General features: G+C 39.7%; 1 protein-coding gene across 1 annotated transcript; it reads right to left on the reverse strand.

Moving 5' to 3' along the window:
- Positions 1 to 16203: 16203 nt before the first annotated feature.
- LOC145031008 ((-)-beta-pinene synthase, chloroplastic-like) lies at positions 16204 to 18822 on the reverse strand. Its single transcript, XM_078979441.1, has 7 exons — positions 18579 to 18822; positions 18138 to 18411; positions 17693 to 18068; positions 17315 to 17527; positions 17080 to 17218; positions 16734 to 16982; positions 16204 to 16570 (listed from the first exon to the last, which is right to left on the reverse strand). The coding sequence occupies exons 1-7, from the start codon at positions 18792 to 18794 to the stop codon at positions 16274 to 16276; spliced, it is 1764 nt and encodes a 587-aa protein (XP_078835567.1). The 5' UTR covers positions 18795 to 18822; the 3' UTR covers positions 16204 to 16273.
- Positions 18823 to 72089: the final 53267 nt, after the last annotated feature.

Genomic DNA, 72089 nt, shown 5'->3' on the forward strand with positions numbered 1-72089 from the left:
CAGGAAAACCAAGATGCTTCGATCCGATCGAGGAGGAGAGTACCTAAGTCTTGAATTCCACGACTATCTCAAGGAGTGTGGAATAGTTTCACAATTGACGGCACCTAGGACACCGCAATTGAATGGTGTGGCAGAAAGGCGTAATCGAACCTTGTTGGACATGGTTCGCTCTATGATGAGTCGTGCTTCACTATCTATCTCATTCTGGGGGTATGCCTTAGAGACTGCCATCCATATCCTTAACTGAGTCCCTACTAAGAAGGTTACCAAAACACCTCACGAGATGTGGACAGGGAAAGCTCCCTCGTTAGCACATATCAAGGTTTGGGGTTGCGAGGCTTTCGTAAGACGAGATACTCACGACAAGCTTGAACCTCAAAGTGAGCGATGTATTTTCATCGGCTACCCGCAAACATCCTTTGGATATCTCTTCTATAGACCGAAAGACAATGTTGTCTTTGTTGCGAGGAGAGGAGTTTTCCGAGAGCGAGAACTCATAAGCCAAGGAGACAGTGGGAGGCAAATCGAACTTGAAGAGATTCAAGAATCGATAGATGAAGGAACCTCTACCGCTAGCATTCAACCCGAGGAGGAAACTCCGGTTGAACCGATTGACGAATCCTTACCTCTTAGACGTTCCGATAGAGTTAGAGTTCATCCCCAGTTTTATGGTTTTCATATTACTACCAAAGGGGACACGTATATTAGTGATGGTACACTAGTAAATCTTGATGAACCTAATAGCTATAAGGAAGCCATGGCAGGCCCGGAGTCTGCGAAATGGAAAGAGGCAATGGATAGCGAGATCCAATCCATGTACGATAACCAAGTTTGGAATTTGGTTGATTATGTTCCCGAACGTAAGACCGTTGGGTGCAAATGGATCTTCAAAAAGAAGACCGACGTGGATGGGAACGTACACACATATAAGGCGCGATTGGTCGCGAAGGGCTTTACTCAAACTCCTGGAGTTGACTATGATGAGACCTTCTCACCAGTTGCGAAGATTAAATCTATTAGAGTGATGCTAGCAATTGCCGCATTTCATGATTATGAGATTTGTCAAATGGATGTCAAGACCGCTTTCCTTAACGGAAAGTTGGCTGAGGATGTTTACATGGCTCAGTCAGAGGGGTTTGTGGATCCGAAGCATCCGAATAGAGTGTGTAAGCTTGAGAAGTCCATTTATGGACTTAAGCAAGCGTCTTGCAGATGGAATCTTTGCTTCGATGAGAAAGTCAAAGAGTTTGGATTTGTACAAAGCGAAGACGAATCTTGTGTATATGTCAAAGCCAGTGGGAGTATAGTAAGCTTTCTCGTTCTATATGTCGATGACATATTACTCATAGGAAACAACATCCCGACTTTGCAGGAAGTCAAGTCCTGGCTTGGGAAGTGTTTCGCTATGAAGGACCTCGGAGAGGCTTCTTACATTTTGGGAATAAGGATAGTAAGAGAAAGAAGTAAGAGACTAATTGGACTTAGTCAGAATACTTACTTAGAAAAGGTACTAAAACGTTTTAGTATGGAAAACTCAAAGAAGGGAGAATTACCGATACAAGGAAATGCCAAGTTGAGTAAGACTCAAAGTCCGAGTACCGAAGCTGAGATAGCAGAAATGAGCCGAGTACCATATGCTTCCGCAGTTGGCTCAATCATGTACGCTATGACTTGTACTCGCCCTGATGTAGCCTTCGCTTTGAGCATGGTTAGCAGATACCAAGGGAACCCTGGCAAAGCACATTGGATTGAGGTGAAGAACATCCTTAAGTACCTTCGGAGGACGAAAGAATGGTTCTTAGTCCTTGGAGGGAGTGATGACTTGAAGGTGCGAGGGTATAGTGATGCCAGCTTTCAGACCGACAGGGACAACTACCGTTCGCAGTCGGGCTGGGTCTTTACCCTAAATGGAGGAGCAGTGACATGGAAAAGTTCCAAGCAGGAAACCGTAGCTGATTTAACGTGCGAATCAGAGTACATTGCAGCGAGCGAAGCGTCGAAGGAGGCAATATGGCTAAAGAACTTCATTGGTGATCTTGGAGTTGTGCCGGCCATAAAGGAGCCCATGGAGATTTTCTGTGATAACGAAGGTGCGGTTGCCTTGACCAAGGAACCGAGGGATCATGGTAGATCTCGACATATCGACAGAAAATATCACTTCATTAGACATCGTGTAGAAGAAGGACAACTCGTAGTGAAGAGGATATCATCAGAAGATAACCCAGCAGATCCGCTTACGAAGGGACTGAGTAGGGTTAAGCACTTGCAGCATGCTAGGAGTATTGGGCTGAAGGATGATATTAGTATAGATTAGATAGTGTTAGAAACGTATAATAGATAAATGTAATTAACATTTGATGATTAAATAAAGGAGTTTTATTTATGAGTAAAGTTACTGCCACATGTTAATTGTTTAACTATTGTTTTACTTTGCATGTTTTGACTTCCAGAATAATTGAGTTTATTAGGAATAATCGAATTATTCAAATGGTCCACAATCGTTCATATGTTGGGAGTAGATATGAATGAAGATTGTCGTGAATTGGGGTGTAGAATGTCTAAATGGTGTTAGACATAGCAAGGGTTGCTGCAACGTTCATGAGTGCTTATGAACTGGTTTTGAGCATTGGAATAAACCCGCGCTTGCTGGAATCACCTTATGGAATACGATATAAAAGGTGATCGCAAGACGATAATATCATATAGTCTTAAAACCTAGATATATGGTTTATTATTTGTTAATTGATTGTACATTGATAATGCGAAAACGCATCAGTAACTCGGTGTTATAAAATGCATTGTTGTGTATAGTTGGTTAATGAATAAGTAAATGCATATAAGTCAAAGTTTATCTGTAGCTTTTATCTAAGAAGGTAAAAGCCATATCTCGGCCGCTCGATGATTTGATTTGACTTATGTACCGGGCCCGGTCAGAACTGAATTGATGTGTTTGATTAAGTTCTATGTCAAATAAATTAGAGATCGAGAAACCTAAATGCTTGACTAACCATTCCATAGGATTGTCGGCATGATATCTAACAGAGGACTGTACGATCCCTTATCTAAAGGACAAGATTGATTAGATCAGAGTTGACAGCGTCTTTGAGAGCTACGATTGCAAACCGAATTGTACTTGTATAGTTACTAGACTTATCCAAGTGGGAGACTGTTGGAATAGTGTCTAAGGCTGCAACTATATTAGGCAAGTATTTGATCCGGTTGTGCATGGTCCTTTTGGGTTGCCTTCACCATAGCAACTTGATGGATGATTTGTTAAAAGAGAGTAAATATTATAAGGAATAATATATGGTTATTTGATTAATATAAGTCATAGATTAATTGGAATTAATTTGGTGACTTAAAGAAATTAATTAAATAAAGGGGTATAAACTGTCAATTGTTTGATAGTTAAACTTTAGACTATAAATCCATTGGGATATGCTTTGGACGAATTCTATGAGATATAGGATAGCTAAAATCGTCCAAAGGCTTATCTATGGAATGGATTTGGATAGCCTTAAGAGAAGATTATCCAATTATGGTTTAGGTTGTAACCCTTAAGGAGTCTACAAGTATAAATAGACCCTAGGGGTGAGGGAATTGAACATACCATCAAAAGTAGAGATACTCTGGCCGAATTCCTCCCCTCTCCTCTCTCCTAAATCATCTTGCTTGCTATTGGTGTTTGTAAGCCATTAGAGGAGTGACATTTGTGACTCTAGAAGCTCCAAGACAACAAGATCAACAAGGAACTCAAAGGTATGATTCTAGATCTGTTTCAATGTTGTTATTTAACCTAATTAGCCATTAGAAGTCTTGGATTCAAAGCATGTTTAATTAGAAAGCCTAGATCCAAGCATAAGGGTTTTGCATGCGCACATAGGAAAGTTCTTATGGCTAAAACCCATCAAAAAGTACATCAAGATGAAAGACTTTAAAATCTGGAGAAGCATAATAAAAGATCCTGTCAGAATAACCACTACTGTCTCAGGTCAATTGGTTGACAAGAAAATTGAAAATTATACAGATGAAGACTTTAAGAAGGTTGAAAAGCAAGAAAAGGCTTTGGCCACCTTGACCATGGCCCTATCTCCAGACATTGCTCAAGGTTCTAGGGAGTACACTTCTGCTAAGGCTTTGTGGGATTCCCCAATTGAAGTCTACGAGGGGAACAAAGATATGAAGGAGAGTCGCTAAGATATGTTGCGACAACGTTTCAATATGTTCAACTATGTTCCTGGAGAGACTCTTGAAGCACAGCTGCAGCGGTTCACATCTCTTAACATTGAAATGGTTGTAGCTGGGATTTTCTACACAAATTCTGAGATAAACAAGAAGCTACTAAATGGTCTCCCAAAGTCTTGGGACATGAATGTAGTTGTCATAAAGAAGACTAAGGATCTTAGTCGGCTCTCTCTTGCTGAAGTAATGGCTGTCATCAAGGCCTGTGATATTGATGACAAGCAGCGAGAGATAAACCATGTGAACTCATATTCAGCTGCGAACCTTGGGATCTCCTCTAACAATGCTCTTACATCTCTCACCTTTTCTTCTGCAGGTCAATCATTTGCTGCTCAGTAAGCTTAGGTTCAGTCCTTCTCCACTCCATCAGCATCTTCTCTTCTTGTTGCATCCGCCGTGCCTCTCTCTCAGAATCAATCGTTCATGGGTGCTCAAGCTGCTTCCACCTCCTCTAATGTGGCTTCTTCTTCAAAAGGAAAGGAGGGTGACGAAAACCTTGCTCTTGCTACAGGGCTTGTCAACTGCTACAATGCACTTGTGGACAGAGATCTTCCACCCCAACTGTCATTTTCCGATCTCGATCAGATTCACCCTGAAGACGTTGAAGAGATGGATATCACATGGCAAATTGCCATGGCAGTCTTCAGGGCAAAACAATTTTCCAAGAAGATCAGAAAGAACAACTGGGGGATGAGTGTTGACAAGAAGGTTGGGTTCAGCAAGAGGAAGCTGCGATGTTTCAACTGCCTCGAGCCGGGGCATTTTGCTCGTGATTGTCCACAGCCAGATAGAAGATTAAATAATGAAATAATTATGGTTGCGGTTGGAAACAATAGAAGTGGTGCTCAGGTCAACAACGAGAAGGCCATGGTTGCCTAATTTTTTGACTGGGAGGATCAGATGTAGGCATTGAACATATATGGACCCGAAAATGCCCACTAGGCACAGGTTGGTGATGATGCTCCAGCAGAGATAGTTGTAGCTGAAGATCAAATGATGAAGTTGCAGTTTGTGCGGATGGTATCTTCTACTCATGAACCTAATAAAAACGAGGTAAGCCTACCCTCGTGCTCTCAAGCTTGTGTTGATTATGTTAGAATGTTGCATGAGAAAATTGAGACATTAGGTAGAGATGTAGAAAACCTTGAATCCCTTCGTGAACATAATGACTTACTAAAAAGGGAAGTAGAGGATCCTAGATACGAAGGTTATCAACTCAGAAAGGGTCAAAAACCTCTTAAAGCCCAATTAGAATCTAAAATAAAGGACTTTAGGAGACTTCAGGAAGACTATAGTAATAAATGCGAAAATTATGACTATACAATGAAACAGAACGCTGAACTAGTGGCTGAAATTGAATCTTTAAAGGGCAAATTTGAAACCGCTGATTTTGACTTTAGAAAATTTGATGTATCGAGTGAGGTAGTTGCAAATATGATATACCATTGCATGCAATTTAAACGAAATCAGTCAAAGGGTCTAGGGTATAATCAAGTGCCTCCTCCATTTAATCATACATATCAGTTTCAACCTTTGTCCAAAGAAGAGATTGCTAATGAATCATTCATGGTTTATGGAAAACCATCTAGTTTTGTTTCGGGAGGATTTATTAATGTTGAAAATACTAACATTTCTACTTCTCCTGCAAATCAATCCTTGAATCAGTCAAAGCACGGAGTTGAAGGATCTATTTCTGAAAATAAAACTGAGTCCAAACCTGAAGTTTTAGTTTTAAATAAAGACAACAAATTTTCTGATGTTTTAAGTGATAATGGTTTTTATGATGTTTCTATATCTTCTGATACTATTATTAATGGTTTTCAAGTGCCTGATACTGTTTTGAATAATGTGGTTGGCAATTTTGATGTTTGTGATGAAAATATTAAAACACCAACAGTTTCACAAGCTTCTCCACCTAATGTACCCTCACTTGTCTCACAACCTAATTATAATTTTTGTTCTTGTGAGAGAAGCAAGGGTGTTAGTATGGAAAACAAATCTGATCAATTTAGTACAAGTTATAACAATAACAAATAGATTTGTTTCAATTGTGGTACTGGTGGTCATATAGCTAGAAATTGTGAAAACTGTATGTTCGTACACTTTGAATCCTCAAGAGGAAAGAACGAATTCAGAGGAAGGTCTTTAACTAGAAAGTCCTCTAGAAATCGTTCCCAGAATGATGATTGGAAAGATGATCGGAGTAGAAAACAGACTGTTTTTCAAAAGCATAAAAAGGTTTTTCATAACAAAGTCCCAAGCAGTTTGCCAAAATCGAGCATGGCCAAGCCAGGGTCGGTTTCGTCAAGAAGCAGCAGTGGGCCATCAATCAACTCTGGTAGAAAACTCACATGCTTCAAGAAAACTGATAATCCTCCAATTTCAAAATCACCCTGGACTATTAGAAAACCTATTTATCAATGGTTGCCCAAATTAGCTTCCAATTTATCATCCGTGTCCTCTGAAAAATCCTTAAATGATAATAAATCTGAGAAGGGATCGGGACAACCCAGGAAAATTATGACCTGGATTCCAAAATCTAATTAAACCCGCATATTTTGCAAGGATAGTTGCGGGGGAATGTCGTCAGACCTTGGTTCGTCGACCACGGCTGCTCCCGACATATGACACGAGATATCGCCCAACTGCACAACATTCAATCATTTAATGGGGGATATATCTCATTTGCAAGTGGATACGGAGGCAAGATTACGCAAAAAGGAACTGTTACAAATGGGGTGTTGAGTTTTGAAAATGTCAACTTTGCTCCTGAGTTGAAGCATAGTTTATTGAGTGTATCTTAGATATGTGATCGAGGCTATTCTATGCATTTCATTTATAAGGAATGCATGATTCTCAAGCCAGGATTTGTCATTCTAGAAGAGTGGATACTTGTAAAATCTAAAAGGGATGGGAATGCCTATATCATTGATATGAATAGCAATCTTCCAGAACAAGTTACGTGCCTTTTTTCCAAGATCTCCGAACAAACTGCAATGCTGCGGCACATAAGACTTGGTCGTGCTAATGCCAAGAACTTGAATCGTCTTGCAAAAAATGAGATGGTCTGTGGTTTGCCTGTCAAAGATTTCATCACGTTTGAAAAGTGTGTGTCATGTGCCCAAGGTAAGCATCATAGAAAACCACACCTGCCAAAATAGGTCAACTTAATTAGCCAGTGCTTCAATTGCAACATATGGATTTGTTTGGACCAGTAAACGTTCTCAGCATCAATAAAAATTATTATTGTCTGGTTGTGATTGATGATTTCTCTCGGTTTACGTGGGTTTTCTTTCTATCCAACAAAGCTGGAGTTGTCGATTTGATTAAGAAATTCATTGTCTTAATTGAGAACCAAACTAATAATCGGGTGAAGGCGCTTCATACTGAAAATGGAACAGAGTTCAAGAATTCTATACTCGATCATTTTTTAGTAGAAAAGGGTATCATGCGTCAATACAAATCTGCTCACACACCCCAAAAAATGGTGTTGCTAAAAGGAGAAACAGAACGTTAAAAGACACCGCAAGGACGATGCTGTGTAATTCAAAACTGTCAGTTTTCTTTTGGTCCGAGGTGATAAACACTGCCTGCTACGTTCAGAATCACGTGTTGATCACCAAAGCTCAGATGAAGACCCCGTATGAGATTCTATATGGTCACAAGCCTTCAGTCAGTCATTTCTGTGTATTTGGCTGCCTTTGCACCCTTCTTCACCTAGAAACCAACCCGGAGTTTAATCCCAAGGACGATGATTGTTACTTCGTAGGGTAGGCTACCCGCACCGCCTATATGGTCTACAATAAGAAGAAAAAGCAAATTGTGGAATCTCATGACGTGCATTGGTTGGAGGAAAATGAGACGAACGCTAGAGTGGGTCCGGATTGGTTGTTTGATTACACATCACTGTTCAAATCAATAAATGTGTTTTCGAGTGGCTCATCTGGATCTGTCTCTGGTTTGAAGAATATTTCTGAAGATGAAGAAGAAAAAGTTGTTTACAGACCTCCATCTGCATCCTCTTCACCATCTAAGGGGGAGTCCTTTTCTACGCCTGAGGGGGAGTCATATGTGCAACATGATAGTCCTAAATCTCCAGCCCAAAATGATACTCCTGATGCTGAAACTACGCCACTTACTCCTATAGAAAGAGAGTTCATGCCTAATGATGCTTCCTCTGTCTCTTCAACTTTTATGGAACTACTCTTTCCTGAAATTATCTCAAATGAGTTTGTAGCAGAGCCGTCTGGAGTGGGTTAATCAGCAAATGAAGGAGGTATCAACATTCACACTCTTCCTGTCTCTCTCAATGATATCAGTCAAGAGATACCTTCAAGGATTCAATGCGATCATCCGATAGATAACATCATTGGTCACTTGGGCGACGATGTTAAAACCAGAAGTCAGAGTGGAGACGTTAATAATTGTCTTTACTCTTACTTTATCCCTTAAATAGAGCCCAAGAATGTTGAAATGGCCCTGAATGAGCCCAGGTGGGTAGATGTAATGCATGAAGAACTGCATCAATTTGAAAAACTCGGTGTTTGGAAGTTAGTTAGGTTACCAAAGGGCAAGAAGTCTCTTGACACATGATGGGTTTATCGCAATAAGCAGGACGATTCAGGGGTAATTGTGCGAAATAAAGCTTGATTGGTGGTTCGCGGGTTTCAACAAGTCGAGGGTCTTGATTACACTGAAGTTTATGCTCCAGTAGCTCGCTTGGAGGCTATTCGTATCTTCCTAACATATGCTTCTTACATGAACTTTACCGTTTATCAAATGGACGTCAAGACCGCCTTCTTGTATGGCAAGGTGAAGGAAGAAACCTACGTTGATCAACCCCCTGGGTTCGTTGACTCAAAGTTTCCTAATCATGTCTACAAGTTGGATAAGGCATTGTATGGGTTACATCAAGCTCCTCGAGCATGGTATGCAACTCTAAGAAAGCATTTTCTCAAGCATGGTTACTCTCGTGGCACTATCGATCAAAATTAGTTTATCATGCATGTCGACAATGATCAAATACTTGTGCAAATCTTTGTTGATGGCGTTATCTTTGGGTCGACCAGTTCGCAGCTCTACAAAGAATCCGAAGGTGTAATGAAGAAGTGGTTCGAAATGAGTTCGTTGGGAGAAATGACCATGTTTTTGGGGCTTCAGGTTAAACATAATTCAACCAGAATCCTGCTACATCAAGCCAAGTATGTGGAAGGTATTCTTCAGAAGTTCGGGTTTCACGACACTAAATCTGCTTCAACACCAATGGTTGAAAGACCTCTTCTGACTCCAGATCCTGACAGAAAATCCGTAGATCAGACTCACTGTTGATCAATGATCGGATCGCTGATGTATCTTACTACAAGCCGACCTGACAACATGTCTGCAGTTTGTCAATGCGCACGTTATCAGGCTAATCCTAAACATTCACATCTTATTGTTATCGAAAGAATTTTTCGATATATCAATGGCAGCCTAAAATTGGGTCTTTGGTATCCAAAGAATTCTGAATTTGATTTATATGCTTTTGCTGACAGTAATTATGGAGGTTGTGAGCTTGACAGGAAATCAACCTTAGGAGGGTGTCAATACCTAGGTGACAGACTAGTCTCGTGGCAATGCAAGAAGCAACATACTGTCTCAACATCAACAACATAGGCAGAATACGTTGCTACATCGGCCTGTTGTTCTTAAGTTATCTGGATCCAACATCAGCTGTTGGATTACGGTTTGAATTATTTAGAAACCCCCATTTACTGTGATAATGAGGCCACCATTCAAATTGCTAAAAATCTAGTCCAACATTCTAAAACCAAGCACACATCGACATTAAAATTCATTTTATCAGAGAGTGTTATGAACGTTCACTAATCCAGCTGGAACAGGTCCCTACTGCTAATAATGTGGCAGATCTGTTCACTAAGCCATTTAACAAAGCTCGTTTTGATGTGCTTGTGGGTTTTCTGAAAATGATTCGTTTTGAGGATTAAGTTTTTTTTTTTTTTTTTTTTTTTTTTTTTTTTTTTTTTTTTTTAAATTTTATTTCTTTTCTTAATTCTTCAAAAATTTTAAGTTTTTTTAGGTAGGATAGATTAAATTTGCGCATTTTATTTCTTTTATTTTTATTTTTATTTTATTTTATTCTCACCCATGCACAAATTTAGGGGGAGAAATAATAAAAAAAAAATCAAAAACAATAAAAATTTAAAAAAATCCAAAAATATTAAAAATCTACAAAAATTAAAAAATATATTGCTGATAGTTATGTTTGCAGGTGTTGTGATGGGAAATGAAATTAGCAAGTGATAACGGGCAATCTGAATCTGCGTAACGTACCTAAGTTGAATCGTCTACGCTCTGTGCTCGATGCGCTGGTAGGCACAAAAAAATTTAAATGGACTTGACTATGGAGAGTTGAACTTAATGAATTTAAGGACTTGACAAACTTTGACCTAGTTAGATCCGTTTAGCCTGACATCACGAAGCTCGGATAGGTTGAGCAGGGAGATATACATGGGAATCTACCGGCCACATTAAATAACCTGTATCTAGAACTGTGGATTCACTTTTCCTCGATGTGCAGATTCTGTCCTTAATTCCGGTTGGATCGAGTGACTGGGGAATTCTGATAAACTAGGTCTATAGAAGGTTATTTTCTTTCTTTCTTTCTGTTAGTCATATGTTGCCTCCTTTGCGTGATCGAGAGATCCGACCTGGACTGTAACATATGCAACTCTATCTCTCTGCATCTTCTATCTATGCAATTCTTTCTATCTATTAGCCATATATTGTCTCCTCTACGTGACTCAAAATCCGACCCGGTACACAGTATATGCAACGTTCTCTTTTGAATCCCTCTAAAACTTCAATTAGTCATATGTTTCATCCTTTGCATGATTGGAAGAGATCCGACCTGGATGTACAGCATATGCATTCTAAATCTATCTTCTCTCTTAATGGCTGGGGCATGCTAGGAAGCGGGAAACACGTTCTAGTACAATTAAAATTGAACACATACAGGTTGTCTGTAGATCTCGCTGCTCAATTTAGGTGGACAACAATATCCCTGGTTGTAGTCAGTTAAATGATTATAAGAAAATTTTATTTAAGAATTAGGGCCGATCATGATAATAAAATTATAATCATATATATGAGTGTGTATCATGTCATTGGTAAATTGTCCAAATATTGTCACAAATTTTTTTTGTTTAAGTGGACCACAATACTGGCGATCGATGAGACGAAGATGTGATGATAAGGGTACCGACAAGTGGAATAAGGTTGTCCAACAAATTTGATCCCAACGTCACAAATTCATTCTCAGTAATTAAACTTTAAGTTGTATATTTTAGTTCGAGTTAATTTATTTTTATTTTTATTTTTATTTTGAATTTTATTTTTATTTTTATTTTGAATTTTAATTTTATTTTATTTTGTTAACTGTTAAAATATAACAATTATTTTTAATTTTAAATTTTGCAAAGTTATTTTTATTTTATTTTATTTTATTTTTAATTTTAGTTTTAATATTAATCCTCAAAAACATTTGTTTTTAAATTTTTTGAAAAATATTGGACTTTGTTGGATCCTACCTTATACTGTGCGGTTATCAGGTAAATGAAAAGTTGATATAAAAGAGGGTTTACAGCCGGATTCTTTATCACTTTCTTGATTCCGGCTGCAAACACTCATACTCTCTCTCCTCGAAAAAAAATTCATCGATTTTTGCGAAATTAATCGGATAGTTTTGAAGGTACTGCGTTTTGGACAAGGAATATGCATCTCGTTCTGTGATTAACCGAGTTTTGAGGTTGAAATCGACAAAAAAAGGAGTTTCGGAGTTTACGGTCGAAGCTTACGGCCGTAAGGTGTTTGCGACCGTAAACTCCTCAAATGACCATTAACATCCGATTAAGGGTTTACGGCCGTAAACCCTCGTTGACCGCAAACATGGACTTTGATCAGATTTTCAATTTAAAAAAAAAATATTAATTAATTTTTGGGTTTAACATTGATTTATTTAAAATATTATTTGCCTTACTTGGTGTGTTTCAGTGCAGATAAGATGACAGCGTTAAAATTTGCAAATATGCACAATCTAGCTATAGTTCTCGCTGATCCTCCACTGACTTATGGGGATTTCAAGTCGATGATTCACGGGTTACGGGAGTGCTATCTAGCTTCTGCTATCACAATGAACACGGTTGTATACCAGAAGACCATTCAGAAATTTTGGCAAACTGCCAATATGATAAGGGACGATAATGGAGCTGTAACTGTAAGTACGATTGTTTAGGGATGCAAGATTGTTATTGATGAGACCTTTGTGAGAGAGGCGTTGCTGATAAACGACCTTCCGACCTTTCCCACGGAGATTGGTATTAGTGATGCTCAGAGAATTCTACGGAGGATGGGATATGAGGGCGATTCTCCACCAACTATGAAGAAACTTCTGCCGCCTTATTGGAGATGTCTAGCCCATGTGTTCGTGAGCTGTATCTCCGGCAGAAGGTCAGGTGCCGATGAGATATCCCTAAGAAACACTAGCACGATTGTTTCTCTTGCTGCAGGGATAGGTTTTAACTTTTCTAGATTTATTTTGGACGAGTTTGTGGTGAACATTAGTGCTACTACTCGGGATACTTTCCTAATGTATCCTCGATTTATTCAGCTATTCATCAACAAGCGGTTTCCTATATGGTGAAGGATGGAGAAAAACTAGATATGAAGTCTTTGGTTCCTCACACCATTGGACTCATTAAACAAAACCGAAATGGGAAGGTGGTCTTTCAGCGGGTATATCCTTTGGTCAACTTTGGACGATTTGCAGAACCGACCGAAGCAGCTGAATCTCATGGATCGTCAGACAAGATTTCGTCAGATCATACTTCATCAGAAAAGGTTATCTCAGAAGGTGATGTGGTAACAGTATCGGATCATAAAGAAGAAGAAACTGTTACTCATGTTGTATCTGTTGCAGAAGAGCATAACCTACAAAATATTCAAGTTGAAGGAGATTATAATGAAGGGTCATCTAAGTACACGGTCGAGCCCAGTCAATTTGAAGATCTTGATCTTACCGGCTTTGATCAAGATGACATTCCTGAGACTTTTGGAAGAAATGATGATTTCCTATCAAGTGTAAATCTTAATACATTGCTAGACAGTGTCAGTGATGTTGCTATCCCGGCAACAGAGACAAGGGAACATGAAGATGCTTTTGATTCAACCCCCGTTTCTCAAGCACAAGTGGTTGGTTCTTCAATTCCTATGGGGACGGTGTCAGGGATTCCTCCCATTGACAGTGCATTGCCTATATCTAAACCACTTGAAGATGATCAACAAACAGACCAGCCTGTGCAACCTCCATCAAAAAGAAGGAGAAGAGATCCTAGGGTCGGGCTTTTGGACTCTGGCCTTTCTCAAGGTGTGCCTACTCCTCTAACTACTACCCCGGCTATCGTAACCGCAGAACCATTTAGTGAAGGCCCCAATACTGTTTTTGAAACCGGTGGCTCCTCTATACCACCAGGGTTATCTCCCCCAGGGGCAGATCTTGAAGAATCTTGAATTCGTTTGGCTCAGTTTTTGGCTCAAGAGAAAAACGTTGCTACTACTTCTAAGGCGAAATGGATTGTTTTTAATGAGGATCAATCTGGAGATGAAGATTATGTAATCAACGAACTTTAGAAAAGGGTCAATGTGCTTGATCAGAAAAACATTGATCTTAGCATCCAGGTTGAAGATCTTATAAGTGAAAATACAAATCTAAAGATTCAAGTCTCTGATCTCAAAGAAGATGGAGTTACCAAGACCAAGCAGATTTCTGTGTTGTAATCTCACTTCAATCTTATGACCTCCAACTACTTTGATTTGAAGAAGAAACTAGAAGAAGATTTTGGTGTTAAGTACAAGACTACTGGTGATGAACATAGAATTAATTTTCACTCTGAGGCTCACCCCATCCCTGTGCCGACTGCTAATACCTCACGGGTTGTGAATCGCTTCGAAGAAGAACCTGCCCATGCTCCCCACGTTGCAAAGATAATCAGATTCAGACAAGCTGAAGCAGCTGAGAAGGGACAACTATTATTCAAGAGGAGTTTCGATACAAATGCACCTAGGAACAAATCCACAATCATCGTAACAGATCTCGAGCCCGCAAGGTTTAGAGACACATACGGTGATAGGTCAGGAATTATTTCTTGGGGTTTTCATGATCCCTTGAAAATGTGGATTGTGAAGAGCGGTAATACAGAGCTCTATAAGTACAATCATGACTTCAATTCTTGGACCAAAGTAGATCTTTTGGAGCTATCTGAATCTCCCTTCTCAAATCCAACAAACAACCAACAAGCAACCAACTTCAAACATTTCCTTGAAGACCAAGTGAAGAAGGGATTCCCATCGATGAAAACTACTGAATCTGTTATAAATATTATCCAGATGTCGTTGACCCTAAAACTGGTCATCCCCTCCAAGTGGTGATGTGACCTGCTACAAAACAGGTCAAACAAATTTCAGTGCTTCAGAGCTATCCAGAGGGATCTTTGAGTTCATTGCTTTACTGGGTATTTGATGAGACAATAACATCTTCTATCATCAAACTTAAAGAAGGATGCATTCGTCTATACGACAGAAGGGATTTGTTCCAGTTCACAAAATGGGACATTCATCACTTGATCGATTTTCAGATTCAAGTTGTTGAGGAGATTTTCGACTCGGCTGTGAAAGAGTACACTACGATGGTTGCCGAGATTATTGATAAGAGAATGTGGAATGGAGCCATGGGACTGGACGGTGTAATGATCGTGAACAAAGATTGACCTAAAGCTAGCACCAAACCAATGGGGAGATTGAAGGATCTAATTAGTGGTTTGGTCTAGACTTTCTATGTATTAGGTCATTTTGGTTATTTGATAGTTGATTATAGTATATTTGGAGTTTACGGCCGTTTGTGATGAGTTTACGGCCGTAAACCCAGGGCCGGCCCAATATTGTATAAATAGGGGTTTGCTAGGTCTTTTGTGGTTGTTGATGCCTCAGTATTCTCAGCTCCTGTAACCGCAAGTTGTACCAGACGTGATTCTAATAGAAAAGCGTGTGTAAGCTTGTTTGTTTTTTATTCTACTCGTTCTTACTTGATTTACTGATTATGTTTGCTATTTGATCACTGGTAAGATCCATTTTAGGACCTTACAGTGTATGAACCGGAAGGTCAGTATGGTATGGACCGGAAGGTTGACAGAGTAGGACCGGAAGGTCTACTCAGATTGTGGGACCGGAAGGCCCCTGAGACACATTGACCGGAAGGTCTCGTAGAGCTACAACCTCGTGTGGCTAGTTTTATGTACGTTGTATTTTGGGGAACTCACTAAGCTTCGTGCTCACCGTGTTATGTGTTATGTGTTTCAGATTCTTATCAGGATTGCGAGAAGGTGGCGACTCGATTGTACACACACACGCACACAAGAGGGAAGAGTCATGAATGTGGATGCTGGATTTTGATGATAATGTTTTGAAATCTTTGTTGACTATTAAAAGGTGTTTATTTAAAGTGACATGTGTTTTATGAAATTAAAAATAAAAAATTTGGTTTGAAATTCACGCCGTTACAATTGTTAAGAAAATATACTATGTAAAGCTAAGCAACTTAAAATCTCGTTCGCAATTTTCTGGTTTCTATACTATTTTAATTTATGAACAAAACGTTTATGTTGCTACCCTTTGGTTAGAAGTTATTTGATAAAATTGAACCATTTATGTTTGAACTTCTTTATGATTCATATGAGAATCTTAACTTCATTAACCATTTAGAAGCCCCTAAAAATTTTTGATCGGTTCAATGTTGTATGAAACATGCTCAATGCTAACCAATTGGGATGTAACCTAATTTTTTTTTATTTAGAGGTTATCAAACAAAATACCCTAATACTCACAATAGTTAATTACCCAATTTAGCAGTTGATAAGTAAAAGAACTATAAGAAAAAGACCCTAAATTCCAACATTTGTTACATTATGGCTAAAGCAGTTTATGGTAACCCTTGGATTGGATTAACAAATAATGATAATACATGGGTCCTCATCATGTCCGAGTAAGCATGCTTGTCAACATCATATGCGAAGTGGCCCATCCTAGCAAGGTTCGTTACACATTCAATGAACTCTTGTGGAAATAAAGAACCAATTTTTTGGCGTTCTTTATTCAACTTCTTCCATGTCTCCACGATTAATCGTTCTATATATTCTCTTGCTTCCACTTCTGTGGCACCACTCTCTTGCATATAGCATTGGATAGACTTTGGAACATCCCCTGTTTCCAACTCTTCCTATAATTAACAACATTAAGTTTATGTATGCTAGCTCATAATTGTTTGCACACTCGTGCAAATAAATTGGCTCCCTTGTCCGGTGATTTTAACATTTACCAATTGAATTGAGTGTGAGTGTGTAATGATAAATAAACCGGTAAGATAGTAGCATAAAAATTACCGATGATGTGGCCAAGTCATTAGTGAGTCGCACGATAACAGATGCATGTCGAATTATATTTTCAGCACTACCTATGTGTTCCAATTCTTTTTCAGTAACACTAGTTAAAGTTAACAAATAGGCATGCATGATGACTACACCAGCTCCTATTGATATATATGCATTGGTAAGGAACTCGTTCAACGTCGGCGTATATCCATTGTTATACCATCTTGCTTCTATTAGGTAAGAGTTGCATAAATCATGCCACTGCAATTCAAACAATAAAAATAAAATACCAAATTGTATATTACAACTGAAATGGTATATATATATATCATTTTAGATAAGTAAGAAGTAAAATTACCGTTCTTTTAAGGTAAGGAAGTATGAAGAACTCTTTGTTTGTCAATGTGCTATATGCTATCTCGTTAATCGAGTTGTATAATGCCAGAAAGCATATTCTCATATAATGTGGAAGTTCCTCGATCATATTGACATCCCACCTGTTAAACATATTTTTTTGTCAATCACAAAATTGAAAACAAATAATTCCAAGAGTTACAAAAAAACATTCGACTAAAAGAGAAATGGACATCGACCTGCTCACAATGTCTGTGAATTGTTCGAGTTCATGCAAAGTACCATACACATCGTAGACATCATCGATTGTAGTTATCATGGCAAAAATCTTTGTAAGAGTTGTCCTTCCTTGAAAGTTAGGCCTGTAATTTTCAGCAATACTCCACATAAAGCTCTCCACTAAATGATCACGAGCAAACCCGAACTTCTCCCAAGATGTTTCTTTCCACCACCTATATATTTAATTAGATACACTGAATTTACTTAGTGATGAAGCCTCGCGTTGACAAAACTTAACCTACTGAGATTCACGTAAAGATTTGTGTATGCTATGAATCTAGTTGTTTGCGACATCTTTGTTTTTTTTGTCTAGCAAGTAAAAGAAAATATGCATGGACCTTGATGCGTATTTGAGATCTTTTTGGTGTATTGCTTGCACTGTGTTAAAGTCCAATTTGGCGAGCTCAATCAATGTGGAATTCGTGCCACTTCTTTTCTCGTAAGCTTCAATAAACCATTTCGCCTCCACTCGTGGGACTCTCCAATGAAGCGGAAAAGTTAATGCATGACTTATTAACGATGACATATTTTGATCAACCATGTTCTTCAAATTTTCTTTCAGATATCTTGCTGCGTAATCTCTAGCATCATCCAATAGATTCTCATCCTCTACTGAATAATAGGAAGCCTCATACAAGTTTAGGATACCAACGATATCTTCATTGAAGCGCCCATTGAAATTCCCTCTCTTATCCTTAAGGTCCTCAAATATCTCTACATCCAATGCAGTTAAGTAATTATATTAATGCAGTTAAGTAATTATATCCTTAATTTACTACATACCTTGAGGAATATGATATCCATGTTGTCTGAAGAGTCTAAAATAAAGAGATTTGAGATTTAGATCCATTTTCGACCACTTGTCTTGACTTCTGTAATATAACTTCTCCAAGACATCTCTTATTTCTTCTTCAAAATGATATGATATGCCGAGTCTCTGTAAATCATCAACCAAATTGAGTACACTTAATGGATGTTCCACCTTTTCATGCTCTTTTCTAATCATGGTTCTTATTTCTTCTTTAAGAGCTTGCAATCGTGCCATATACTTCCCTCCCTAGAAACACAAACAAGCACGCATATATGTTTATTTAACTGTTGGCTCAAAGAAAGAACAAAGCTAGGAGATTATTAATTAATAACTTGAAAACAAATACACTTTAAATTAAATACTGAAACTTGAAAACAAAGACACTTTAAATTAAATGTTATCTGCACACGCACAGTGTATTTACTACCAAGCGATTGAACATAATCATACGACCATAACGAAGGCTGATAATTTGCTGATCTTCTGAGAGTCGTTGGCTTAGTAACATCTGTAAGTGCTATGGGTTGCTGTGAAGTAATTAATCTCTTGTCACAGACAAGAATATTTCTTTGATGAAAAGAACTATTCGAAAGGATAAACGGAGAAGAAAATTTCCATATTAAAGCCATTAGAATGTTATTTTTGTTTGTTTGGTTAAGTCTTTATGAATGGTATATATAGAGGTTTACATCTTGGATCAATCTAATATATTATTCATAGCGTGAACCATGTTTTCAGAAACTTATCTAGAAGCCACTTTTGTTTTATATTTTAATTTTCTTTCAATACATCAACGTTTTTTATATTCTTTCTTTTTTAATCATTTATGGATGACTGTAAATGCATGAACAAAATCTGAAACGCAAGAAATTGATTCTTCTTTATTGATTATTGTTATTTTATTTTAATATTAAATAACGTCCACTTCCCTTGATCCCTTCATAACTATAATAGAACTTTCAATTACACCCATTTGATTTGCAAAGAATTTCACTTAACATATTTTACTTATTGAGCTTTTTATTAACATCAATGTCATTTTAAAATATAATTTGAACTTCTTCTAGCAATTTTTATATTTATAATATTTTACTTATTTTCAAAATTTACAGTATATTGATTTTGAAGATTAACCTAATTTTTTTTATAGCTTTTAACACCTAATAATCGATATCAATAATACATAGTTTTATTCTATGTTATATAGAATGATTATGTATGTCTTTTGGTATATGGTTTTTACGAACAGTGTAGTGTGGATTTTTCGGTGCGGTATATAAAACGGAACTACAACTACTTGGTTTTTATAAAGAAAAAAATCCATCATCAATTATTTGTTTGCTTTATTCCCACGACTTGAGAATAGTGGTTAAGGTTGAGTCACACATAGCCGTACTATCCTGTTGGTGTTGATTCAATCAAAGATCAAGAATTATGGTTTAACCATTGCTTTGGTTTCCAATTCAAATTCCTATATCAACATTAGCTTAGTCTAGGTTGTTTTATCTACATGTATTCATCCCCCTTCTTAATACATTTCCTATATGTAATGTGTTTGTCCAGCTCACTGTTGGCTTCCTTTAATGACTGCTTATCTTTGTTGTTCAAAAAAAAAAAGTTGAGTCACACATGAGATCTATTGTTTAAACTCTAATATATATAAAAAAAACTAGGTATAAGATTCATTTATTATATAAATTAATTAAAAAAAATCAAATATAAGAGTCTAAATATTTAAAAACTTTGGATTTATAAAAAAATAAAAAAATAATGAATTATTAAAATTGGTTTTTTTTATCTTTAAAATGTAAATAAATAAACAAAATAAATTAATGAGGTTTAATTTGGTTATTTTGAAATAAGAAGGTAAGTCTATTAATAAAGTTGATATTTATTTATTACTAAAATTATTGTAATTATTATATCAAAATATTGTGAAATTCATTAAATAAAAAAACTCATAAAATGATATGTAGAAAAAAACTGAATCAAAATAACTATAAAATAACATTTGACAAATTGAATAAGAGTGTAATATAAGGCAATATATATATATATATATATATATATATATATATATATATATATATATATATATATATATATATATATATTAATTTATTAAAATAGATATATCATTAGTGTTTAACGATTCACATTTCATGTTGGTCGGTCATATGATATGATATGCTTTAGTGTTTTATTAGGTTTGTTTTTGTGGTTTTTTATTTTGTTTTTACGGTACTTTTGGATTTTCATTTAGTAGGTTAGTTTTTGCTTACCCCAAAATAAAACTCTTAAATTCAAAAAATAGTACTGACATGACTTTATTTTATATATATATATATATATATATATATATATATATATATATATATATATATATATATATATATATATATATATATATATATATATATATATATATATATATATATATATACACCCGTATATTGCAGCGGTTGATGATGATTAGTTTCGGACGGCTGATAATTTTCCTTTGGAAAATGTCATATTGCAATGAACACACATTGTATCACCAAATATGATTTACCGTGATAATATCTATTATGTTTGTTATTGTTTTAGATTTAAAATAAAGATATGTTAATTTTTTGAGTAAATTACACGAATGGTCCCTATGGTTTGGGGTAATTTAAACGTTTGATCCCTAACTTATTTTTGTAACTCGGAAGGTCTCTACTGTTTGCTTTTATTATATGTTTGATCCCTACTTTGTGTTTTTTTTACGTGCTTGGTCCCTGTCTTACCTAAAAATACTATTATTTAAATAGAAAAAATAGTGGGGTAAGTAAGGTAAGGTGAAGGGGTGGAATTGTGGGTGTGTTTATCATAAGTTAAAAAACCAAGGGAAAATAGTTTTTTTAACTAAGACAGGGACCAAACGCGTAACAAAAACAAACAGTATAGATCTTCCGAGTTAAAAAAATAAGTTATGGACCAAACGCGCAAATTACCTAAACCATAAGGACCATTCGTGTAATTTATTCTAATTTTTTAATTTAAGAACGATAGAATGTTGTTTTTTGGCTTTAAAAAATAAAAACGTGTTGTTGTTGACGTTTTATAATAGAAGTTTGTTTCGATTTTAGTTTAAATACTTTATAAATATGTTTAGGGTTATCTTTAAAAGTATATTATCATTTTTGGTTAAAAATATAAATATGTTAATTTTTTGTTTTAAAAATATAAATAACCCATTGATAAAGATTAAAATAATATTAGATGTATGTTTTACATTTTAAAATACTAGCCGTTTACCCGCGCAAAACGGCGGACGATAAATAGTTTGTTTCGACAATTAATTTCTTTTCTATGGAGAATGATTATTTTCAATTCAATCATTAATTTGTTTTAGGAAACATGTCATATTAAAAATAAAGAAAATTCATTAAATGATCAAATTATAGGGTGTTGAGTATTTATTTGGATGAAAAAAGATCTGATCAAAACCTTGGAAGAGAAGATTTATAGAAATTTGTTTAAAATTTAATATTATTTTATTAGTGAATAGTTGTACAATTAAATTAATGATTTGGACGTCTTAAAAAATTATTATTATTTTATTCAATCTATTTTTAGAAATAGTAGGATTTGTTTTATAAGATAGTAAAAATATAAACATATTTAGTTTTATGGTTTAGGATTTATGGATATGTTAGGATTTGGTGTTTAGAATTTAAATTTCAATACTTGAATAATAATGACAGACGGATTACGACATATATCAATGTTATTACTGAGAAAAAAAAGTTTAGCATAAGAATTATGTTATATCTTGAAAAGTATCAATGATTTACGAGAAGGAAAAACATCTTTCTTAAATTTATGTTTTCATATTTCAGTGTGCAAAAATGAAATTAGAAAAAAAAAACATGGGACATAATATATTTTATATCAGTGCCCTTCTTCTACACTTTCATTAAAGAATTACCAAAACGAAAACGAAAACGACCTATGATTAGGGCTACTCCACCGGTGTTGTGCTCAAGAAATCGACTTGTAATTGTCGCCACTGTTAACTCCCTCGCGATTTACATGATTATTATATTCTTTTTCTCCCAAAGTAGGTTATTTCGAATAAACTTAAAGTCAGTCGACTCATTAAATTAGGGTTTCCTGTGTCGAATATGTTCATTGATTAACCGTTTCTTCCCGATCTACTTGATTTTTCAGCTCTTGAGGTATGATCTATCCGCGGTTTTCTTTGAGTCTTATTTTGGTGCTGATCTCGTTTAATCCTTTTTGAAGGTCGGATAATGCTTTAGAGTATAGATGTTATTTCATGATTGAATGAACTAGGCTTATTAAATTATTTGTCTTCAGACCGTCTAATTTTGTTTTTTCATACAATTATCACAATATCTTTTTATCTGATTTTCTGGCCTAGTAAACCTTACAAAAAGCTTAGTTGATAAGTCAATCAACAATGGAGAGATGAAGCAACCTCATGGTGACATGGATCTTGAGGAAAACAAAAGCCAACATCATCAAATTCCAAAATACAACCAGAAAGAGTTAAATGTCGCCCTAACATTATGATTTATTTACTCATATGATTAACATTATACATCTTGGCTCTAGTGATTTACTCATTTGGATGTCATTTTCTGCTATAGGTAATTAAAAAGATCACGAAGTTGGATGCAACTGATCCGTTTAACAGACCTGTAGATCCAGTCAAACTTGGAATTCCTATAAGCAGTTTTTTTATTATTTTCTATAAATATATGCTTCTTTGTTACATTATTGCATCATATATTCTAATAGTGATTTTGGGTGGATTTTAAACAAGGATTATCTAGCTGTGATCGATACACCAATGGATATTGGTACAATATGAAACAATCTTGATACGGTCTAAAGTATATGAATTTAATAAATGTGTTTAAAGATGTTGAATGTATTTGGTATAATGGTGTCAGATATAATGTTGAAAGTGATTACATTTTGGAGCTCACGAAGCACATGAAGGCGCCCTTCATGAAGCACCAGAAAGTAGCTCGCTTACAAACAAGACAATCACCCCCATTATTGGTAAGGGCCCCACATTGTTATCATTAACATTTTGCTTTTATGAAATCATGACACCATTTTTAATTTAAGATTTCACTTCTGATGAAGAGAGTCATCTATTTTCAAAGAAAAACACCACCCTGTCCCCACCTGCCAATAATGGAAGCCTTCCACCTCAAAACTAGGTTGGCCCTATCCAAGTAGTAGTAATTGAGCCTAGTCCGATCAACATGCAGGCTGGTCAAAGTCAAAGTCAAATCCAAAATCAAATATACAAAGCTCTAACACTCAATCTTCATCAGAACAGGATGATGATCCCCAATATTGTATTCCTGGTTAGCTATCTACAAAAAATTCATTATATTTTGTAAGAAGTAAGTCATATATATTTGACTTGGTTAGCTGTAATTGGCTGAAAACAAATTATATTCAAGTTCTAATTCTATTTCAAAAAATAAACCTAACAGTTTTTTAATTGTTCTATTATGTATGTTACACATGTAACACCCTAAATTTTCAAATAAAATTTTCATTTATAAATCCACACAAAACACATTTTAACATTTCTCAAACCAATTTTCCAAATTGTTTCAAATAAACTACAATAAATTGTTTCTCAATATCCCAGAATCCTTAAAACACAAATCAACTAGTTGTTGTGTACAATCATGCCGACACATTCTCGCGATCCTAAGATGTACCTGAAACACATTTCACACAACACTATGAGCACAATGCTTAGTGAGTTCGCTAAAATACCGCATATAAATAATTAGCCTCTCATGGCTATATCTCGATAAGAACCCTCTGGTCATGTGTCTCAGTGAAGACCCTCCGGTCTCATGGATCAGGTTGGACCCTATGGTCCTATCTCAATAAATGCACTGAAATAATATACAACATAAATCACAAAGACAAAATACATAATATCACATATCTTAGTATAAGCACATAAGACCCTCCGGTTAGTGACACAAATAAGACCATCCGGTTGCACAGTAAATGCCATTCAAGTAAGTATAGTAAGAAGACTGATGGGTTTTATACAAACAATCCTATGTGTGCATGCAACCCTTGATTTGGATCTATGTTTTCACTAATAGATACACAACATTATGAACACATGAATAAAACCCTAATGAAGCTTGCTATTTTCGAAAGTCATATATAAGGATAGATCACATACCTCTTGTTGTTATATTGTAATAACAACATAAATCATCAAACCCTAAGTCTTGAGAGTAAGCACCATAAGTGTAGTGCCTCTAATGGATCACAAACACCATAAGCAATTGGAGAGTGTAACATCCCGAAATATCAAGAGTAGAGTTGAAGGGCTAAAAGTGTAAAATTGAAGGTCAACTCGGCGAGTCCATGGGTGGACTCGGCGAGTAGGGTCACGACTCAGGTCGCGTGTTAAGTGGCCAACTCGACGAGTCCAAGGATGGACTCGGCTAGTAGGCGCTGTGTATGGAAAACCCTGATTTCGAATGGTTGAGCCCTATATAAAGAACATCATATCTTCTCTCCAGCCTCCTTATCATTCCTTGAGTTCCAAAAGCCCTAAATTCGTGAGGAGACCCCATTATCAAGTGAATTAGAGCTTGGAGAAAGATATTTGGTGCTTTAAGCTTGAAGATTGGAGGCTTGTATCAGGAAGCTTAAGGGAGATCAGGAATCTACAATTGGTTTGGCTCATTCTAGGGGGTAAGGAACCATTTCCTTAAGCTATTTTCTTCATAGGTTCATGTGTGGTGGTTGATATGACATCTAAATTGAGATAGAAGCTTGGATCTGAGGATGCTACTTCAGATCTAGGTTTGGAATGGTCTTATATGTCATAAAGTCCCTGTTGATGAGTGATTGGTGAAGCTACCTTGTCCCAAACCCTAGCCCTAGAGAGTACACGTCTAGATCTCCTTGGATTCACGTAAAGATTGCCACTTTACGTGATGGATGGCTTGTAAAATAGTAGATCTATGGTTTAGAGCTTCTACATGGCTTGGAAAGCCTCCGTATGGATTCAGATCTAGGAGTACTCGGCGAGTCACAAGGGTGTACTCGGCGAGTAGCTTGAAGATAGGCTGGAACTCGGCGAGTTGGAAGAACAACTCGGCGAGTTGGAAGAAATACTCGGCGAGTTGGTTGTAGATAGCCTTGGACTCGGTGAGTCTGTTCTTGGACTCAGTGAGTCTGGGCGAGAGGTCCTAACCTTTCTTCTGGTTGTGCTATGACTCGGTGAGTCAAGGGATGACTCGGTGAGTTATGTGTGAGTGGGCTCAGAGTTGTTGGACTCGGCGAGTCTCGGGGTGACTCGGCGAGTTGGGTCGCGAATTGAAGGAGGTTCTGTGTATGAGGACTTGACGAGTCATCGGGTTGACTCGGCGAGTAGAGTCAGTCAGGGGTAGACTTTGACTTTGACTTTAACCTAGGGTTGACCAGGGGTAATTTCGTAATTATTGGTATTTATTGGATTCAGTCTTTTTGGCTATTGGCAGTGTTGGAGTTCGAGTCGGAGGTTGCAGCAGTGTGATCTTATCCTTTCAGTCAGCAGTTGCGAGGTGAGTTATCCTCACTATATTAATAGGGTCTAAGGCACCAAGGCCGGCCCTTCATTGGATTGAGATCTGGGTATCTGTTGTTATGTTATTGCTTGATATGTTTGCATCCGGGTAGTTAGGATGGTGTTCATTAGAGACCTGGTTAAGGTCGGTATCCTGATATATAGGATGATGCTATGCTAGTGACCAGTGAGGTCGGTATCCTGTTAGAGTATGTTGTGTTATGTGATTTGCTAGATCGGTTTGACTGAATATGAATTGTTATGTGATTGTATGTTTATGTGCACATGGTTGTTTGGACTGGAGTTGGGTTAAGGCGGGTCCTGCTTTGTGCTGTAGGCCAAGATACCCAGGGCGGACCGGTTGTTCCGATGGCCCAACGAGCGGTCCAGATAGGCTGTAGGCCCCACGAGGGCGTACCAGACGTGCCGAGGCTCGGAGAGTGGACCAGGCCGATTGAAGGCCCGATACGGGCGGACCAGTCATATTGTAGACTCAAAGAGTGGACCAGGTGGGTTGAAGGCCCGGTGCGGGCGGACCAACCACACTGCAGACTCGAGGGACATGACCGGACTCAGAGGGTGGACCAGATGGACTGAAGGCCCAACACGGCGGACCAGTCTCATAGTAGACCCGATATGCATGGGTGTTCTGTGATTCGTTATGATATAGCATGTTATGTGTATGGTATATGTGGTTGGTATTTTGGGGGTATCTCACTAATCTTTCGGGCTTACAGTTGTGGTTTAATGTTTTTCAGGTTCTTCAGGAGACTGTGGCAAGGCAAAGGCGTGATCGTACCGCTCCTCGTGTTTATGTTTTATGAAATGGACCTGGGAATACTCTGATAATAAATGTATTGAAAACCTTTTTGTAATAATTTAATGAATTGGGTTGTTTTTGAAAAATTTTAATTTTATTGAAATTTTGGTCGTTACAAGTTGGTATCAGAGCCTTAGTTTGAGTGAATTAGAGGAACACTTGTGTGACTCCAGTCTCAAATCGAGGAGGGTTTTCAAAAGAGAATTTAAAATGGTTTTCAGAATAAGTAAAGGAGGACGCAGAGGTACGATCAGCCAGAGCCAGTAAGTAACCCCAAAATACCATACATGATATTTGTTTTATTGAGCATTGATAGAACATCATGCTAGTGTTAGGGTAGGGATCTTCAGGATTTCGTGATGTGTTGCCTGATTTATGATGCCTGTTAGCCTAGGGTTTCATTGTGAGAGATTTCCAAAGTTCCTCTAGTAGTGAGGGTAGAGCGTTGTTATGTATGTTTTCACTATGGTGTTGTGGTAGTACTTCATACAAATATGGGTAGGTGTGGAAGGTAGTATGGGCCCGTACTACTGAAAGCACAGGACCCATACGCGTATCAGGGAAACCATGACCTCTAGGGTTGGGTTGAGAGATGGTTCCTGGGATAGTGGGAAGTGTCTGAGATTTTGGTGGTTTATTTTCAGTATGGAGATTTCAGGGCATGCTGGGAGTGGATCCGGGTCAGGATCGGGAGCAGGAGAGGGAGTTCCGGGCGGGTCCGTACCACCCAAGGTTATGGGATAGATGAGCGCAGGCGATTTGGATGCGAGGATTCGTGAGATCCTGCATGATGAGGTTGCTACATTGTTCCGGGCCGAGCTGCCGGAACTGTTTGGGTTGATCAAGACCGCCATGGTGGAGTATTTTGATGAGCGCTATGCGGCTCTCACGGAGACGGCTGCCGCGGCGGCTACAGCAGCTGTAACAGCGGCAGGGGGAGGAGCGATTAGAGTTTTTCAGTATCGGGACTTCGATAGTACGAAGCCTCCCACCTTTGATGGAATTCAGTATCCGATCGTTGCTATGAGATGGTTATCAGACGTGGAGGGGTGTTTCTTCACATGTTCATGCCCTGCTGATCAGAGGGTGAGGTGTGCTCTGAACCTGTTAAGGCTCGGGGCAAAGGATTGGTGGAGATTGACCACAGGGTCATATTCGGATGCGTAGAGGGCGGTGGTTTCATGGGATCAGTTTAGAGAGATGTTTAACACTCGTTATGTTCCGCAGGTTGAGAGGGAGAGGTTGGCTCAGGAGTTCCTTGAGCTGAAGCATGATTCGGAGTTGGTGACGGAAATCACCAGGATGTTTACTGAGAGGGCGATGTTTTGCCCTGAGTTCGCTTCAGAGCAGGCTCAGATGTCCCGATATCTGAGTATGCTAAAGAGAGATATCAGACAGTTTGTGTCCACGCAGAGGTGAGAGACTTTATTGCAGTTGCAGGAGGCCGCCAGGCGGCGTGAGTTAGAGATTGAGTTGCAGTTGCGTGAGCTGAGGCAAGCTCCGGTGCAGTCGCAGCCGGTGACGAAACGGTCTAAGACCGTTGATTCCAGGACGGGAGATTAGGGCAGCCACGTTTGTGGGAAGTGTGGGCGGGGTCACACCGGAGTTTGTCGGTCCGGTGGTGCATGCCGCTAGTGCGGAAAGAAGGGGCACTATGCGAGGGATTGTCGGCAGTCAGCGTCGGTTCGGGATTTGAGGATTTGTTATCATTGTCATCAGGTTGGGTACTTGAGTGTCAACTGCCCACAGCTTGTTGCAGGACCGGTGCAGGCTCCAGCACCGGCCACTTTGAGGATCACAGGAGGAGGTGAGGGTGGAGCGAAGCCCCCAAGGGCTCAGGGCCATGCTTTTCAGCTTTCAGCAGAGGAGGTCAGAGCATTGCCAGATGCAGCTGCGGGTATGTTCCTTTCTTGATATCTCGTTATCTTGTGATTATTATGGTGTGTTATTTTATGGCAGTCGTGTTATATGGGTTTTTCGTTCTGGTATCTGTTGTTCCTTGAGGGTTTGGTATGGTTATGGGTTAGAGTTAGGTCTTCGTTGGTTATCATTCATGAGGGTTATTAGTGGAAACTCAGCATTGGTTTGAATGTCGGGTAGCATCTGCAGTCTGAGGAGTGGATAGTTGAAGATTGAGTTTCTTTCGAGCGGGATGTTTAGTGTGAAAATGTGTTTTTGCGAAGGTTGCTAGTGCTAGTGGGAATCAGTCCGCGTGTAAGTGTTGGGTTTTGTGCAAGGTCGTTTTGGGAGGTCGGTGATAGCGACCAGTGGTTGATAGTCAGTGCCTAAGTGGGGGAGAATTGGAAATTCTCCGGTTGGTCGATAGGCTTGAGAGATTGTTTAGCTGCTAGGGATTCAGCGGTATTTCTGTCAGCCGCGAGCAGGCTGGTATCGGTGAGTAGCAGGCGTGCGGGGCGGGATTCAGACCTATGGCATGGATTGTGGAGGGCCTGGGATCATGCTGGGATCAAGTATGTATGATGTAGATAGAGTTCGGAACCCCTCGGGGGCTAGAACAGTATGCATGGGAGGATTTCCCGGAGAGGTAACTTAGAATGTTGATTGCTAATTGAGTGGACCGGATAGACTGAAGGCCAGTAGGCATACCAGTCGGGCCGAAGGCTCGGAGGATGGTCCAGCTAGACTGAAGGCCCTGGTGGGCGGTCCATGTCTACTGAAGGTTACGAGAGTGGTCCAGTTGGCTGTAGGCCGGGTGAGGCGGTCTAGTCATGCTGAACACTCTGCATGTGTTGTCAGATCGGTGCGGGGAAATGGTTTGAGTATATCGTGTGATGTTAGCGTTAGAAGGTCTGGCCCCGGATATTGATCAAGATAGGAAGTCGAGCGTGGACTTGAGAGTCTTCGCAAGTGGATTCAGAGTACGTATGGTGCGTGGGATGGCGGTTATGCCATAAGGAAATGGTGTAATTTTGGGTAAGAAACGTGGCATTTATGGTAGTGTCAAGACTGCCAAGTGGATCTCCTTGGTAGGGAAGAAGGGAAAGGAATGTAGCTCCGGGAGGGAATGTAAGTCACGGAAGTGAATTAGTAGTGCGAAGTTATGATTGGGGTGTTCCAATTATGGTTATGGCGCAGTGTGTGCGGCGGTGGTATGGAATCACATATGGTTTGGATGTCGGCCGTTGTTACGGAAGGAAATTCCGAGGGTGTAAAGTCAAGAGGCTCGTAAGGGATGCAGGGATGGAGTTTTGGAGTCCCAGCTTAATTTCGGTGAAGGATTTAGGTTGTAGTGGTTCATCCTGAGGGATGTTTTGAGGGTCTTCAGTGTGATGGGTTTTCCTAACCCGAGGGTGCTAGAGCTAGTTCAGCATGTGCATGTGATTGCCAGAGGAGAACTCATGAGAGTTGCTCTGAAGAATGTATCTTTCTGTTAGCATGGATTGGATAGAGTTGGACTCAGATCGGGAATCCGGTAGTGCATGGTTATTTATAGCTCACATGGGTCGAGTCATGGTTATGATTTGGATCAGTGTTGCATCATGGGTGGTACTTAGTTGTTATGTGTGGTTATCAGAGGGTAAAGCCGGTGGCCTGTTTGCAACGGTGGTCAGGACACCGCGAGCAAGGAGAAAGTGAGTTTATGGGTTCCATGGTTGTGCTTTGAGGAGCCTGGTTGGGTTAATGCCAGGAGTTGTAATGCGAGAGAATTTCTAGATTCGAGTTATCGCAGGCTTCGAGGATGAAGCCTAATTTAAGTGGGGGAGAATTGTAACATCCCGAAATATCAAGAGTAGAGTTGAAGGGCTAAAAGTGTAAAATTGAAGGTCAACTCGGCGAGTCCATGGCTGGACTCGGCGAGTAGGGTCGCGACTCAGGTCGCGTGTTAAGTGGCCAACTCGGCGAGTCCAAGGATGGACTCGACGAGTAGGCGCTGTGTATGGAAAACCCTGATTTCGAAGGGTTGAGCCCTATATAAAGAACATCATATCTTCTCCCCAGCCTCCTTATCATTCCTTGAGTTCCAGAAGCCCTAAATTCGTGAGGAGACACCATTATCAAGTGAATTAGAGCTTGGAGAAAGATATTTGGTGCTTTAAGCTTGAAGATTGGAGGCTTGTATCAGGAAGCTTAAGGGAGATCAGGAATCTACAATTGGTTTGGCTCATTCTAGGGGGTAAGGAACCATTTCCTTAAGCTATTTTCTTCATGGGCTCATGTGTGGTGGTTGATATGACATCTAAATTGAGATAGAAGCTTGGATCTGAGGATGCTACTTTAGATCTAGGCTTGGAATGGTCTTATATGTCATAAAGTCCCTATTGATGAGTGATTGGTGAAGCTACCTTGTCCCAAACCCTAGCCCTAGAGAGTACACGTCTAGATCTCCTTGGATTCACGTAAAGATTGCCACTTTACGTGATGGATGGCTTGTAAAATAGTAGATCTATGGTTTAGAGCTTCTGCATGGCTTGGAAAGCCTCCGTATGGATTCAGATCTAGGAGTACTCGGCAAGTCACAAGGGTGTACTCGGCGAGTAGCTTGAAGATAGGCTGGAACTCGGCGAGTTGGAAGAACAACTCGGCGAGTTGGTTGAATATGGGCAGTAACACGGCGATTTGGAAGAACAACTCCTAACCTTTCTTTTGGTTGTGCTGTGACTCGGTGAGTCAAGGGATGACTCGGTGAGTTATGTGCGAGTGGGCTCAAAGTTGTTGGACTCGGCGAGTCTCGGGGTGACTCGGCGAGTTTGGTCGCGAATTGCAGCAGCGTGATCTTATCCTTTCAGTCAGCAGTTGCCAGGTGAGTTATCCTCACTATATCAACAGGGTCTAAGGCACCAAGGCCGACCCTTTATCGGATTGAGATCCGGGTATCTGTTTTTATGTTATTGCTTGATATGTTTGCATCCGAGTACTTAGGATGGTGTTCGTTAGAGACCTGGTTAAGGTCGGTATCCTGATATATAGGATGATGCTATGCTAGTGACCGGTTAGGTCGGTATCCTGTTAGAGTATGTTGTGTTATGTGATCTGCTAGATCGGTTTGACTGAATATGAATTGTTATGTGATTGTATGTTTATGTGCACATGGTTGTTTGGACTGGAGATGGGTTGAGGCGGGTCCTGCTTCGTGCTGTAGGCCAAGATACCCAGGGCGGACCGGTTGTTCCGAAGGCCCAGCGAGTGGTACAGATAGGTTGTTGGCCCCACGAGGGCGGACCAGATGTGCCAAGGCTCGGAGAGTGGACCAGGCCGACTGAAGGCTTGATGCGGGCGGACCAATCATACTGTAGACTCATAGAGTGGACCAGGTGGGTTGAAGGCCCGGTGCTGGCGGACCAACCACACTGCAGGCTCGAGGGACATGACCGGACTCAGAGGGTGGACCAGGTGGACTGAAGGCCCGACACGACGGACCAGTCTCACAGTAGACCCGATATGCATGGCTGTTCTGTGATTCGTTATGATATAGCGTGTTATGTTTATGGTATATGTGGTTGGTATTTTGGGGGTATCTCACTAAGCTTTCAGACTTACAGTTGTGGTTTAATGTTTTTCAAGTTCTTCTGGAGACTGTGGCAAGGCAAAGGCGTGATCGTACCGCTCCTCGTGTTTATGTTTTATGAAATGGACCTGGGAATACTCTGATAATAAATGTATTGAAAAGCTTTTTGTAGTGACTTAATGAATTGGGTTGTTTTTGAAAAATTTTAATTTTATTGAAATTTTGGTTGTTACATAGAGGCTATAAAGAGAGAAGGGAGGAGGTAGAAATCAGCCTAGGGATCTCTTAGAAACAAGTGGGATGATTTCTTAAGGCCTTGGGGTCTTTATATAGGGTTGAGATTAGGGTTTCAGTCCTTATCCTTATCTAGTTGGTTGCCCACCAAGAAATCATAAGATTAGCCTTGATAACCCTTATCTCTTGGACCATATGGACGATTTCAAGGATATCAAATCCCTTGAATTAGTCCATCCTTCTACAAGGATAACCATTGCCCTATTTTGTAACTATCACATAATTACAATTCAGCCCTCTAGTTTAATTAATTACACTTGATCACAAAATTAATTCCTAATTAATTATTGACCAATATTAATTAAACAAATATGATTTCTCCTTTAATATATTATTCTTATAACATACTAATAAATCATAATAACCTCTTTCTCTATTTATTTCTCCAGTCAAGTTGCTTTGGTGAAGGCAACCCAAAAGGACTATGCACAACCGGGTCATGTATTTATCAAATATGGTTACGGGCTTAGACACTAATCCAACAGTCTCCCACTTGGATAAGTCTAGTAACCACAAATGTAACATACAACTTGATTAGCAATCGTAGCTCTCAAAGATGCTATCGAACTCTGATCTTATCAGTAACCTGTCCTTTAGATAAGGGATCATATAGTCCTCTGTTTTGATATCGTGCAGACAATCTAATGAAACAGTGTCATACTTATTGTCTAGCAATTATTTTTCGATCTCAGATTTATTTGACATAGAACTTAATTGAACACATCAATTCAGTCCTGACCGGGCCCGACACATAAGTCAAATGAAATGATCGAGTGGCCATGATATCACTTTTACCTTCTTAGGATAAAAGTAGCTGATAAACTTCGACTTATATGCATTTACTATTCATTAATCAATTATACACAACAATGCGTTTTATGACATCAATTTACTGATGCGGTTTCGCATTATCAATGCACAACCAATTAGTAAACAATAAACCATATATCTTGGTTTTAAGACCATATGATATTATCGTCTTGCGATCACTTGCGATACATTCCATAACTTGATTCTAGCAAGCATGGGTTTATTCCAATGCTCAAAACTTGTTCATAAGCACTCATGAACGTTGTAACAAACCTTTGCTATGTCTAATACCATTTAGACAATCTACACCCCAATTCATGACAATCTTCATTCATACCTACTTCCAATATATGAACGATTGTGGACTGTTTGAACAATTCGATTATTCTTAATAAACTCAATTATTCTGGAAGTCAAAACATGCAAAGTGAAACAATATGTAAACAATTAACATAAGATAAGACTTTTAAATAATTCTTCTTTATTTAATCATTAAATGTGAATTTCATGTTTCTAAACTATCTAATCCAAACTAATATCATCCTTCAGCCCAATGCTCCTAGCATGCTGCAAGTGCTTAACCCTACTCAGTCCACTTGTAAGCGGATCTGCTGGGTTATCTTCTGATGATATCCTCTTAACCATGAGTTGTCCTTCTTCTACTCTATGTCTAATAAAGTGATACTTTCTGTCGATATGCCGAGATCTACCATGATCCCTCGGTTCCCCCGTCAAGGCAACCGCTCCATCATTATCACAGAAAATTTCCATAGGCTCCTTTATGGCAGGTACAACTCCAAGGTCACCAATGAAGTTCTTCAACCATATCGCCTCCTTTGACGCTTCACTCGCTGCAATGTACTCTGATTCGCACGTTGAATTAGCTACAGTTTCCTACTTGGAACTTTTCCAAGTCACCTCTCCTCCATTTAGGGTAAAGACCCAGCCTGACTGCGAATGGTAGTTGTCTCTGTCGGTCTGGAAGCTGGCGTCACTATACCCTTGCACCTTTAAGTCATCACTCCCTTCGAGGACTAAAAACGATTCCTTTGTCCTCTGAAGGTACTTAAGGATATTCTTAACTGCAATCCAATGGGCTCTGCCAGGGTTCCCTTGATATCTACTGACCATGATCAAGGAAAAGGCCACATCAGGGCGAGTACAAGTCATAGCATACATGATCGAGCCAATTGCAGAAGCGTAAGGTACTCGGCTCATCTCTACTATCTCGGCTTCGGTACTCAGACTTTGAGTCTTACTCAACTTGGCATTACTCTGTATCGGTAGTTCTCCTTTCTTCGAGTTTTCCATACTACAACGTTTTAGTACTTTTTCCAAGTAAGTATTCTGACTAAGTCCTATTAGTCTCTTACTTCGTTCTCTCATTATCCTTATTCCCAAAATATAAGAAGCCTCTACGAGGTCCTTTATAGCGAAGCACTTGTCGAGCCAGGACTTGACCTCCTGTAGAGTCGGGATGTCATTTCCTAAGTGTAGTATGTCATCAACATACAAAACGAGGAAGCTAACTATACTCCCATTGGCCTTGACATATACACATGATTAATCTTCACTTCATACAAATCCAAACTCTTTGACTTTCTCATAGAAGCAAAGATTCCATCCGCGAGATGCTTGCTTAAGTCCATAAATGGACTTCTCAAGCTTGCACACTCTATTAGGATGTTTCGTATCGACAAAACCCTCTGACTGAGCTATGTAAACATCCTTAGACAAATTCCCATTAAGGAAAGCAGTCTTGACATCCATCTGCCATATCTCATAACCATCAAATGCAGCAATGGCTAGCATCACCCTAATAGATTTTATCTTAGCAACTGGTGAGAAGGTCTCATCATAGTCAACTCCGGGAGTTTGAGTAAATCCCTTCGCTACTAATCGCGCCTTATACGTGTGCACATTCCCATCCACATCGGTCTTCTTTTTGAAGATCCATTTGCACCCAACCGTCTTACGTCCGGGCACATTGTCAACCAAATTCCAAACTTGGTTGTCATACATGGACTAAATCTCGCTGTCGATCGCCTCTTTCCATTTAGCAGACTCTGGGCCTACCATGGCTTCCTTATAGCTGTTAAGTTCGTGTAGATTTACTATTGTACTGTCACTAATATACGTGTCCCCTTCGGTAGTAATATGAAAACCATACAATTGGGGTTGAACTCTAACTCTTTCAGAACATCTAAGAGGTAAGGATTGGTCAATCAGTTCAACCGGAGTTTCCTCCTCAGGTTGAGCGCCAATGTTAGAGGTTCCTTCATCGCTCGATTCTTGAATCTCTTCAAGATCGATTTGTCTCCCACTATCTTCTTGGCTTATGAGTTCTTGCTCTCGGAAAACCCCTCTTCTCGCAACGAAGACAACATTGTCACTCGGTCTATAGAAGAGATATCCAAAGGATCTCTGCAGGTAGCTGATGAAAATACATCGCTCACTACGAGGTTCGAGCTTGTTGTGAGTATCTCACCTTACGAAAACCTCACAACCCCAAACCTTGATATGTACCAACGAGGGAGCTTTCCCTGTCCACATCTCGTGAGGTGTTTTGGCAACCTTCTTTGTAGGGACTCGTTTAAGGATATGGACGGTAGTCTCTAAGGCATACCCAAAAAATGAGATAGGTAGTGAAGCACGACTCATCATAGAATGGACCATGTCTAACAGGGTTCGATTATGCCTTTCTGCCACACGATTCAATTGCGGTGTCCTAGGTGGCATCAATTGCGAAACTATTCCGCATTCCTTGAGATAGTCGTGGAATCCAAGACTTAGGTACTCTCCTCCTCGATCGGATCGAAGCATCTTGATTTTCCTGCCCAATTGATTCTCCACTTCATGCTTGAATTCTTTGAACTTTTCAAACGTTTCTGACTTGTGCTTGATTAGGTAAATATACCCATATCTACTATAATCATCAGTGAAAGTCACATAGAAGCGGTTTCCATCCTTTGTGGTGGATCTAAAGGGCCCACATACATCGGTATGTATGAGATCCACTAAACCCTCACCCCTCTCACAAGTGCCAGTGAAGGGTGACTTGGTCATCTTTTGAAGTAAACAAGATTCGCACGTGTCATCTTCCGTAAGGTCGAATGACTCCAACACTCCATCCTTTTGGAGTTGGACTATGCGCTTCTTGTTGACATGTCCAAGATGACAATGCCACAAACATGCTTTATCCATACTATTGGAAGAATACATACACAACACATCATTTCCTAAGTTATCAACAACCATAACAGTTTCATAAATTCCATTACAAGGCAGTGCTTCAAAGTATAAAACACCATTTAGATAAGCATAAATAGAACCATTCTCATTATTAAACGAATATCTAAGTCCTTGTCTAAATTAACCATGAAACGAAATGATGTTTCTTGCCATATCTGGCGAGTAGCAACAATTATTTAAATCTAAACCTAATCCATTACTAAGAACTAAAGAATACACTCCAATCTTGGTGATAGGCGACGGTCTTCTGTTTCCCATGATTAGATTTATTCTTCCATGCTCCACATCACTATTTCTTCTTAGTCACTACAAATCAGAACAAATGTGGTAACCACATCCTGTATCAAGAACCCAAGAAATAGCATGAGATGAATCATTAGATTTAATTGTGTAAATACCCACAAAAGACGGCTTGATCTTTCCATCTTTGATGGCTTGCAAATATTCCGGGCAGCTTCTCTTCCAATGCCCTATTTTGTGGCAATGGTGGCACTCTGCCTCCTTTGGGTTAAAGTTGGGATTAGCAGGACCATCTTGGTCCCACTAGAAGAGGAACCATCTTGGGACTTTCCCTTGTGGTGGCTCTTTGACGGAGCCTTCCTCTTCTTGCCCCTTCTTTGCCCAATTTCCAAAAGGGTAGCAGCGGGTAGAACGGGAGTCGATGCAACAGACTTTTCCTTGAGTTTGCTTTCAGTAGTCTTTAGGATCCCTTGGAGTTTACTTAGGGTGACCTCTTACTTGTTCATGTGGTAGGTCATCCTAAATTGGTTGTAGCATGAGGGAAAGGAGTGAAGAACAGTGTCGATGGCCAAATCCTCACCAAAGCTAACATTGAACTTGCGAAGACGATCAACATATCTTTTCATCTTTTGTAAGTGCACGGTCAGAGATTCTCCACTTCCCATCTTAGCGGTGATCATGTTTGTGATAATCTCATAGTGCTCTTGCCTCGTGCTTTTGTGGTACCTCTCCATTAATTCTTGATGCATTTCATACGGATACATGTCCTCATAGGACTTTTGGAATTCTTGGTTCATAGTGGCTATCATGATGCAATGGACTTTCGTTGCATCACGTTCGTGGGTCTCAAAGACAGCAATTTCTTCGGGAGTAGTGACTTCTGGATTGATCTTCTCAAGCTTCTCGTCGAGGACATACTCTTTGTCCTCGTAGAGCGGAATCATGCGAATGTATCTTATCCATTCGCTAAAGTTCGATCCATCAAAAGTCACTTTTTGACAAAGACTCATTAGCGTGAATGAGTTAGCAGCAACATTGTTTGCGTTATCCATCTACAAATAGAAAGGACAAAGTTTGATTAGAATTGAATCCGTAATTAAACACCCAAAATGAAAATTAGGGCTAGGATCCAACAACATTGTTTACATATTAGAAAAGGAATGCCGTAATCTAACACACAAATAATTTGGAGGTAAGTGAATGACGATTCACTAATTCTTCACCATGAAAAACATAAGCTTAAGTTTTAAATGTATTGAGAATTCCTAGATTTTCTTGGAGATTCATTGAACTTTTCAATGGCATGTTTAAATCTTGATATGCCCCTCTCGTTTGTGACTGGGATGCCGAAGATCATAAAGTGGGTGTGAATAACCATGCAAATCTACATGGTGCCTTCATTGTTACAATAACCTATTCGATGTGCCGGTAAACCACACACGCTCCATCGAACTATGACAAACAATGAATCACCCTTTACCACCTTTGCTTAGAACCAATTAGTGTGTCGGTAAACCGCACACGCTCCACTAACTTCTTAGCAAGGGTGCAAAGTTTAATTTCATGGGATTGCATCAATTTCACTTTTTCCTAAAGTAACTAGGATTGGGAATTTGTAAAAACGTTTAGTTACTTTATAGATTCATTATACTTATTAATGAAGAGAGGATTGCCCTATCCTACCCGTTCGACTAGCGACCCTCCACCAGTCAAGCAAGCAGTGGGTGTGAGTGTACACCCGTTAAGCGCCATTTTATAGGCAACAACTTTATACCCACCTTATAGACCGACTTCATGAATGAGGCCTACTAATGGTAAGACTAGCATTTTAATGATACATGTATATATATATATATATATATATATATATATATATATATATATATATATATATATATATATATATATATATATATATAAAGCTTGTAATAATATAATAGTATAGGGTGTATTTTAAATACTTCAAAATACTAGGGTTTTAATCTTAAATTTAAAATTTTCGAAATTTAACACAATTTAAATTAAAATTTTAAATATTAAAACTCTTGATTTAATAATTATCTCAAATTAAACTATTAATTCAAATTCTTAAATCATAAGGGATTATTAAATCATAAAGGATAATTACCATTTAAAATATGAACTTATCCTAATCCCTTTTATCCCTCTAAATCTCGAAAATAATGGGAGAGGGTAGTTCAAAATCTTTAATTACCGTATTTAACTATTAAAAGATAATTACAAGATATGGGCTTTTCCAAATCCCTAAAATTTACGATCTTATCTTGGGAAGGAGGCTAATCTCGAAATCTTAGGGTTTGCAAACCCTAGATTTCGAAATCTTGGATTAAATGAAAGGTTCAAAAACCCTTTATAATTTTTGCAAATTAGGGTTAGGAAACCCTAATCTCGAAATTTCTTGCCTCCTAGGGTTTATTGGCTATAAACCTTACTTTTGTTAAGTTCATACAATTGAATAATACTAATTGAAAACAAGTTAACCAAAGGCTCTGATACCACTGAAGGGTTTTATACAAACAATCCTATGTGTGCATGCAACCCAAGATTTGGATCTATGTTTTCACTATTAGATACACAACATTATGAACACATGAATAAAACCCTAATGTAGCTTGCTATTTTCGAAATTCATATATAAGGTTAGATCACATACCCCTTGTTATTATATTGCAATAACAACTTAAATCTTCAAACCCTAAGTCTTGAGAGCAAGCACCATAAGTGTAGTGCCTCTAATGGCTCACAAACACCACAAGCAATTGGAGAGGCTATAAAGAGAGAAGGGAGGAGGTAGAAATCGGCCTAGGTATCTCTTAGAAGCAAGTGGGACAATTTCTGAAGGCCTAGGGGTCTTTATATAGGGTTGAGATTAGGGTTTCTATGACAACCCAAAGTTTATTCCGTTACATCACCCCGTTTCCATTAACGGAATATTCCGCGTTATAAAAGTTCCGTTAATTTGAGGTTGTAAAATAAATAAATGTTTTATTTATTTATATTCCATGTTGTTATTCGTTGTAATAAGATAAAATAAAATCTTGTAATTTACATTTCCATATTAATTTGGAAAAAGTTAATTTTATTAAGACCACTAGATCGGGTGCGACCAAAAGCCCCGTTTAACGGCAGTATCGGGTGGATTCCCACTGAGCCTCAACTCAAGCCACTATATAAGGGGGAATGGACTTCATTCCACCCTTTTCACCCTCTCTCTAAACTCTTTCTCTACAGCATATTTTTCGTGCCAAAAACCGCGAATTTCCGCCTCCAAAACGTGAGTCTTCTTACCCTAACTTATTCTAAACATCTTGGCTTGTTATTATAGCTCAAAAATTGACCATATAAGCTATTAAAGAGAAGTTTACAGCCTAAGAGCCTCCTTAGGCCGTACACCCCTTAAATAATGCCAAAATGACCCAAAATTTGTCCCTTTGAGCTTAGAAACCAATTGGGGATTTAGCCTAACCCTAAAACAATCATTTTTGGGACATAAAAGAGGGTTTACGGCCCAAGCACATGCTTAGGCCGTAAACACCCTCTAAGCTTGTTAAATAAAGTCCAAAACACTCCGAAACCACCCTTAGGCTTAATACATCAGTTAGAGACTTGCTATTTCGGGTTTGGAGCAATTAAACACACAGAAACGAGGGGTAAAAAGGAGTTTACAGCCCAAGCATATACTTAGGCCGTAAACACCCCCAAACAATGCCAAATGTTAGTTTAAATCCCCTAAATGGCCTTGGAAAAATATCTTGAAGAAATACCATTATTGTAAGGCCTTAAACTTCAATAAAACCAAGCGTATAGGAGTTCACGGCCGTGAACTCCCATAGAGGTGGTTCATGGGCCGTAAACTCGCATTTGGCCCATATAAATGCCTTAAATCCATTCAAACACATTAGGTTTGGACCTAGCAAAATTCCACAATTGATATAAGGCCTTAAAGCATCCTAGAACACCATCACCATGAGTTTACGACCGTAGACTCATGGGGAGTTGTCCCAGGGCCGTGAACTATGTATATAGAGTTTACTCTTGGAGAGTAAACTCCATTCCTAAGCCATTCAATCCCTTAGATGTTACCCGGGACCCCCCTAACGCTTAATTAAAAGTGTTTTCGCACTTAGGAAGCGTATACTTGTTTAATTAGTATTAAATGTACTAATTGTATGTGAACATATGTTAAATAGGTCACTAAGTGTGTCCAAGTCTTTACTTGACACCGAGCACCCAACCGGCACCTTCGTCGGATCCACTTACGTCAGGTGAGTTCATACCCCTGAATGAACCTTTTAAATGTTTTTACATGTTTTATAGGGGGAATACAAGTTAAACATGCCAGTTATCATATCAAGCACATGTGATTGATAACCCGCATGCACACGGATTTACCACACTGTAAACTGTTTTACCGAGTAGGATACTATAAATGGTTTTCTAAAATGTTTTCACTTGTTCAAAACTCTTACTTATACTGTTTTATCAAAGTTACATTTTAAACTGGTTTATGAAAGGTTTCCAAAGAATTTCTAAGGGTTTTTAAACTTAATTTACAAAGAATACCAAGTTGTGATTTTCTTAAGTATAAAGGTTTTTCCAAGGTTTTCATCGAGGTTTTCTTTCATGTTGTATACTCTTACTTGTTAGATACCACTGTTTCGCTTCTACTAAGTTTAAACTCCTAGTTGATAACGCTTTCACTTCGTCATGCGTTTATACTTGTTATGGCCTCTATTTCGCTCATACCTGTAGTCGCTTATATCTGTTAGACGCTCTTACTTCACTTCTTGTCGCTTCTATATCGTGATACGCTTACACTTGTTTGACGCTCCTATTTCACTTGTTAGACACTCCTACTTCACTTGTTATCGCTTCCATTTCACTTATGGATGCCTCTACTTAGAGAACCACCTTCACGTGTTAAACACTCAAACATAGTTAGATGTATGTCTGTGCTTGTGTAAGTGCATAGAAATAATGATTGAAGGACTTAGGAAGGATTGTCCGCCCTATTTCCTTTTCTTCATTGAGATGTGGTCTGGTGGGATCGGATGGCTGTCCGAAGGTCGTTTGATTCATTAGTTATATATTATGTATACAAGCAAAGACATATAGGTTTACATTAGTTAGTTCAGTTATGAGTCTCTACCAATAGTTCAACACTTATATTGGAAACCCACTACCCACTATTTGGGATGCATCTTCGGGACACAGCCTTCTCCGTCGTCTAGTTGATAAGCAGAGTCTCCTGTAGGGAGAGCGGACATTGTGTATATAGATCTATACGGGATTGACACCCCCGCACCTTGACTGCTAGCTACAGTCCACGGCCTACCAAGCCAAGGGGTGACAAATGTCGTAGTTTATATAGACGCTTGTAGGGCATCAAGTACTCTAGTTTCGGTTATTATGGTTACGAGTATCCCAGGTTACCTTATAATTCGTGGCCTTAAGGTAATGGTATTGTAGACTATATTTTACACTGTATGCTGGAAACCCACTCACAGAGACACACTGTTTTTGGACATTGCTAGGTGTATCTTTCATTTGATACTGTATGGGGTCTCTATTCTCTGTTTTGGACCTTGCTAGCTGTATCTTTCATTTGATATTGTCTAGGGTCTGTGTTCTCTGTTTTAGACCTTACTAGATGTATCTTTCATTTGATACTGTCTGGGTTATGTGTAACATCCCGAAATAGAAAAGGTTGAGTGGAAGGGCTAAAAGTGTAATTTGGGAAAGAGTGACTCGTCGAGTCCATGGATGGACTCGGCGAGTAGAGTTGCGACTTGGTCGCATGTTAAATAGCCAACTCGGCGAGTCAATGAGATGGACTCGGCGAGTAGGCGCTGAGTGGAGAAAACCCTAATTCTCGGGGTTGAGCCCTATATAAAGAGCATTATGTTTCCTCCCCATCCTCTTTATCACCCTTTGAGTCCTTGAAACCCTAAAATCATGGAGAAGCACCATTGTTGAGTGGATTGGGGCTTGGAGAAGTATTTGTTGAAGAAAGTTTGAAAGTTTGAAGGTGTGGAGCAAGGGGCTTTGCTTGGATTCGAGTTCCTTGCAGATTAGGGCGTTCTTTTGAGTGCATTGGTGGCTATCCAGTGGTGGAGATCGTATCAGTGATCGGAGCAACTTGGGTTATCTATTCAGTCGGCAATTTTGAGGTGAGTTATCCTCACTATATCTATCGGTTTTAAGGCACCAAGGCCGACCCTTTTATTGGATGGAAATCCGGGTAATTGTCTGTTGTGTTATATTGTGGGATATGGGTCGGAAGGCGTTACGTTATGGGCCAGAAGGCATTATATGTTGTGGGCCGGAAGGCATTACATGTTGCGAGCCGGAAGGCAATGCGATGTGGACCGGAAGGTCATGGCCTGGAAAGGCGTATGTGCATAATTATTATGTTGGCTGAGTCGTAGGGTGATGTTATGCTAGTGATCGGCTAGGCTGGTATCTTGGTTAGGGTAATGATATGTTATGTGATCTGTTGATCGATTTGCTAACTGTGAACTGTTATATGATTACATGTTATGTGTATGGTTGTCTGGCTTGGAGTGTAACCCGATATGCATGGTTGTTCTATGTTCTGTCATGATATATATATATATATATATATATATATATATATATATATATATATATATATATGCTTTTACGTTGCGGGCCTGAAGGCGATATGTTATGGGCCGGAAGGCAATATGTTATGGGCCGGAAGGCAATGTGTTATGGGCCGGAAGGCATTACGCTATGGGCCGAAAGGCGATATGTTTTGGACCGGAAGGTTGTGGCCTGGAAGGGCGCATATGTGGTTGGTATTTTGGGGGTATCTCACTAAGCTTTCGTGCTTACAGTTGTGGTTTTTATGTTTTCAGGTTCTCAGGACTCTGTGGCAAGGCAAAGGCGTGATCGTACCGTTCCTCGCGTTGGTGTTTTATGAAATGGACCTGGGAAAATACTTTGTTAAATAATGTATTGTAAACCTTTTTGTAACAACGTTATTAAAATGGATTGTTTTGAAAAGTTTTAATTGTTTCGAAATTTTGGTCGTTACAAGTTGGTATCAGAGCCTTGGTTTGAGTGAATTGGAGGAACACTTGTGTGACTCCAGTCTCAAATCGAGGAAGGTTTTAAAAGAGAAATTAAAATGGTTTTAAAATTAATTAAAAGGAGGACGCGGAGGTACGATCAGCCGGAGCTAGTAAGTAACCCCAAATTACCATTCATGACATTTGTTTATTTGAGCTTTGATAGAACAACATGCTAGTGTTAGGCTAGGGATCTTCAGGATTTCATGATAATGTTGCCTGTTTAATGATGCCTGCTAGCCTATGGTTTTCCTCTGTCGAGATTTCCAGTGTTCCTCTAGGAGTGAGGATCGAGCGCTTGCTATGAACATTTGTCGCTAGGGTGTTGTGGTAGTACTTCATACAAATATGGGTAGGTGTGGAAGGTAGTATGGGCCCGTACTACTGAAAGCACAGGACCCATACGCGTATCAGGGAAACCATGACCTCTAGGGTTGGGTTGAGAGTGGGTCCCCGGGATAGTGGGAAAAGTCTGAGGTTTTCTAGTATATTTTCAGTATCGAGATTTCGAGGCATGCTGGAAGCGGATCCGGGTCAGGATCGAGTACAGGAGGAGGAGTTGCGGACGGGTCAGTACCGCCCGAGATTATTGGTCAGATAAGCTCGTGCGAGTTGGATGCGAGGATTCATGAGAGTCTGCATGATGAGGTTGCCGCATTGTTTCGGGTCGAGCTTCCGGAACTGTTTGGGTCGATCCAGACCGCCATGGTTGAGTATTTTGATGAGCGCTATGCGGCTCTTGCGGAGACGGCTGCCGCGGCGGCTACAGTGGCTGTAGCAGTGGTAGGAGGAGGAGCTGATAGGGATTTTCAGTATCGGGACTTCGATAATACGGAGCCTCCCACCTTCGATGGGGTTCAGAACCCGATTGTTGCTATGAGATGGTTATCGGACGTGGAGGGGTGTTTCTTCATGTGTTCATGCCCTGTTGATCTGAGGGTGAGGTGTGCTCTGAACCTGTTGAGGCTCGGGGCGAAGGATTGGTGGAGATTGATCACGAGGTTATACTCGGATGCACAGAGGGTTGCGGTTTCATGGGATCAGTTCAGAGAGATATTCAGTAGTCGTTATGTTCCGCAGGTAGAGAGGGAGAGGTTGGCTCAGGAGTTCCTTGAGCTGAAGCAGGATTCAGAGTCGGTGACTGAGATCACTAGGATGTTCACTGAGAGGGCGATGTTTTGCCCTGAGTTCGCTTTGGAGCAGGCTCAGATGTCCCGATATCTGAGTATGCTAAAGAGAGACATCAGACAGTTTGTGTCCGCACAGAGGTGCGGGACATTATTGGAGTTGCAGGAGGCCGCCAGGCGGCGTGAGTTAGAGATTGGGTTGCAGTTGCGTGAGCTGAGGCAAGCTCCGGTTCAGTCGGAGCCGGCAACGAAACAGTCTAAGACCGTTGATTCCAGGATGGGGGATCTGAGCATCCACACTTGTGGGAAGTGTGGGAGGAGTCACACCGGAGTTTGCAGGTCCGGTGGTTCATGCCGCAAGTACGGAAAGGAGGGGCACTATGCGAGGGATTGTTGGCGGGCAGTGCCGGTTCGGGATTTGAGGACTTGCTATCATTGTCGTTAGGTTGGACATGTGAGGGTCAACTATCCACAGTTTTCCACGAGACCGGTGCAGGCTCCAGCACCGGCCACTTTGAGGATTTCAGGAGAAGGTTAGGGTGGAGCGGAGCCCCCTAAGGGCTCAGGGTCGTGCTTATCAGCTTGCGGCAGAAGAGGTCAGAGCAGTGCCGGATGCAGCTGCAGGTATGTTTCTTTCTTGATGTCATGTTATCTTGCGATTATTATGGTGTATTGTTGTGCGGGTATCTTTGTGTGGTTTTCGATGTGGTATTTGTCATTTTGCGGGTTGAGGTTTTGGTTATGGATTCGTGTTTCGGGTTTTCGTCCTGGTATCCGTTGTTCCTTGAGGGTTTGGCATGGTTATGGATTCGTGTTTCGGGTTTTCGTCTTAGTATCCGTTGTTCCCTGAAGGTTTGGTATGGTTATAGTTTGGTGTTTTGTGCTTTTGTTGGTTATCATTCGTGAGGGTTATTAGTAGAGATGCGACATTGGGTTGAAGGTCGGGTAGCATCGGCTTCCCGAAGAGTGGTTAGATACAGTTTGAGTTTCTTTCGAGCGGGCTAATTAGTGTTGATGTGAGATCTCATTAAGGTTGTTTATGCTTGTGGGAAGCAGTCATCGTGTAAGTGTTTTCTTTGTGCAGGGTTGTTCTGGAAGGTCGGTGATGGCGACCGCTGGTTGTTAATCAGTGCTATAAGTGGGGGAGAGTTGGAGAACTCTCTGGGAGATCGATGAGTATTTTAGAGTGCTTAGCCATTGGGATTCAGCAGTGTTCTGTCAGCCCAGAGTATAGGCTAATAGGAGCGAGTGTCGGGCATGCGGGGGGGGATACCGACCTAGGGCATTTGATTGTGGAGGCCTTGGAGTAGGCCGGGATCGAGTATGTATGATGGAATTAGTGTTCAGAACCCCCTAGAGGGCTAGAACGGTATGTATGGGAGGATTTCCGGGGGCGATAACTTGGAATGATGAATGCTTGTTGAGCGGTCCAGAATGGACTGAAGGCCTGGTAAGACGGTCCAGTCATGGTGAAGACTCCGCAGGTATTATTGGATCAGTTTGAGGATATGGATTGGGTATGTCGCAGTGTGTTTGCATTAGAAGGTCTGGCCCCGGGTAGTGATCTTGGTGAGTTGAGATAATGCATGGGCTTGAGAGTCCCTGCGATGAGTGTCAAAGTATATGTGTTGGATGGATAGCGGATACACTATTAAAGGGTGGTGTAGCGTTGGGCGAGCACCGTGGCACTTGTCGGAGTGACAATGTGGTTGAGTGGTTTCCTTGGTAAAGGAAAAGAGAGTGAGGTGTAACTCCGAGAGGGAGTGCAAGTTCACGGAAGTGAAAGCGGCAGAGTAGAGTTGTGATTAGAGTGATTCGAGTATGGTTTTTGAGCCGCATGTTTGCGGCAGTGGAATAGGAGCTCATCCAGTTTGGGATGCCTGCTGAGGTTGCGAAGGGAATTCTGCAGGTGTAAAGCCAAGAGGCTCGGAAAGGATGGAGGGAGAGAGTCTTGAACTCTCAGTGTGATTTTGATCAGGGTATGGGGTATGTGTTAGTGGCTTATCCTGGGGAATGTTTGAGGATATTATCAGTGTATCAGCTTTTCCCAACCTGAGGGTGTTAGAGCTAGTCCAGCATGTGTATGCGAATGCAAGGGGAGAACTCGTGAGAGTTGCTCTGAGATTGAGAATGGGTCTCTCAGTCATCCCGGAATGGATAGAGTGGGATTCGGATCGAGGATCCGATGGTTCATGGTTTTCTAACCCTTATGGGTCGAGTGATTGTTGAGATTTGGGGCAGTAATGCATCTTGGGTAATTCTCGGTTATTGAGTGTGATTATCAGAGGGTACAGCCGGTGCCCGGTTAGAGATGGTGGTCAGGACACCGTAAGGGAAGGGAAAATGTGTTCGAGTTTCGACGGGTATGCCTTATGGGACCTGGTCCGGTTAAGGCCAGATGGCGCGTTGTAGGAACATATTTGGAGTTGTATTGCTATAGGCTGAGTGGAAGGGCTAAAAGTGTAATTTGGGAAATAGTGACTCGACGAGTCCATGGATGGACTCGGCGAGTAGAGTCGCGACTTGGTCGTGTGTTAAATAGCCGACTTGACGAGTCAATGAGATGGACTCGGCAAGTAGGCGCTGAGTGGAGAAAACCCTAATTCTCGGGGTTGAGCCCTATATAAAGAGCATTATGTTTCCTCCCCAACCTCTTTATCACCCTTTGAGTCCCTGAATCCCTAAAATCGTGGAGAAGCACCATTGTTGAGTGGATTGGGGCTTGGAGAAGTATTTGTTGAAGAAAGTTTGGAAGTTTGAAGGTGTGGAGCAAGGGGCTTTGCTTGGATTCGAGTTCCTTGCAGATTGGGGCGTTCTTTTGAGTGCATTGGTGGCTGTCCAGTGGTGGAGATCGTATCAGTGATCGGAGCAGCTTGGGTTATCTGTTCAGTCGGCAGTTTCGAGGTGAGTTATCCTCACTAAATCTATCGGGTTTAAGGCACCAAGGCCGACCCTTTTATCGGATGGAAATCCGGCTAATTGTCTGTTGTATGATATTGCGGGATATGGGCCGGAAGGCGTTACGTTATGGGCCGGAAGGCATTATATGTTGTGGGCCGGAAGGCATTACATGTTGCGAGCCGGAAGGCAATGCGATGTGGACCAGAAGGTCATGACCTGGAAAGGCGTATGTGCATAATTATTATGTTGGCTGAGTCGTAGGGTGATGTTATGCTAGTGATCGGCTAGGCTGGTATCTTGGTTAGGGTAATGATATGTTATGTGATCTGTTGATCGATTTGCTAACTGTGAACTGTTATATGATTACATGTTATGTGTATTGTTGTCTGACCTGGAGTGTAACCCGGTATGCATGGTTGTTCTATGTTCTGTCATGATATATATATATATATATATATATATATATATATATATATATATATATATATATATATATATATATATATATATATGCTTTTACGTTGCGGGCCGGAAGGCGATATGTTATGGGCCGGAAGGCAATATGTTATGGGCCGGAAGGCAATGTGTTATGGGCCGGAAGGCATTACGCTATGGGTCGGAAGGCGATATGTTTTGGACCGGAAGGTTGTGGCCTGGAAGAGCATATATGTGGCTGGTATTTTGGGGGTATCTCACTAGGCTTTCGTGCTTACAATTGTGGTTTTTATGTTTTCAGGTTCTCAGGAGTCTGTAGCAAGGCAAACGCGTGATCGTACGTTCCTCACGTTGGTGTTTTATGAAATGGACTTGGGAAAATACTCTGTTAAATAATGTATTGAAAATCTTTTTGTAACAACGTTATTAAAATGGATTGTTTTGAAAAGTTTTAATTGTTTCGAAATTTTGGTCGTTACATTATGTATTCTCTGTTTTTAGACCTTGCTAGCTGTATCTTTCAATTGATACTGTCTGGGGTCTGTATTCTTTGTTTTTAGACCTTGCTAGCTGTACCTTTCATTTGGTACCATATGGGGTATGTTTCTCCCTTTGATTAGACTGAGCCAGGCGTGTCGTTTGTTCGATACTCTCCTGGAGTCTATGATTCCATTTGCCATAGTCAGCAGTCTTCACTGCTGAGGCATATGTTATTTCCCTGATTTCTCTTGCTTTCTTTAATAATCAAATTCTGTATTTTGATAATGATAACGATTAAGGGAAAACTACTTTTTACCACATAACTCCGTCCAGTCTTGGTAGAAGACTGCTTTTATTAAAAAAAATATAGGATTTTCTGGAAAAGACAGTAATTTAATGGATACTCTAAAACTACCACTTTTATTAAAGTTATTTGAATAAAATGACACTAAATACTTATGAACTCACCAGCATTTGTAAAAATGCTGATACTCGCTTTTCAAATAACTTGTATTCTCAGGTCAGCATTAGACAGGTACATCCCCGGAGCTTTTGACGATGACAGTTTAGTACCAAGCTGCACTTATATTATTACTTGTATTATTTTGATGTATGGTAATGTAAACCATGTAAAACTATTACTATTAATGCAATGGTTGTTGTACTTTGATTACTATAATGCATGTGTTGTGATACTTGACATGACGTCATCCACCCCAGAACGTTTCCGCCGTTCCGGTTTTGGGGTGTGACAGATTGGTATCAGAGCATTGTTTATAGTGAGCTAAGTATATCAATTCATAAAAGATATACAGCCTATAAATACATAGGGATAAAACACTCTGACCAAGAATTATACTTTAAAATATAACCATATTTTACCAAAGTATAAGAACATCCAGAATCTAAACACTCGAACACAAGTATCACAAGAAGAACAAGAATAAAAGTCTTCGGATGTTGAGCACTGCAATCAAACCTGGGTAGTTATGTAATCGTATGCTGGAATAAATGTAACCTGATCAACTACATTTATTCGAGATGCGATGAACGTGTGCTTGGGAGTGATAGTGGTGTTACAACAGGTCTGAAACTTACCAACTAGGAATGATAGAGCCAAACATAAAGTTAAAATACTATAGGAGTATTTTGGAACACTAAAAGACTCACATTAATCCCAGAATCATAATCAGAAGATAAGAAACAAACAAGAATTAATATACCATAGGGGTATTTAGGATCCATAACTAATCTTGTGTGAAGAACTAAAAAGATCCTTATTGATATACCTACAATTATAGAGAGTATACTCCCAAGGTTATATATAATAAGGATCCCATAGGCTAAGAATGTGTGGTTTCGCCCTATTTCCTTTTCCTTGTTTGGATGTTGATATAGAGTAGTATCACATATTCGAAGGCCTATCGGATCTAAGCTATATATGATTTGTATACCCTGTGAAATTGTAGCAGGACTCGATATAGGTCACACAATGAAATGTTAATAATCTCTTAGGATTCTTTAGACATTTCCATTCTCGCACGAACCTTGTAGAAAACCCTTTCCTTTTCAGTGCTCGGCAGAAGAGTTGATTCAGACCCAGAGGAGGTTCATTGAGAACATTTCCAGCTCGGAAACGAATGAACTAGGTCGAGACTATTGAATTCACCAAGTGCCCATATCTTTTAGGGAGATTGGTGAGAAATTCGCCTAAAATTCCGAGATTCCAGTCATCCATCATGAAGTGATGACACAAAGAGTCGGAATCAGAAGGAAGGTGGAGTAAAAATTCAATATGTCCATACGAGAGGAGAACCCTAGGTAACTACCCAAAGGAAACCAATGCCGATCCCAGTAAAGAATACGAGGTAGACAGAGGGAACCAGTACATGGAACCCGAGAAGTGTCTTTTTCCTCGTGTTAGTTACGCTAATACACCGATAAAATAATACAATTTAGTGAGCTAGTGGTTACACTACTCATGCTCTGTGTTAGGTAAATCGCCTTTTCCCGTTGCCAGTAGAATGTTTAGAGCGGATCCCCACACCTCTGTTGTCACACCCCCAAACCAAGGATGGCGGAAACGTCCGGGGGTGGAGGACTTCATGTAGAGTATCACAACAATGAGTATAATAGTGCTCAAAGTAAATACAGCCAACACAAATATAATTGAAAACGTTACATCAAAGCACATGTTTACATGATTCACATCAATTACATGATGATACAAAATGAACTGTTTGACGATTTATCGTCCCATCCTCAAAACGTTGTTGATTTCCTGTTTTCACTGAATTCCTGAGAATACAAGTAGTTTTGAAAAGTGTCAACACAAAGGTTGGTGAGTTCATAAAAGATTTCGTTAGAAAAGTAAACCGTTTTCCTTGTAAAAGCGTTAGAGTATGTATCCCGAAAATCCTATATTTTCTTTAAAATCTGTGTAATGTAGTCTTATGACCGAAGACCAAAATGTATAAGTAACCTTTCTTAATAATAGAAACTGTTATGTGTTTAAATGGACATGGACGCGTTTGAATTAAACGAAATTTCCGTATGGTCTCATGTTTGTTAATACTTTATGTATATGTAGCCCTAATTCCGAGGACCGAGAAAGAACAAGTATTTACTATACTTAAAGGTATAAATGTGGTTTCAAATGATGTGTAGTCATAACTACCAAAACCAAAAGTGTACAATAATATCTGTACTCATAGAGATAAAAAGTGATTTTAAATCGATATAAAACTCATTTATGTTTTAAAAAAATAAAATCCCGTAAACTTATGGATTGTTATATCCCTATGTGAGTCGCTATCATCATACTATGACTATGTGAACCTGCCACGACGTTCTCAGGCGTCGTGAAAACTGAAATGACATTTGTCACCCGTAGACCTGCAGGTCCCACTGTAGCTAGCAGCAAGGTGTGGGGTGTCAAACCCAATATAGATCTATATACAAGTATCACGTTCTCCCTCAAGGAGATTCTGATTATAACTATCAGGATTTATATCCCGCACTCGGACGTACGGGGAGAGAGAGAGAGAGTCTCACAATATAGGTTAACAAGTTTACGTGAAATGTGTGTGAATATAAATCTTTCCTGTATGAATGTACCCTTTCTGTACGAGTGTTTTGAGTGATGTATCATAAACTATACCTATTATAGTTTATCTAAAATGTATGTAATATGTATGAACTCTTTTATGGAAATGTATTAGTGTTATGAATTTATTAAACTATACTCTTTATAGTTTATTATACTTGTTCAAAAATGAATGCATAATATTTATTACGAACGACTTAGTTTCAGTTCATGATGATAAACTAACAAAGAAACACATTCAATAATTTGAACTTATGATTATACACTTTGCTCAACATAATACAAAGTCTTATGATATTTATATGATGTTGGCTAACTTTAGCTTTTCTGCACTGTTTTGGAAAAATCATAGAAAAATCATACAAAGTCGAAAAGTAGATCCGTAAATTCTGAGAGTTCAAAAAATATGTCTAGTTTACTCATAATTTTTATCACTATTTTTAATGACCTCCAACTTGGGTGAATAAGTCCACAATCACAGACTGGTCCGGTTTGTTGCTTGAAATGATAGGCAGTTTTGTACAAATCACCATAAATTGTAGAAAAATCGTATGGAGATGTGCAAGTAGTCCTTTTAAAGATAAAAACTTGAACTATTTGCACCTTGTACAGTTTTGAAAACAAAAGTGTTTAAGATGCCCGAAACAGTCCGTGAATGGAGTTGAACTTTTCTGATGAAGGCTGTTAGAAATATTTAGTTATGTTCTTAGTGTTTTAACTTGTATTCCCCCCCTGAAAACTTGAGAAAACTTGAAAATGTAGGGGTATGAAGTCACATTGAGTGATTTCAGTAGATAAGTGATGAAGCAGAGAAGTGTTCAACCCAAGAACACTTGAAGAATCACTTGAAGATTCGAAGCTCTAACACAAATATGATGGAGTTTGTGTAAGATATCCATGATTTGAGTGGAAATAAGTGAGATAATCATAAGGAGAATGGATTATGCTTACCAAATGTGGAGGAAAAACCCAAGATCAGCCCTTGAATCTCGAATTTCTAGAGAGAGAAAGTGAGAGAGGAAAGAGTTTGATCTTCTTGGTGAAATGAGAGCAAATGAGAGAAGTGAGGAGAGAGGATGAATATCCAGCTCTCAAAAACGTGGGAAAGAGTGATAATTGAGTGGAAAGGACATTGATGTGACCTAGGTAAGGTGGGGAGGTGTGGCTGGTCATAGAGTGGGTGTGGGAGTGGTTGCTTGTGTCATAAGGTAAAGCAAAGTCAACACTCCACCTCTTTGTACTTTACCCACTTGCTTTTATTATTTAAATAAAGATTTTTATGAAAATATGTTTAAATTGTGAATATTTAGGGTTTATTATGTTAAAATATGATTTTGGGTGAAAATCCCGTGTTAAAATAATTAAAAACGGGCCTTAAACGCAAAACTACGCGAAAACAAGGAGAAATTGAGTTCCCAGCGAGACCTCTCGGTCCTAGGCCGAGGTTCGGTCCCTAGGCCGACACTCAGTCCATGCTGAGGATCGTAGCCGGAAACGAGCAGAGGGAAATGAAGGGGCGAGGAAGCGAGAGGAGAAGGTGAAGGTGAAGGCGAAGGTTCGGTCCGGCGATGAAAGGCGAGAAGTCAGACCCAAAATGAACCGAATGAACAGTAGTGAACAGTACCTTCGGGTTCGGTTCTTCCTTTTAAGCGAGGTTCGGTTCCTCTTGGCTCGGGTTTGGTTCCCTGCTCTTGGGTTTGGTTCCTTGCTCTCGGGTTCTGTTCCTCCTGGGCGAGGTTCGGCCCTGAGAGGACCTTTGGCTCAGGAGGGTTCGGGTCCTCCTTGCTCTCGGTCCCTAAGAGGACCTTCGGGTCCTCAGAGGCTTCTATCCTCTCAAGAGGTTTCGGTTCCTAATGTCCATTTTTCTCGTTTTTACCCCGTTTTAAGCCGTTTTTGACCCGGTTAAGGGTCGGAATGACCCGAATGATTCTAAAAAGTTACGGGAAGCTTTTGAGAGAGATTTAGGAGAGATTTCACATACTTGGAGAGATTTGGGAGAGATTTGACATTCTTGGAGAGATTTCTCATACAAAGGGATATTTGAGAGAGGTTTCACATACTTGGAGAGATTTGGGAGAGATTTGAAATTCTTGGAGAGATTTCTCATACAGAGAGATATTTGAGAGAGATTTCGCATACTTGGAGAGATTTGGGAGAGATTTCAAATACTTAGAGAGATTTCTCATACAAAGAGAGTTTTAGGAGAAGTTTCACATACTTAGAGAGATTTGGGAGAGATTTCACATACTTAGAGAGATTTCTCATACAAAGAGAGTTTTGGGAGAGATTTCACATACTTAGAGAGATTTCAAATAGAAAGAGATAGAGTGAAAACAATTGAGAGGGGTTTCGAGTGTGGCATTTGTGAGTGTCCGGCTTCGCAATGCAAGGTCCGTAAACACTGTTAAGCCTTGTTTAAGGATCTTACACATTCCCGATGAGTATGCAACATTGTTTTATCGGTTTGGCTAGCCACGTACCACAGTTTCTGGTTAAGGAGACCTAGATGTTCGCACTTTTTGATTTATGATCTCTCATTAGAATAGAGAGTTGTGTAGAAATTTCATAATGTAAATTCTAGTACCCAAGGGAAAATTGAGTCAAACGGTTTGACTTGTTGACTTTAGTTGACTTTGACTTGACCGAAATTTGACAGTTGCCACATCATCCCCCCGTTAGAGGGAATTTCTTCCCGAAATTTGAATTTACACAAAGAGTAGGCATGAACAATCGAGCCAAGAAGTGAGGTTACTTCCTAATCGACTGATTATCACGCTCCCATGTGAATCTAGGTCCTTGGTTAGTATTCCAGCGAACTTTCACTAATGGGAAGTGTTGTTGTTTCGTCTGCTTGACCTCTCGGTCCATGGTCACTATGGTTCTTACACGAAGGTGAGGCTCTTGTGGAACTCGATCTTGTCGAAGGGAATTGCAAGAGTCTCGTCGGATAGATACTTCCGTAAGTTCGGGACGTGTCGTGTAAAATGTACTTTACCAAGCTCGCGGGAGTAGATTGAAGTAGCGAGTTATAGGGCAGATTCTGACAGAATCTCGAAAGGCATAATTATCTGGGGTATTGGCTTTCCATGCTTTCCGAAGTATACTAAGCTTTCCCGGAGTGAGTGTTTCTAGAGGAATTTGGTCGGTTATACTGGCGTTCTAAAGGTTTCTTCCTATTGCTTCTCTTCCCGTCACGGGTTGCTCCCTTTAGGGTCAAACTTGGGAGGGGGTCCGTATTTTACGAGAAGTTCCAAAGGAACTAAGACGGTAGGTCAGCGAGACCCAGAATTTTGGTGTATTCCTGCTAACGCCTTCGGTGTTGACTGTTTCTCAACGGTTTTGATCAATTGAAAGGGTCCTTATGAATTTCCACCTTGATAATGATGTGTCTTGAGAATTGGACTCCTCAATTCCAAAACTCGTATCTAGAGAACTTCGAGTAATACTTCTCTGATCGTATTGCTTCCGTGGTTTGTTGTAGCTGCTCTCCTTGGTTTCCTTCTAACTACGTGGGTAGATAAGTAAGTCATTTGTAATGACGATGATGAACTGATCCTAGCAAGAATGGCATATCCTATTTATTACGTTCATGAATCCTACGAGTGGGTTTGATCCTATCCGAGGGTATCACTACGAACTTTCAGCGTCCGCATTGAAATTAGAGGATTGGTCTTGGACATCCTTCTTCAATACTCATGACTGGTGATATTCAGATCTCAGGTTCAATTCCTGAGGGGTGCCTCGTTCCTTGCGGTTTGCCGGCCTATTAGTCTATGCGAGGCAGATAGTAAAGGTTTCTATTGGAGATGTTGTCGGGGCCTCTGAAATCGATGGAATTATGAGCAATTTGTCTTTCTAAATTGAAGAATAAGACCAGAGATTTTCCAGGGTGAGAAGCGTGGTTCTTCAATTTCATTGTTGAGTAGTTCGACAGGTTTGACCTGACAGCTCTTATAGCTCGGTAGGAAGCATGTGGGTTTGGTTTACGCGACTAGGACTTTTTGAATGGTAGGACATTTACTCGTCCTTCTGGGCAACCTTAGCCCGAAGCTCATGGAAGGACTCGTACCATATCTGTCCCAAGCTTCTATGCTTGAATCTTGTCTGCTACATGCGCAGCATTCCCGAAGGTCTCTTGTAAATACATGCGATAAGGCTTCGGGAAGTATAACACTCCTCTGGTGCGTGTTTTGGAGTTCCACAGCGAGAGATGACCCAAAGGTCCATGCTGGATGTTTATGAGAGACGATAGTTTCGATATTCAGGGGTTAGGCGAAAGGCCCTTTTGTAGTCGTTTAATCAGGAAGGTGAGGGTTATATCAATCAAAATTGGATAATGACAACACTATCTTTTTAGATAACATGAGATAAGTTGTATTCGAAAGAAGAAATCACTAGAGTGATAGAGTGTCCTGTATTTCTTTTCTGTGTGTTCCATTTTGTTTGATGTTATGATTATTGTAGATGATTCATACCACAGTGTCTAGCACTGGTAGTGCGTGTGTTTTCGATGGCCAGTAATGATACTTGATATCATGATTCCTGACAGGTCTCCTTACGATCGAGCGGTATATGATCATCGTATGTAAATTGATATCGTGAAATCGTCGAGTGGGTGACCCCCAACAACTCCTAATACTAGTCATGGAATCGGAGTCAGGATGGAATTATCTGTTTCAAGCCTTTAGTATTTTGATTTTAAATTAACCCCGATGTATGGACGAGGTCATCACAAGTTACAGGAAATGCCCCTAAGGTCACATATGAATGTCTTTGGTTTGATTTGTATGAGAGAGAAAATATTTTAGCTACTTCTTAGAAGGAAGGTTACTTTAGTAAGCGTACCAAATTCATTACAAACATATAGTACTTAAATGTTTTGTCGTTGGGAACATTACAAAAGTCCTAACATGGTTCCTTTGCTACTCCTGTTGATGTGTTCATCACACTCCTCCTGTCCCTTCGTCATTCTTCTCAGTTGGACATTCTCTCTTGAAGTGTCCCATTTCACCGCATAGGTAGCATACTGGGCCTACCTTGGTGCAGTTGATTGAAGGGAAGTGCTGGGTCGGGATTTTACAGAAACGGACGGTATGCCCTTTCCGGTTGCAGTTTTTACAGTGCATCTCTCAGCAAGCCCCAAGGTGATGAAAGCCACATCTGTTGCACTTTGGGAGTGATCCCTCATATGGTCTGGCAGGCATTTGGGTGGTAGACCCCGAGGCTAGTGTCGTGGCATGTGTCATGACTGCTGTTGTAATGGTAGGGGTGACCCTAGGTTGTTGTCTTTTAGTGTATCCTTGAGATTGGTGGCGCTCTTTCATGTTCCAAAACTTTCTCTTCTTGTTCGTAGGTTTGTGGCCTGAGGTATTTTTGTTGGTAGGTACCCATTGGTGTCCCCGATTGTTACCACAATTTTTATTGTTAGTACCACTTCCACCCCTGCTGACGTTGTTAGTATTGAAATGCACCATGACGGCTGCCACGGCTGCCGTAACTGCAGCTTGAAAAGTAGCAGTGTCTATCTGCAGTGTAGGCGCCTTGCTAGTTGGTCTGTTGCCTCTTGGTGAAGACATAGCTCTTGTTTCATGACGAAAAACGACTTCGTTAGTGGAAATGATTTTCTTAAGTGCATCCTTACAATTTATATTTACGCATATAAATTTTTGCACATTACTATACTATTCTTAGTGTTTTTGTTAATGCTCTCGAGATGGAGTTATGGCAGTAGGTAGGAGTAGGTTTCATACGGACGTTAACCTTTACTCCTCTTAGAATCATGTTTGTCCGAACACACTTGGTTGAGGAATTTTGATGGGATCCGGTGCAGTAGTGCTGGTATGATCGCACCCATAGGTCTATGAAGAAGAAACTTCTCAACGAATGTTTAAAGGTGAGACGATAATGAGTTTTTAGAATGGCTATATGTCGCGAGTTTTCTAACTAAGTTTATCTCATACCGATTTGTATCAAAGCTCGGTTGTTTAGGGTGTTCTTAAAGCAATTTATAACGAGATTCTTTGTATAATAAACTCATGTATTTTAGTAGCTCGGTATCCAAGTGAAACCTTATACTTGACCCAAGCTAGGTCCTTATCACGACATATTGATGTATGCTTAGTTACATAATTAAGGCTAGATAGACATTCGAGTCTGATAGGTACATCCTAAGCCCATCTTGTTAATATGACTCTAGAATTCATGGTTTCAGTGAAATTTTCGACCTCGATGCAAGTCTACTTCACATTTGTGCATGGGCGGGTTTTCATAGTAGATAGATTTCTCGATTAGTATGACCACTTAATTTGTAGTGTCGTGATTTTACTTACAATAGAGTAGCACCAGCGCATACTTATAAAGCTAATTTACCAGGTCTGGTGAGCGGTATGAACTCTACTTACGATGATCCATCCCTTGTGATGCCTGAGGCAAGGTAGATGTAGTTTTGTAGCTTTGCCAATCAACGCTTGACTACAATCATCCTTTCTTTGAATGTTGTGTGTCCTACCCTTTTACTTTCTTTCCTCTTCACGAGTGGCGATAAGGTCCTAAAAATAGAGTTGGTATCGGGAATAGTAGTATAATTCTGAGTCACCGGTACATGAGATGGTGGGGTTTATAGTAGCGCACAGTTTTCTGAACTCAGATTGTAGTCTTGCTGTTTTAATCCCCGATGATCGCGATCCGCCGGGTCTTTGCCGGGAGGGCTCTATCCGTCAGTCCCCCGTGGTTGAGGTCATAGCACCCTCATTGGTCTCCACATAGTGGTTGTTGTCATTGTTGTCGACATTCAACCCTCGATCACGATTTCCCAATGGGTCACAGGTTCGTTATAGTCGAAACGGTTCGCGGAACCCTTGCTATGCATGGAGGATCGATTACCTCCGGTCCCGCTTATGATTCTTCTCATAACCATTCACCATTCCTCGAGTTCAGATTAGGAAAGTAAGGGTCGTCCGGTAAGTAGGATTTTACTATGCCGTATTTGCGAGAATAGAAGTGGAGGAGATAAGTACTATGCGTCTAACTCTATTATCACTTACTTATAGGGGTGATCCTTATTAGTCACTTCTATAACGGCATAGTGCATACTAATTACATATAACAAGATACGATAGACCTTTGAATAAGTGATCCCACTCTAGGTCCACATCCAAACAAGGAAAAGGAAGTAAAGTAACAACCACAAATTCTAAGTCTATAATTTCTAAGTTATATATAACCTTAAAGTATCCACTTAGGGACTATAGACCTATTATTAAGGATCTATTTAGTTTTCATATAAGTTATGATATTACAAAATACTCCTATAGTATTTTAAACTCATGTTCTGTTCTAATGTTCTCATTGTGGTAGTGTTGGTAAGTTTTTTGACTTGTTGCCATATCACAACTATTCTTGAGCATGTACTAATCACTCCTCGGACCAGCATAGTTGATCAGGCTATGCCACTCCCAAGATTGACCATACATCCCCGAGCTTACCTGTGATATCCAACAATCATTACTTTTGTTTTGTTCTAGAATGATGTTGACCTTAGTATGTATGTATGCATGTATACTTTTAATAAGAAACTATTTATTTCTAAAAGTATAGTTGTTTTGAAAACCTTAAATCAGAGAACTTAGTCCCAATGCATTTATAGTTTGTATATCTTTTGTGGTTCGATATACTGAGTTCACTATAAACAATGCTCTGATACCAATCTGTCACACCCCCAATCCAAGGATGGTGGAAACGTCCGGGGGTGGAGGACTTCATGTAGAGTATCACAACAATGAGTATAATAGTGCTCAAAGTAAATACAACCAACACAAATATAATTGAAAACGTTACATCAAAGAACATGTTTACATGATTCACATCAATTACATTATGATACAAAATGAACTGTTTGACGATTTATCGTCCCATCCTCAAAACATTGTTGATTTCCTGTTTTCACTGAATTCCTGAGAATACAAGTAGTTTTGAAAAGTGTCAACACAAAGGATGGTGAGTTCATAAGAGATTTCGTTAGAAAAGTAAACCATTTTCCTTGTAAAAGCGTTAGACTATGTATCCAGAAAATCCTATATTTTCTTTAAAATATGTGTAATGTAGTCTTATGACCGAAGACCAAAATGTATAAGTAACCTTTCTTAATAATAGAAACTGTTATGTGTTTAAATGGACATGGACGCGTTTGAATTCAACGAAATTTCCGTATGGTCTCATGTTTGTTAATACTTTATGTATATGTAGCCCTAATTCCGAGGACCGAGAAAGAACAAGTATTTACTATACTTAAAGGTATAAATGTGGTTTCAAATGATGTGTAGTCATAACTACCAAAACCAAAAGTGTACAGTAATATCTGTACTCATAGAGATAAAAAGTGATTTTAAATCGACATAAAACTCATTTATGTTTTAAAAAAATAAAATCCCGTAAACTTATGGATTGTTATATCCCTATGTGAGTCGCTATCATCATACTATGACTATGTGAACCTGCCATGACGTTCTCAGGCGTCGTGAAAAATGAAATGACATTTGTCACCCGTAGACCTGCAGGTCCCACTGTAGCTAGCAGCAAGGTGTGGGGTGTCAAACCCAATATAGATCTATATACAAGTATCACGTTCTCCCTCAAGGAGATTCTGATTATAACTACCAGGAATTATATCCCGCACTCGGACGTACGGGGAGAGAGAGAGAGAGTCTCACAATATAGGTTAACAAGTTTACGTGAAATGTGTGTGAATATAAATCTTTCCTGTATGAATGTACCCTTTCTGTACGAGTGTTTTGAGTGATGTATCATAAACTATACCTATTATAGTTTATCTAAAATGTATGTAATATGTATGAACTCTTTTATGGAAATGTATTAGTGTTATGAATTTATTAAACTATACTCTTTATAGTTTATTATACTTGTTCAAAAATGAATGCATAATATTTATTACGAACGACTTAGTTTCAGTTCATGATGATAAACTAACAAAGAAACACATTCAATAATTTGAACTTATGATTATACACTTTGCTCAACATAATACAAAGTCTTATGATATTTATATGATGTTGGCTAACTTTAGCTTTTCTGCACTGTTTTGGAAAAATCATAGAAAAATCATACAAAGTCGAAAAGTAGATCCGTAAATTCTGAGAGTTCAAAAAATATGTCTAGTTTACTCATAATTTTTATCACTATTTTTAATGACCTCCAACTTGGGTGAATAAGTCCACAATCACAGACTGGTCCGGTTTGTTGCTTGAAATGATAGGCAGTTTTGTAAAAATCACCATAAATTGTTGAAAAATCGTATGGAGATGTGCAAGTAGTCATTTTAAAGATAAAAACTTGAACTATTTGCACCTTGTACAGTTTTGAAAACAAAAGTGTTTAAGATGCCCGAAACAGTCCGTGAATGGAGTTGAACTTTTCTGATGAAGGCTGTTAGAAATATTTAGTTATGTTCTTAGTGTTTTAACTTGTATTCCCCCCCCTGAAAACTTGAGAAAACTTGAAAATGTAGGGGTATGAAGTCACATTGAGTGATTTCAGTAGATAAGTGATGAAGCAGAGAAGTGTTCAACCCAAGAACACTTGAAGAATCACTTGAAGATTCGAAGCTCTAACACAAATATGATGGAGTTTGTGTAAGATATCCATGATTTGAGTGGAAACAAGTGAGATAATCATAAGGAGAATGGATTATGCTTACCAAATGTGGAGGAAAAACCCAAGATCAGCCCTTGAATCTCGAATTTCTAGAGAGAGAAAGTGAGAGAGGAAAGAGTTTGATCTTCTTGGTGAAATGAGAGCAAATGAGAGAAGTGAGGAGAGAGGATGAATATCCAGCTCTCAAAAACGTGGGAAAGAGTGATAATTGAGTGGAAAGGACATTGATGTGACCTAGGTAAGGTGGGGAGGTGTGGCTGGTCATAGAGTGGGTGTGGGAGTGGTTGCTTGTGTCATAAGGTAAAGCAAAGTCAACACTCCACCTCTTTGTACTTTACCCACTTGCTTTTATTATTTAAATAAAGATTTTTATGAAAATATGTTTAAATTGTGAATATTTAGGGTTTATTATGTTAAAATATGATTTTGGGTGAAAATCCCGTGTTAAAATAATTAAAAACGGGCCTTAAACGCAAAACTACGCGAAAACCAGGAGAAATTGAGTTCCCAGCGAGACCTCTCGGTCCTAGGCCGAGGTTCGGTCCCTAGGCTGACACTCAGTCCATGCTGAGGATCGTAGCCGGAAACGAGCAAAGGGAAATGAAGGGGCGAGGAAGCGAGAGGAGAAGGTGAAGGTGAAGGCGAAGGTTCGGTCCGGCGATGAAAGGCGAGAAGTCAGACCCAAAATGAACCGAATGAACAGTAGTGAACAGTACCTTCGGGTTCGGTTCTTCCTTTTAAGCGAGGTTCAGTTCCTCCTGGCTCGGGTTTTGGTTCCTTGCTCTTGGGTTCGGTTCCTTTCTCTCGGGTTCGGTTCCTCCTGGGCGAGGTTCGGCCCTGAGAGGACCTTCGGCTCAGGAGGGTTCGGGTCCTCCTTGCTCTCGGTCCCTAAGAGGACCTTCGGGTCCTAAGAGGCTTCTATCCTCTCAAGAGGTTTCGGTTCCTAATGTCCATTTTTCTCGTTTTTACCCCGTTTTAAGCCGTTTTTGACCCGGTTAAGGGTCGGAATGACCCGAATGATTCTAAAAAGTTACGGGAAGCTTTTGAGAGAGATTTAGGAGAGATTTCACATACTTGGAGAGATTTGGGAGAGATTTGACATTCTTGGAGAGATTTCTCATACAAAGGGATATTTGAGAGAGGTTTCACATACTTGGAGAGATTTGGGAGAGATTTGAAATTCTTGGAGAGATTTCTCATACAGAGAGATATTTGAGAGAGATTTCACATACTTGGAGAGATTTGGGAGAGATTTCACATACTTAGAGAGATTTCTCATACAAAGAGAGTTTTAGGAGAAGTTTCACATACTTAGAGAGATTTGGGAGAGATTTCACATACTTAGAGAGATTTCTCATACAAAGAGAGTTTTGGGAGAGATTTCACATACTTAGAGAGATTTCAAATAGAAAGAGATAGAGTGAAAACAATTGAGAGGGGTTTCGAGTGTGGCATTTGTGAGTGTCCGACTTCGCAATGCAAGGTCCGTAAACACTGTTAAGCCTTGTTTAAGGATCTTACACATTCCCGATGAGTATGCAACATTGTTTTATCGGTTTGGCTAGCCACGTACCACAGTTTCTGGTTAAGGAGACCTAGATGTTCGCAGTTTTTGATTTATGATCTCTCATTAGAATAGAGAGTTGTGTAGAAATTTCATAATGTAAATTCTAGTACCCAAGGGCAAATTGAGTCAAACGGTTTGACTTGTTGACTTTAATTGACTTTGACTTGACCGGAATTTGACAGTTGCCACATCTGTTGAGGTTGTTTGGCCATAAGTCTTCATGAGCCTTCTTTCCGCAACATTCGCTCCGAATTGTTCTTAGATCTCTCCAAGCCAGAGAGTGAAACCTCCCCAGTATAAAGGTAACTTAGTAGGAACGACTCACATCTTATGACCTTTCCGATACTCATACTCCTACCTTGTACACCAGGACTACATCAGAGGGATGTAGGTCGACACTCAGGCAGCCAACATCCGAGGCACGAGAAAATTTATGCCTAATGCAGTCAGGACAGATATGTCCAGGGTTAACCATCATCTCTCATTATCTTGTGTCCCTTTCCGTGTAGGAAAACCATGCCTCCAAAGAAGCATAACCAGTCCGCAAGCAAGAAACCTACTCTCCTATTCGATGAAGCTACGTTCCAAGTTGCAGTCTCGGCAGTCGTAGCAGTTGTCATGGCTCACCTGAATGCTAACAACGCCAATGTTAGCAAGAGCCTTATCGGAAATTTCAATCCTAGTAATGGACAGCAGCAACCAGCCTCTGCATACCCAACCACCCAAGAACCTCCCTCAAATCCACTGAAGAGAAAGATCAAGATGGAAGAGGGAAGTACATCGGCTCAAGGACCTTCCGAAGGGCAACGAGCTGAGTCAGTCAATATCCCTGCCAACCCCTCCATCCTTACACCTAGGAGACCATACCTAAGAAACCTTCCCCACTACAGCAAGTGCATCTACCATCATCATAGGGTCTGTCGGGAACTCTATTGTGCTAGGTGCCACATGAAGGAGCATACTGCTCGTGTCTGCAGAACCCCAATTGAGTTTGTTACATTAACCACCAATGTGATGGTCAATCCAGTATGTCGTCTATGTGGTGAGATTGGACACTTCAAGAAGGACTGGCCAACCGAAGGAAAAGACAAGGACACAGGAGGAGTCTAACTCTAATGCTTAGGGAGAAGCATCAAGGAGACCGGTAGATTTTGGTACGTCTCTCGATCTCAGATAACTAACCGAGAACATAAAAAGGCTAACTCTAAATGTAATTATTTCCCCGTTAAGGCGAAAGTCGCAGCACTGTTATAAAATTTAAAATTTCATCAGGTAAAACTATACTAGCTAAATATATATGTTAGGACCAGGTATAATTGAGATGGATAGACCTAGAGTGAGTGAAGGCCGCCTCATTTCCTGTTCCTCGTTTGGTTATGGATTTAAGGCGGAGTCTCTTAGTCAACAGTCATCCCCATCTTAATTATGCATGACTAGTATATGTGAGGCGATTATAGAAATGCCTCGTAAGAATCCATTCATGAAAAGGTACTCTACTCAGAAACACTCAGGACCCTCTATAGTTCCGCGTCGACTCTATCGGTCCAAGTATCCGCGGCAGTGATACACGGGACGAAACCCGAGACGCCTAGAACCGGTGTGCTCGTTCGGCACAGGACTCTACCGTATATATCATGTCAAAGTGTGCCAACTTGGATGCCTCTATCGATCATGGTTTGACTTCGTTCAGCCATGTGTAAATCCGTAGTACTGTGTAAACATAACTTTCTCCATAGCCCTTTCGGAAAATAAAGGTTCTTCCTAACCTAAACAAAATAAGAATAATAAAAGCTAATGCAATCCGTCAGACGTTACTTTTATTTCAAACCATCTGAAGTACCCAGGAGAGGGGTACCGCGCGCTATTAACCAACCCTCCTTAGACAGATAGAAACCAAAGCGAAAGGCACTGCAATATACTCCAGAAGGCGATAACCATCCGAAGCATACTCCCTAGATTCCCTAGAAAGACCCTTCGCACCTCGCACATCAGGTTCGTGAACGCAGAGGATAGAACTCAGGGGACTGACCACTATAACCAGGTATATGCATAAAGGTGGTATATAGTTGAGATCAAAAATATTTAAGATGTGTGATTCCTCCCTGCTCCCTGTTCCTCGTTGGGTTATGGGTCTAGGGTGGAGTCGCACAACTGAACATCATGCTGACCTCAAGTATATACGGGTTGCATACACCAAGTATTAGTGGTTAAGCCGAGTATGAGCTCTACCGCGAACCTCATTGTAAAGCTCTTCATCCTATTCCATAAAATAGGAGCCGGAGTCAAGAGAACCACTGCAGGTTGAGCTACTATAATGATCACAAATCCGAAATTTGTTATCATACCGGTTAAGCCCACATAGTAACTAACATCCTCAGTTAGTAAAGAGATTAATGTTCCAAGTAATGGAACCCTATACTCACTAGATTTGACCTAGACCGAGAAAACTCAGAACCTTCGGAAGAGTAGTTGTGGTAGATACTCGCACTACTCAGGCACTTCGTCCATCCCGTTACCGACGAGTAGTGCCTAGGATCCTCCGCCCTCTCTCATGGAGGAAGTTATCGCCGCCTTGTAGGAAATAGACTGCATCCTCCGAAGAAAACACTAGAATACCCAGAACCACAAGATAACCTCCGCAACAAAGAATACTTGATCAAAGTGCGAAAGTAGTTGCGTCAAGTCTCATGACCCAGATCTTGAAGAGATTATAGACTTGACACTAGTCTTCGTGTTTGTCGAGGGGTTATGCAGGAGCATGTGCTTTCCGCACTAGAATAAACCAAAGTCATAGAGATTCATTGGACTATTAGGTGTTCCACGAATACTATCTCACGCAGAAATAGTAGAACCACCTCCCGAGATAGTCCAACAGTCGTCTGGTAAAACCCTATCTCCCTGACCCTGAGGGTTTCCGTTAGAAATATCTCAAGCATCAGAAGTGCATGTTCATTCTGCACGAGCTTGAGATAGACACTCTACAGCAAACAAATAACCGTAGTCACGTAACCCATTCGATGATCTAGAAAGTCTCTAAAGTCCAATTGACAGGAAACGCGAAACCAAGGACAACCCGAGCATCCTAAGAACCAACCTGAAGGACTACATTACCAGTATGAGAGAGAACGTTAGGAACTTTGGAATGGCGATCACACCAGTGATGATCTTGCCATAGAAGTACACTATGTTCTAAGTACTAAAAAGCTCTACCCTTCCGAGAGCTTAGGACCATCCAAGATCCTCACAAAGATTTGGTCCAACCCTCGTCAGACCACTACTACTTTCAGATATTCCACAAGTTTCACACCAGATTGATCCACTTCTTAGACTTGATATGTGTTTACCCGACGTCACTCTTCGTATCCCACTCATCTTGATAGAAACCATTGAGAACCCTAACCTCGTAGATACACCAGTCGGAACTCGTTAACTATACGAGACGAAATCCACATCCCGTAGGTGAAGGTTTGTTGGAATGGCAAACACAGACCAGAATTCACTTGGGAACGTGAGGAAAAACCGAGTAGGAAGTACGCTCTGCCTCTATCATTCATACCTACTTCCTTGCCTAGACTTGAATTTCGGGACGAAATTCCCTCTAATGGGGGGATGATGTGACAACCCAAAGTTTATTCCGTTACATTACCCCGTTTCCATTAACAGAATTTTCCGCGTTATAAAAGTTTCGTTAATTTGAGGTCGTAAAATAAATAAATGTTTTATTTAACTATATTCCATGTCGTTATTCGTTGTAATAAGATAAAATAAAATCTCGTAATTTACATTTCCATATTAATTTGGAAAAAGTTAATTTTATTACGACCACTAGATCGGGTACGACCAAAAGCCCCGTTTAACGGCAGTATCGGGTGGATTCCCACTGAGCCTCAACTCAAGCCACTATATAAGGGGGAATGGACTTCATTCCACCCTTTTAACCCTCTCTCTAAACTCTTTCTCTACAACATATTTTTCGTGCCAAAAACTGCAAATTTCCGCCTCCAAAACGTGAGTCTTCTTACCCTAACTTATTCTAAACATATTGGCTTGTTGTTATAGATCAAAAATTGACCATATAAGTTGTTAAAGAGAAGTTTACGGCCTAAGAGCCTCCTTAGGTCGTACACCCCTTAAATAAGGCCAAAATGACCCAAAATTTGTCCCTTTGAGCTTAGAAACCAATTGCGGATTTAGCCTAGGAGTGTTTGAACCCTAAAACAATCACTTTTGGGACATAAAAGAGGGTTTACGGCCCAAGCACATGCTTAGGCCGTAAACACCCTCTAAGCTTGTTAAATCAAGTCCAAAACACTCTAAAACCACCCTTAGGCTTAATACATCAATTAGAGACTTGATATTTCGGGTTTGGAGCAATTAAACACACAGAAATGAGGGGTAAAGAGGAGTTTACAGCCCAAGCATATACTTAGGCCGTAAACACCCCCAAACCATGCCAAATGTTAGTTTAAATCCCCTAAATGGCCTTGGAAAAATAGCTTGAAGCAATACCATTGTTGTAAGGCCTTAAACTTCAATAAAACCAAGGGTATAGGAGTTTACGGCCGTGAACTCCCATAGAGGTGGTTCATGGGCCGTAAACTCCCATTTGGTCCATATAAATGCCTTAAACCCATTCAAACACATTAGGTTTGGACCTAGCAAAATTCCACAATTGATATAAGGCCTTAAAGCATCCTAGAACACCCTCACCATGAGTTTACGGCCGTAAATTCATGGGGAGTTGTCCCAGGGCCGTGAACTATGTATATAGAGTTTACTCTTGGAGAGTAAACTCCATTCCTAAACCATTCAAGCCCTTAGATGTTACCCGAGACACCCCTAACGCTTAGTTAAAAGTGTTTTCGCACTTGGGAAGCGTATACTTGTTTAATTAGTATTAAAGGTACTAATTGTATGTTAACATGTGTTATCATATGTTAAATAGGTCACTAAGTGTGTCCAAGTCTTTACTTGACACCGAGCACCCAACCGGCACCTTCGTCGGATGCACTTACGTCAGGTGAGTTCATACCCCTGAATGAACCTTTTAAATGTTTTTACATCTTTTATAGGGGGAGAATACAAGTTAAACATGCCAGTTATCATATCAATCACATGTGATTGATAACCCGCATGTGCAACGATTTACCACACTTTAAACTGTTTTACCGAGTAGGATACTATAAATGGTTTTCTGAAATGTTTTCACTTATTCAAAACTCTTACTTATATTGTTTTATCAAAGTTACATTTTAAACTAGTTTATGAAAGGTTTCCAAAGAATTTCTAAGGGTTTTTAAACTTATTTTACAAAGAATACCAAGTTGTGATTTTCTTAAGTATAAAGGTTTTTCCAAGGTTTTCATCGAGGTTTTCTTTCATGTTGTATACTCTTACTTGTTAGATACCACTATTTCGCTTCTACTTAGTTTAAACTCCTAGTTGATAATGCTTTCACTTCGTGATGCATTTATACTTGTTATCACCTCTATTTCGCTCATACCTGAAGTCGCTTATTGTGGCAACCCGAAAAACTTCTCGATGCACTCTTCAATTCTTTCCAATATTAGACTTATTTTACTATATAGTAGTAGCCTTTATAGTCTAATGAAGCATTCTAAATGTGATATAATCAAGGTAGGAGTGTTAAAAAGGGTTAACTCGAAGTGTAGGAATCAAAACCGGGCCAAAAACTCCAACACATGGAGTGTGCGGCCACACACTCTTGTTTGCGGCCTCACACCTTTTCCAACCGCAAACTCCACCTATATATGCCACACTTAAATCATTTTTGAACACTTCCTTCATTTCTTCAAGCATAGAACACGAGATCCTCTCAATTGTCATCAATTCTCCTTGAAGATCTTCATAAAAAGGTACCAAGAACACCAAGAACACCATCTGGCCGCACACATGGCAGCACACACTATTTGGCAGCACACATGGCTGCACACAGGGCCGCACACAAGTGCTGGCAGCACACTAGGCCGCACACCTGGCCGCACACACATATAATGTGTATTTTGGCCATACACCCTCTTGTATAGCCTTATAAACGCTCATACAATCATATATGATTATAAAACTTCATTATAAGTGTTTACTAGTCCCTATGATGGTCCCAAAATCATCAATTAGTTGTTCATAACACTAATTATATCCATACATGTGCCAATATATGCTAAATAGGCTTCGCGTGCGTACTCAAGTCACCATTTGACACCTAGCATCAAATCCAACTTTGTCATCAGAACCACTCACTACAGGTGAGTTTATACCCCTTTAATTAACCTTTGAAATACTTTTAAATGTTTTAAATACTTTTATGGGGGGGGGGGGGGGAATGCAAGTTGAATACTTATAGTTATTACATCAATCACATGTGATTAATAACTACAAAACCAATGATTTCATCACTGTTTCAAAATGTTTTACAAACTCTTTTACTTATCAAATACTTTTATTTAAACTTTATTATACTTCTTATAAATTGCATGTCCATATATGCATAGATATATAAGAAATGTTTAAAAGGCTTAGGAAGGCCATCCGCCCTATTTCCTTTTCCTCGATTTGGATGTGGTCTGGTGGGATGTCGGGTAGCCGTCCGAGGGTCGTTTCAATATTAATTATATATCATAGGTGCATATATAGACATAAAAGTACTTCCATATTCATGCTTGTCAGTTACATCATTAGTAAGTTACCATCGGGGTAACACAGGATTACACTTATACTATTGCTAGATCAATGAGTCAGTTCATTCATGAGTCAATACTTATCACTATGAGAACATATACATTACATTACTATGAGTACATATACAACTATACTAGAAAGAAAACATACACAACTATACTAGAAAGGGAACATATATGACTATACTAGAAAGAGAACATATACAACTATACTAGGAAGAGAACATATACAACGATACTAGAGCAGGAACAATACATTACATATATATACATACACTTACATAAATGTGATCCACTGTATTGGAGCATGCCTTAAATGTCATGGCCCGATTTGTAACCAGAGTCTCTTAGAGGGAGAGCCTGAGTTTGCGTATAGATCTATACTGGTTTGACTATCCTACACCTTGCTACTAGCTACAGCCGGACCTGCAGGTGTGCGGGTGCCAAACGTCAAACCTTTTTACGACCTACATTTGTCGTTGTTACTCAGTCGATAGTATGCTACAATTAATCACATGATACCTTAATATAAATCCGGTTTAAGGTAATTAGTGCAACAGTAGTTCTTATAATACAATACTATAGTACTACAGTAATTTATCCTTTATATACATTTAGTGACTATTTCACTTAAACAATAATGTATAAACTATATTTTGATAATGATAGTTACATTTGGAAAATTACACACTCTTACGATAAACAAACGTACAAAACAGTTACGCCTTGGTAGAAGGCTACTTTTAATAGAAAATATAGGTTTTTCCGAGAGATTCAAACTTTTACAAACATCTATATACATTTTACAAACTTACACTTGAGACATGTTCAAACGTTTTAATAACAAACACCGACACTAAAATACTTATGAAATCACCAGCTTAAATGCTGATAAACTCTTTCACAATAACTTGTATTCTCAGGTCATCAGTAGACAGGCACCGAGACCAGCTTTTGAGAAGATGGAGCGCGTTCAGGACTCATCTCTTTATTTTGATTTACATTATTTTTGGTGTCTATAATTGTACAGAATACACTTGTATTAAAATTATATATTTAATGCAATGGATGATGTTGTTTGCTTGTTTACTATTACTGTGTTGTGATACTTTACATGACGTCCTCCGCCCCAGAACGTTTCTGCCGTTCTCGGTTTTGGGGTGTGACACTTATATACCTGTTAGACGCTCTTACTTCACTTGTTATCGCTTCTATACCGTGATACTCTTACACTTGTTTGACGCTCCTATTTCACTTGTTAGACACTCCTACTTCACTTGTTATCGCTTCCACTTCACTTATGGATGCCTCTACTTAGAGAACCACCTCCACGTGTTAAAAACTCAAACATAGTTAGATGTATGTATGTTCTTGTATTGGTGCATATAAATAATGATTGAAGGACTTAGGAAGGCTTGTCCGTCCTATTTCCTTTTCTTCGTTGAGATGTGGTCTGGTGGGATCGGATGGCCGTCCGAAGGTCGTTTGATTCATTAGTTATATATTATGTATACAAGCATAGACATATAGGTTTACATTAGTCAGTTCAGTTATGAGTCTCTACCACTAATTCAACACTTATATTGGAAACCCACTACCCACTATTTGGGATGCATCTTCGGGACACGACCTTCTCCATCGTCTAGTTGGTAACCAGAGTCTCCTCTAGGGAGAGAGGACATTGTGTGTATAGATCTATATAGGATTGACACCCCCGCACCCTGACTGCTAGCTACAGTCCACGGCCTACCAAGCCAAAGGGTTACAAATGTCATAGTTTATATAGATGCTTGCAAGGCGTCAAGTACTCTAGTGTCGGTTAGTATGGTTACGAGTATCCCAGGTTACCTTGTAATTCATGGCCTTAAGGTAACGGTATTTTACACTGTATGCTGGAAATCCAATCTCAGAGTCACACTGTTTTATGGACCTTGCTAGCTGTATCTTTCATTTGATACTGTCTAGGGTCTGTATTCTCTGTTTTGGACCTTGCTAGCTATATCTTTCATTTAATACTTTCTGGGGTTGATATTTTCTGTTTTAGACCTTACTAGTTGTATCTTTCATTTGATACTGTCTAGGGTCTGTATTCTTTGTTTTTAGACCTTGCTAGCTGTATCTTTCAATTGATACTGTTTGGGGTCTGTATTCTCTGTTTTTAGACATTGCTAGTTTTACCTTTCATTTGGTACCATCTGGGGTCTGTGTCCCCCTTTGATTAGACTGAGCCAGGCGTGTCGTTTGTTCGATACTCTCCTGGAGTCTATGATTCCTTTTGCCTTAGTCACCAGTCTTCACTGCTGAGGCATATGTTATTTCCCTGATTTCTCTTGCTTTCTTTAA

This window comes from Lactuca saligna, chromosome 2, assembly GCF_052625555.1.
Source record: "Lactuca saligna cultivar CGN05327 chromosome 2, ASM5262555v1, whole genome shotgun sequence".
NCBI lineage: Eukaryota > Viridiplantae > Streptophyta > Magnoliopsida > Asterales > Asteraceae > Lactuca > Lactuca saligna.

Excerpts from the sequence above, each read along its gene's own strand:
- LOC145031008 (XM_078979441.1), bottom strand. The coding sequence starts at position 18,794 with ATGGCTTTAATATGGAAATTTTCTTCTCCGTTTATCCTTTCGAATAGT. Across the intron at positions 18,412-18,578 it reads CGCTTGGTAGTAAATACACT|GGAGGGAAGTATATGGCACG; the intron begins GTGCGTGTGCAG and ends TTGTGTTTCTAG. Across the intron at positions 16,571-16,733 it reads ATGACTTGGCCACATCATCG|GAAGAGTTGGAAACAGGGGA; the intron begins GTAATTTTTATG and ends TGTTAATTATAG.